This window comes from Acartia tonsa, chromosome 13 (assembly GCF_053477335.1).
Source record: "Acartia tonsa isolate MP-2025a chromosome 13, ASM5347733v1, whole genome shotgun sequence".
NCBI classification, from domain to species: domain Eukaryota; kingdom Metazoa; phylum Arthropoda; class Copepoda; order Calanoida; family Acartiidae; genus Acartia; species Acartia tonsa.
Genome location: NC_137272.1, coordinates 27,539,528 through 27,600,475, shown reverse-complemented (window position 1 = coordinate 27,600,475; position 60,948 = coordinate 27,539,528). Strand labels below are relative to the sequence as shown.

The 60,948-nt window shown below is 36.2% G+C and overlaps 3 protein-coding genes across 12 annotated transcripts; 1 reads left to right on the top strand and 2 right to left on the bottom strand.

The window, feature by feature from the left end:
- The first annotated feature begins 1,855 nt into the window (after positions 1-1,855).
- LOC145335528 (xylulose kinase-like) lies at positions 1,856-27,512 on the top strand. 9 transcript variants are annotated; one of them, XM_080181317.1, is made up of 24 exons: positions 1,856-1,974; positions 5,126-5,201; positions 5,896-5,962; positions 6,372-6,403; positions 7,924-7,938; positions 8,095-8,164; positions 8,483-8,574; positions 9,092-9,133; positions 9,512-9,560; positions 9,782-9,847; positions 10,669-10,715; positions 11,084-11,163; positions 11,411-11,501; positions 11,996-12,070; positions 20,690-20,776; positions 21,823-21,877; positions 22,522-22,581; positions 23,130-23,218; positions 23,692-23,734; positions 24,264-24,323; positions 24,730-24,793; positions 25,376-25,486; positions 25,942-26,006; positions 26,984-27,512. In XM_080181317.1, the coding sequence occupies exons 1-24, from the start codon at positions 1,879-1,881 to the stop codon at positions 27,063-27,065; spliced, it is 1,614 nt and encodes a 537-aa protein (XP_080037443.1). In that variant the 5' UTR covers positions 1,856-1,878; the 3' UTR covers positions 27,066-27,512. The 9 variants fall into 9 exon arrangements, with proteins under 9 accessions (XP_080037443.1, XP_080037448.1, XP_080037446.1 ...); XM_080181322.1 differs by lacking the exon at positions 7,924-7,938 and adding an exon at positions 7,767-7,814 and having other exon boundaries at positions 8,128-8,164; XM_080181320.1 differs by lacking the exon at positions 7,924-7,938 and adding an exon at positions 7,692-7,739 and having other exon boundaries at positions 8,128-8,164.
- Positions 27,513-28,281: 769 nt separating this feature from the next.
- Positions 28,282-36,989, bottom strand: LOC145304676 (uncharacterized). 2 transcript variants are annotated; one of them, XM_080146614.1, is made up of 13 exons: positions 36,839-36,989; positions 36,280-36,364; positions 35,862-35,931; positions 35,512-35,564; positions 34,619-34,691; positions 33,381-33,465; positions 32,618-32,792; positions 32,130-32,380; positions 31,696-31,805; positions 31,023-31,184; positions 30,537-30,602; positions 28,966-30,297; positions 28,282-28,847 (listed from the first exon to the last, which is right to left on the bottom strand). In XM_080146614.1, exons 2-12 carry the CDS (start codon positions 36,354-36,356, stop codon positions 28,975-28,977), a joined length of 2,445 nt encoding a protein of 814 aa, XP_080002740.1. In that variant the 5' UTR covers positions 36,357-36,364; positions 36,839-36,989; the 3' UTR covers positions 28,282-28,847; positions 28,966-28,974. The 2 variants fall into 2 exon arrangements, with proteins under 2 accessions (XP_080002740.1, XP_080002739.1); XM_080146613.1 differs by having other exon boundaries at positions 28,979-30,297.
- A 2,145-nt stretch (positions 36,990-39,134) lies between these two features.
- LOC145335484 (uncharacterized) lies at positions 39,135-46,788 on the bottom strand. Its single transcript, XM_080181246.1, has 4 exons — positions 46,703-46,788; positions 40,705-41,572; positions 40,265-40,375; positions 39,135-39,854 (listed from the first exon to the last, which is right to left on the bottom strand). Exons 1-4 carry the CDS (start codon positions 46,708-46,710, stop codon positions 39,588-39,590), a joined length of 1,254 nt encoding a protein of 417 aa, XP_080037372.1. The 5' UTR covers positions 46,711-46,788; the 3' UTR covers positions 39,135-39,587.
- Positions 46,789-60,948: the final 14,160 nt, after the last annotated feature.

Below are 60,948 nucleotides of genomic sequence, written 5' to 3'. Positions count from 1 at the left end.
CAACACACCTGCTTTGTCAGAAGCGACATTGATAGTTACATTAAGGGGAATGTCTTGGCTTGATTCAAGAGCAGCTCTTTGTAACGTCAAGACTCCAAGACAAAGTTTTGGATAGAATTGTTGTTGGATGTTTTGCCATATGAAGATTCGTTCTCCTAATGTGTATCCTTTCCTTCTAGCTATGTTTAAGCGACTTGGATCACAAAAAAATAATATCAACTCTAGTATGGCTTTGAAATCGATTAATGTCCACTGTGTTAGAACCTGTTCTCAGCCATACTGAAAAAACATGTATAGTATCGTATTACAGACATAATCCACGAATATTAAAATTAAAACCAGTAATACCAGTTATGTTAGCCCTTGCCTCTAAAGAGAGGGGTAGGTTCCTGGTAAAATCCGTAAAGGTTATGTGTTATAAGTAAAAAACAGTAGTAGAACGATAAACATTTATGTTAACTTAAAAAAAAAATTTTGTCTATAGTTCTTTTCAATAAGAAATACACATATTTAGTGAATATTAACGTTCTACTACTATTTTTAAGCTTTAAAACACACACCTTTACACTCTTTATATATATTTTTTTAATATCAGCTGAACATTGTCTGTAATACGATGCAATTAAAAACTATTCTTAATGACTAGAACCTTTATGTCTATTTACAGTTTTTATGAAACATAGGCGTAGACTTTAAAAATGTGTTGAGTAGTTTTCATAAAATTCCTGTTCTACACATATTTTGTTGTTATGCGTAAGATAAACATAAAAAAAAACAAGATATTTTTCTCTAAAAAAAAGTCTAAAAATAAATTGATTAAGTAATATGACTTTTTGTCTTAAGCAAAATATATTTTAATATCTTATCAGATGTCTTTGATCTTTGGAAACAGAAATTGAGTGAAAAAATTAGATTTTCTTGTCTGCTATTTAATGTAGAAAGCTTAAATTTTTGTTGACTATTCCTCGTACCTATGAATATGTAATTTTCTTGGTCTTTTGGTCTGTCAGTCATACTATAAAAGACTTATACTTATTCGTTATTTTTAAAAGAGAAGCTTTTCTATAATTAGGGTCGGGCCGTCCGTACGTCCGTCCGTAACGGATAGCTTATTTCGTTAATTTTGGCATTGTCCTATCGATTTCAAATTTTGCATGGTGATTCCTTTAGTAGTTAGCAACTCTATATGTTTCGCTTCGCTTTTATGGATGTGGTCATCCTTGTTTTATGATGACTTTTTCATACATTCTCTCCTTATTCTTTGAAAACTTGCTTCATAACTCAATTTGTCCGTTTGACCTTTCATAATTTTTGGGTGTATTTTTAAAAGTGAAGCTTCTCTATAATTAGGTTATGTCCGTAACGGTTAGCTCTTTTCGTTAATTTAAACAGGTTCGAATTGTCCTATCGATTTCAAATTTTGCATGGTGATTCCTGTACTAGTTAGGTACGATTTAGAAGGTGTAGCAACTCTATAATCGTTACCAGAATGTCCGTACGTCCATTTTAGACATGTTGTTTTTTACCTTATTTAACAACTAATTTGTATGTGATATCATTATCCGATTGAACTGATTTTTGGAATACTGATTCCTAGTACAACAAAGTAAAAAGGTTATACGCAAAGCATCTCTATAATCAAGTCCTAAAATGTAAGTATGTCCTTATTATTAAATATTATCCTGCATTTAAGGTTTTCAACAAATTTACTTACAATTTTGTTTCGAAATTATACATTTATATTCTGATTTTCAATTCTGACACTCTACAGGTGTTAATGTTAGTTTGTCTTACCGTTTTAGAGCTTCGCTTTTATGGATGTTGTCATCCTTTAATAACAATCATGAAACATTTTCAGAAAAACAAATATTATTTAAAATGGAGGAAGAAGAACAAAATGTTGAAAAACATTTCATTGGTCTTGATTTAAGTACCCAACAAATTAAGGCTGTGGTTATTGATGAAAATTTACAGGTATGCCATTTTTTTATAGTTGCGCTACTACTCAATAGTTTGAATTATGTTTGTCCGCTTATATGCAAATTTGTCGACAATTGCGTGATTTGAACCTGCGATTTTCTTTTTTTTCTAATGTATCATTATTCCTTAGATTATCGGGGGCTCTCCCTTACTGTACATATGGAGCACTAAACCCATTTCCTTTGTTTTTTAAATCAATCAAAATAAGGCTCTATATTCGGACCCTGCGGGTATACACTACCCAGTTTGACCTAAACTAACCTAACAAACAAAAAACTGTCCTTCCTTTTTTTATTTCAAATTGGAGAGGGGGAGGGGGTATCCATTGGGATAAATTGCCGTTTACTTTAATCGCTGCACCTTTAGTTATATCTTATTTGATCTTGTTATTTACAAAATATTCAGGGAGGAGGGGACATTGGGATAATAATCCCCAATGTTTTATAGTAAGTTTTCTTATTTGTTGGCTTAACAACTTTGAGGATTTGAATTTTGATTAGTTGGTTCATCAAGTTTAGTGTCCAAACGTTTCAACCGCTAATTGTAATCTGCAGAAGGGATACTTTTGTATATTATCAATTTATCGGCCATTGTCTTATCCCTTTAGATCCGTGAAACTTTGAAGAAAATTCCCCCACTTGTTGCGCCACTGTCTTAACTAAAAGATTTCTTGTCAAAATAAAAAGGTTAAAATATGGCATGACCTACGAAATCCTCTACGGTATATAGGGATAGGCAAATTGCTATGAATTTATATAAGTACTAGCGGCTACGCCCTTAGAGGCCTCTAGGGGCACTTGAGGAGGGGGGAGTCGAATTTGATAACCCAATTTCTTATTTTAGATTTTAAAAGAAAAATTTTAAAAAATATTTTGGGGGGTTGAATTTTTTCTTTTTTTGAGGGGGGTGCCCCACCCCCCCCCCCCCATCATTTTTAATTTTTGTTAAAAAACGAAAAAAAAATTTTTTTTTTTTTTGGGGGGGGTATTTTTCATTTTTGGGGGGGTTGGGGGTGTCCAACCCCCCAAGAAAATAGTTATAAACCTTCCCGGGACAAACATCCTGTTACTTTAGTATAAGGATTTAAATTTAATCAAATAAATATATTGAAAATCTAATTCTATAATATAAAGCAGTAAAATTTTTTTGTCTGAAGCCTAGATTTCAATAACTACTGAACTAAAGCTTCATATAGGTCCTAGGGGGGTTTTAGGCTATTTTGTATTAAGATATAAGCTAAAGGATTGTTTTAATTTGAAAACAGAGCACCTAGATACTTGGGGCGCAGCCGCTAGTGTAATATACAGCAGTAAATTTTATCTAGAAAGCTAGAAAACTCTAAATTTGTTAGTAGGACTTGGTAGTACTTTTTGAAGGAAGCTTTATAATTGTCTTTGTTTTATGCTATTTTTCTCACCTCCCCCTACCTTAGATACCGGGTGTGAAGCAATTTTCTTCAATTTATTAAATACAAATAAAAAATATTGTCTGCTTGAAGTGGGTTTTAAAATTTTTGGTACTAGAGTAATAATGAGACAATTGCATTTTCCCTCTATCTCTGAATAAATCCGGGAAAAAGGAAATAAGAGTAAAATATTTCATGTATAATGCCATCTCAATCGATTATTATTGCTTGGATGTTGCACCAGATTTTTATGTACTCTCAGCTGGCTAAAACAACTATAACCCCAATGCACCCTATTTTCCCCATCCTCTCCCTTCCTACTGGATAAACGAACTGACCATTAAATGATATTCACATTAGCAACCTAAATTGACGACTCCCCTGTCAATATATCCACGTTGTTTATATCCAATGCCATCTCTGTCTGTGTGTCATGGTTTTATTTCATCATTCGGTGACAGGGTACATACACAGGATCTAAAGGGATAAGACAATGGCAGAAAAATTGATGTACATCCATAATAATGATTTACATAATTATCCCTTCTGTAGATAAAAATTAGCGGTTGAAACGTTAGAACACTCAACTGAATGAATCAAACAATCAAAATTTATTTCCAAACGAATAAGAAAACGTTATTGTAAAACTTTAGGAACTATTGCAATAAACAGTCCATTGTCCCCTCTCTTTCTGGTACATACAACCTATATACTAGGGCTCGGTAGCTGCAATTAAGCCTCAAATTAGTCCCGAGCTGGATCTTTAAATCATTTTAGTGGTGAGCCAGATCGGGGTGAGCCAACTTTCCACCAATGAGAGCATAGCATTTTATGAAATGCCGCTGTGATGGGCTGAAATTCGGCGCACCCCGATCCGGCTCATCACTAAAATGATTTAAAGATCCAGCTCCGGTGTTAATAAGTTTATTTTTTTAACACCGGGACTAATTAAAATTGTATGGTTTTAACTTTTTAAGTTACAAAAATTTTGGTATGCACTCAATAACTCTTTTGTGTCCGTCAGTTTTTCAGAGTGATGTGGAAATTTAAAAGAGTTTTTATCTCTTCTGTTTGGTCCATCTATATTTCAGCTGTCTATCTTCAATAGCAGCCGAGAAAATGACATTTCCCCTATAGCTATATAGTTCTCCTTTACTTCTGGAAAGATTTCTAGCTATTTAGGTTAGGGTAACAGCACCACCCTCCCAAGAGAAATCGCCCCTAGAAAAAAAACCACACCTAATATTTTTACTTTATTCTTTTAAAACTAAAATTGAAAACGGGGGTTGGTCGATTTTTTAGCTCCTCCGCCCCCTCGATCCCTCTTAAAATGCCCCTAGAGGCCTATAAGGTCGTACCCGATAGTACAAAGATCAAGACAAGAATGAAAGCTAAGCTAAACACAAAAAATAGGCAATTTGACATTAAAATAAAATGTATCCGTTAACCGCCGGGCAGCGGAAAACCCTAAATAAATAAAAGGTTCGCCGTTATCCCATTACAAGCGGATAATGCCCTTAGGTTCTAAAATAATAACTAGAAATCGAAGGAGAACCCCGCTCCAATGAGAATTATAGAATAGCTTCGCTACTAAAAACCTGAGACCTATGTTATGCTTCCCTATTATGAATAACTCAAAACTGTTTATTGTTTTGTGAAATTTTAAAGAACTATAAAAAAAACTTTATATAATAGAATAGCTAATCAATGCCCAGCTAAGCATACTGACTTTTCTTTTAGGTTGTAGCAGAATCTGCTGTACATTTTGATTCCATGTTACCAGAATACAGAACCCACGGAGGGGTTAATATTTCAGGTAAATCCCTCCCCCGCCCCATTTCCATTAAAAAGCACAATTGATGTCTAGTATGTAAATTACACTGGTACCCAAAGTCTTTCAACACCTTATCTCATTCGTTGGTCCTACAACATTGGCTACTTCTTGGTCAGTTAGTTACAAACTAGTAGTGTCCAAACTTATTTACCAATTTATATAATCCACAAAGTGGGGAGGGAGGATTGTGTTTATCATCATAGGGAATGTGCATAAATTGTCTTATCGCTAAAGAATAAGATTGCTGGAAGGAGTAATTTTGTTTTTCATCGTTGAGATTGTATACAAATTTATCGCCCATTGTCTTATCCCATAAGATCTTTGATTCTCGACCGTTTAATAAATTGTGTCAAATAAGTGGTGGGAAAGATAGGGTTAATAGGAATTTACAGTATTATAACCTGTAGCCTCTGCGCCCTAAGAGTAGTGTGGTAGAGGGGACACTGGGCTGTTTATTATTTGTTTATCATCTTCTTATTCGTCATCTAATAACTTTGAGGACTTTTATTGAATTTCGATAGGTTTGTTTATTATGTTGTTTGTCCAAACGGTTTAACCACTAATTGTAATCTACAGAAGGGGTAATTTTGTGTATAATCATTGGGAAGTACATCAATTTATTGGCCATTGTCTTATCCCTTTAGATCCCTGCATTTTAATTTTTTTTTATTTTCAGGGAATGTGGTAACTGCCCCAACAATAATGTGGGTCAAAGGACTGGATATGCTGCTTGATAAACTAAGGAAATTTTATAATATAACTATTTTAAAAATGTACCTAAAATCATACCTTCATTTAATGTATTTTTAGTAGCGAAGCTACTCTATAATTCCTAATCAAAACTGAATATTTTATTGTGCTGAGCATCCAGTATGTAATTTACTTTTACCGTTGGTCTGTCAGTCATTATATAATATATAATTATAAAAAAATCTGTTAGAAAGGTTTCGTGATTTTTGTGCTTCGATACTTATGGATGTTGTCATTTTTGTTATAAGGAAAAAAGTGATAAGAAACATTAGATTGGAACCCAAAGTTTTATAACCACGTTATCTTATTCGTTCGGTAAGGGAGTCAATAATTAAAAAAATATATATTTTTGGGTGCGAGGCATTTTGAATCAATAGTTATATCATAATATTTACTAAACAGAGTGGAAGGAGTTGAATTTTCAAAAGTCAAAGGTAATAAATTATATAAATCCTTATGATAAAAATGTTTGTTTGCGGAAAAACGGCGGTTTTCGGCGGGAGCGGCGGTCACCGATATTCTTTAAAGTAATTTTGGCCCTACAGAAGCTTCAATCCGAAATTAGCTCTAAGGGTTCTCGAGTAAATTATAATTGCAATCCTAAATTTTATACTAACGTTTCAAGATAATTGTAGAGTATCTGTACTACCAAGAAGTCCTCTCAGCTCTAAATACAAAAGATTGGGTCAATACATTGACATTAACGAAGATTATTTTTTTTAAATTAACTTTTTTTTACAAAAGTCTGGACTTGCCGTCACTTTTATAAGAATACACTGTATATTTTGACTTCGACTATTTTTTGGATTCTACTCAATACTATATTAGTTATCAATATAGAAATAGTAAAATGTTTTTTTAAAATTATATTTAAATTACAAAAATAAAGCTACAGTGTTGGTTTTCTTAACTTACTTTACAATGCGCGAATATATCTAATTAAGCAGGGTGGCTTTTGCGGCTTTATTATTTACTATTTGCTACCAATTAAATCCGGACTTTTGCTTGTCCGCGGATTAAAAATCCCGAATTTTGCCAACCCTGAGGGGGGGGGGGGGGGCAAGAAGAGTCGACACTCCACTTTCCAGTTTAGCTTTAAAAGAAAAAGTAAAAATTGAGATTCAAAGCGATTTCTTCCTTACACCCCTAATAGTTATAAACCTTCCATGGACTTATAAGAAGCTCACTTTATATGAGAACCATACTTTTAATTATGGATATCTCAGATCTGACTGATCCTACTGTATATCTATCTATCTATCTAGGTATAAGCGGGGCAGGTCAACAGCATGGCTCTGTATATTGGCGGATAGGTGCACAAACATAACCTATTTTTCTATCTAGGCATAAGCGGGGCAGGTCAACAACATGGCTCTGTATATTGGCGGATAGGTGCACAAAAATAACCTATCTATCTATGTATACGCGGGACAGGTTAACAACATGGCTCTGTGTATTGGCGGATAGGTGCACAAAAATAACCTATCTATCTAGGTATAAGCGGGGCAGGTCAACAACATGGCTCTGTATATTGGCGGATAGGTGCACAAAAATACCTATCTATCTATCTAGGTATAAGCGGGGCAGGACAACAGCATGGCCTTGTATATTGGTGGATATGTGCACAAAAATAACCTATCTATCTAGGTATAAGCGGGGCAGGTCAACAACATGGCTCTGTGTATTGGCGGATAGGTGCACAAAAATAACCTATCTATCTAGGTATAAGCGGGGCAGGTCAACAACATGGCTCTGTGTATTGGCGGATAGGTGCACAAAAATAACCTATCTATCTAGGTATAAGCGGGGCAGGTCAACAACATGGCTCTGTATATTGGCGGATAGGTGCACAAAAATACCTATCTATCTATCTAGGTATAAGCGGGGCAGGACAACAGCATGGCCTTGTATATTGGCGGATATGTGCACAAAAATAACCTATCTATCTATCTAGGTATAAGCGGGGCAGGTCAACAACATGGCTCTGTATATTGGCGGATATGTGCACAAAGTTACCTATCTATCTATCTAGGTATAAGCGGGGCAGGACAACAGCATGGCCTTGTATATTGGTGGATAGGTACTCAAAATAACCTATCTATCTATCTAGGTATAAGTGGGGCAGGTCAACAACATGGCTCTGTATATTGGCGGATAGGTGCACAAAAAATACTCGAGGAACTTCAACCAGAACGGTAATTACAGTTATTTTGATCAATCCTAACCCCTGCAGGGACTATATCTGCGGTGCCCTAACCTTGCGGGGCTACCATGTACCCAATATAAACTAACCTAACTTGACATAATGTAAAAAAAACAATTATACAAAAAACTACTCCCCCACCCCATTATTTTTAATATTTTCAGAATTTAGGGGGATAAGGGGGAGGTGTTTTGTTCGACTTTGAAGTAATCCTATTATTTTACAATTAATTTACATGATACAAAACAAAAACACCACTATATTTAATTCCATAAAAAATTTAAATCATATACTGAAAATGATTTTTTAGATTTTTACATGACCAATTGGCCTCGGCGTTTAGTCTGCTAGATTCTCCTATCTGGATGGATAGCTCTACAACTGATCAATGTGCTCAACTTGGTAAACAAGGGGGTTAATTTTTTTCGGGATATTCCGTAAAGTTGTGTCCAAGCTTCCAGTTAAATGCGCTTATCAGGTCAAATTGTTCTTAATTATGAACAAACGCACAGTATAATTAAACGCATAATTAAGAACAGTTTGACCTAATAAGCGCATTTGCACCTAACTTTACGGAATATCGCAAAATATCCCTCTTTGGACAATTTATGTCTGTTTGTCAGTAGCGAAGCTACTCTATTACTAACTTTATATGTCTTTACATGTATTTGTTAAATGTGACTGTATTAGCTACTGTTAAGATTTTTTTTGGAAAAAATTCTTTTGCCAATTCAGTCTAAACTTTGAAGTAGATTTGATAGTGAAGAAATTGTAATATTCTCGGCTGCTGTATGAAATTGGCTTCTGAAATTTATTAAGAAGATTCCTCTGACCCATGACATAACATAGATTTTTTTTTTTTTAGTTTTTATACATATTATTTACATTGAATGTCTTTCTAAACTAGAAATATTTTCAGAGGAGTTTCTTGGTGGTCCCGAGACTCTAACTGCTTTAACAGGTATTCTACTTAAATAAACTTTTAGCAATATATAGAATCAGTTCTTATTACGACCTTATCAACTGTGGATGAAGTGGATAAGTGGCGTGACCAGGAATTTGTCATGTCGGCTGCTTTGCTTAAACCAAAGCGGCTGGTTTGTCATTATTAGCCCTAAGCTACAATTATCATGCAATTGGTTTTTAAGTGGTTTAGTTTCGGGTGCATGTAACTATGTATAGCTGGAGGCTGGAATGAATTTTTGAGGCTGCAAAGCCCTCATATTTGCAACAAAAATAATTGAGAAATATTTTTTTAAGTCAATTTTTTTTAAAAGATCGAATTATTAAAAGAAATGAGATTGCCTGTAAAAAGTTTTCATATTTGTTATTTATTTAGGATCTCGAGCCTATGAAAGATTCACAGTCAATCAAATCAAGAAAATAAGGTATTGTGTTTATTTTCTATACTAACTTTTAAAAAAGGATAAGTAAAAAAATAGTTATAAACCTTCCTGGGACATGTGAGAAGCTACCCTGTAAAGGAGAACCATAACGCTTCGGCAGTTAGCGACATCCTTCAGTACAAACAAACAGACAGAAATACGAACAGACATACAGACAAACAAATAAACATTCTGTTACTATATAATAGGATTTATAATTTTAGCATAGAGAAGAAAGAAGTATATTTGAACACTGAAAGAATTTCTTTGGTCTCTTCTTTTGCTGCTAGGAATATTTTTAATTGCATATCATGTAATACCTATATTTGCGACAACTTTTACTACACAGAACCTTCCAATTTTTAACATTTACAAAACGGCCTGCTTCATTGCATCAAGATCCATGTGAGATCTATATAGGAAATACACATCTATGAGTATTAGTAAGCTCAAGTTCTCCAAACATCAAATGTTTAAAACTTATAGTGGTTAAATTATTCTGAAATAATAATCATTGACTGCTTAGTATTGCTATATTATTCTTCTAGAACCTCTTTATTTTGTCCAGAAAATAAGACAGAATGTAATAGAGACAATTAAATTGGTGGATGAATAAATTAATTTTTAATGTATTATCCTTTCAGAGATCAATCTAGAATACTTGACAAAAGGCCCCCATAGCTTGCTTTAAAGTAGCATTATACAAAAACAAATTGTAAATTATTTTACTTAAACTAATAGACATAAAATACGAAAATAGTGTATAAATGTATTTATTGATGTTAATGAAGTTGATGGGAATGCTTTAGTGATAATTTGCTTTACCGATGGATTTTTGAGTCAGAGCTCGGCAGCCTCGTGTCAGCCGCCTGTAAACCTTATGTAAATAAACCGTTTACAATTTTAAACATCCGATGGTTGTCTAAACCTGGCCTAAATATGGCGATCCCTCTTATAAAAAATTTTTCAAAGTAATCAAGGGTTTAAATTTTCAGGTCTAGTCGCGACTGAAGCGCGGCTGCCGAGCCTTGATTTTGCAACATAAAAAAATTAGGCTTACATATGAGGTTTTTGTAAACACTAATGATTATTTAATTAAAAATATGAACAGTATATTTGCTGGTAAAATAGTGGACATTGATTGGTCAGACGGATCAGGTACAGTTGTATGCATAATCATATTTAGCGCAATTTTAAAATAGACGCTATCCTATATTTATAGTCTGCATTTACATCTATCCGACCTTAACAGATGGCTCTAATAGTTCATCTAGCCATTGTTACAATTGTCCTGTCTATTTCAAACTTGAAATGACTATTCCTGTAACACCTAGGTACAAACACGCTGTTTCTTTTTTATTTCTTTGGCAATGATATAATTATTCTTTTCATCTAATCTTTGGAACAAGGATTCCTATGACAATACAGTACAGTTTTGTTAAGACGTATTTTTTCAAAAATCGAGTTAAGTAGACATTTCATTTATGCCACAACAGCTTAAAGATTAACCTTAAGGTTTTTTTCAGGGATGAACCTATTAAACCTAACCAACAAGTCTTGGGTACCTCAAATTCTTAATTTTGTTGGTGACGATTTGGAGGCGAAGGTAACTTAAGTAATTAATGGTTTAAAAACAAGAAAATTACAATTTAAAGAAGTGAACCAATATTGCCTGAAAATATTTAGTTGAGAAAAAATGCAAAAAACAAAATTTACATTAAACTTTTATAATTTGAACTTTAGAGCACTTATATCCTTAAAGATACAGGCAATAAGATTAACTGCCTAAAATTAACAAGAACATTTATTCACAAATAATTATATTTCTATAATGTTTTTTGTTTATTTTTTAGTTGGGTCAAGTAATAAGAACCGACAGTATAGTAGGGAGAATTTCAACTTACATGCAAGAAAGATATGGATTTCCTGAAGATTGTTTAATTGGTAAGATTTAAAGGGAATGGGCAAGAAAGATGTTCTAAAGATTGTAAATAACTTTAGTAAGAATTAAAGGGAATTAGCAAGAAAGATATCTTGCCCATATAAAAAGATATACTTAGTAAGCTTAATTGGTAATGAGCGAAAAAGATGTCTTGAAGATTTACATAAAAATGGTAAGCTTTAAGGGTATGGGCAACAAAGATGTCTTCAAGATTGTACATATAATTGGTAAGTTTTAAAGGGAATGGGCAAGATAGATTTTATAAAGTCTTATAATTAGTAGTTACTAAGCTATAAAAGGAATAAACATGAAACCAAAATTTTTATTTATGAAGAAAATTTTAATTAAATTTATATTTATTGTTGTTGCTTTAAAATTAAAATAGAAAATAGTCGAATTTAAAGTATGTTAGACTTTCAATGAAATGGTAGAAAATGAATTATTAAGAAAATTAAGATACTTTTCGACATTCATTCTTTAAAGTTAAAATTTTCAGGTGCTTTTACTGGTGATAATCCCAGCAGTATGGCAGGTCTGGGAATCAGAAAAGGAGATCTGGGATATTCTTTAGGTAAGAAAAAAAAAAGCTTTTTAATACTTATGATTTTTATAAAAATAACAGCAAGATACACAAATAAACAACAAAAAGATAGTATTGTGATTTGATACAAATCCTTTTTTATGTATATCAAAGCTATCCAGATTATTTATATATAAGTTCCATTTAGATTTTGTTTCCTTACTTTCATTGCTTTTTAAATATTTAAATCAAAATTAGATAATTAAACAATAATTAATTTGTTTTCAAGAAAATTAAATCAAAGTATTAAAAAAGAAAGAGTTGATCAATTAACTTTTAATGATAAAAGGATTCATTCTTTCTTAGTATTATAATCATTTGGATCCTCTAAAGGTGGTGAAAACTGGATCAAAATGAGAAGATAAGTGATAACAGTTGAGAGTAGCTCTGTCAATGTCGTCTTGTCCACAGAATAGAATCCCCAGGAAGTGAAGGGTGTCTCAGTTTCCATTTATTATATTTTCTTGTATTCATTTGAATCCGGTGGATAGAAACCGGTTCTAATCCATACGAAAAAAACTATGTATAGCATTGTATTATAAACAGCTTTCTACGGGGCTAAAAAACTGGTTTTAATCTTATAATTGTACCTTCTATATCTGCGGAAAGCTGTTTATAATACGATGCGAGAAATAACTATTCCCATATTAATTTGAAACCAATTAAAATCTGTTGGATAAGAACCAGTTCTCAGTCAAATTAAAAAATTATGTTTAGCATCATATTATATCCAGTTTTCTATGAAAATAAGTATGTAAGTCATAAGATTAAAACCATTTTAGCCCATGCCTTTGGCATCTCCGAGCTAAAAGGTTTTAATCTTATAATTGTACACTCTTATATCCGCAGAAAGCTGTTTACAATATGATGTGAGAAATAACTATACACAAATACCTAAGTCTTGAAATGTGTTCCTTGAAAGCAACATAGCAGTCATCCAGAGCCAAACAGAAGTAGATCACCAAAGAGTAAACATAAGCAACTCTTATGCCACCCTCTATTTCCATGGATGCTATCAAGGAATTTGTCTTTATGATACAGTCAATAATTTCAAAGGAGAGATATACAAACAACAATGCTGATAAGCTTTGTTTAGTTTGTTTGAATATGTTAGTTTGACTGAATAATGTTGCCTTATCTATGCCTTCTTCTATTCTTCCTATGACCTGTCCTGAACATATTCCAACCAATGCAACAGAGAGGCTCCTATAAAGACAGGTTTGACTGCGAAATAGTATTTTGATCGCAAGAAAGAGGCAAGATTCTATATAACTGCAGATTTTATTCATTATTATAGCTAAAAAGTTATATCACCATCTCCCACCCTCTTTAAATGGCATTTTAAAAATCTGTCACTTTTTTATAAAGTGGTGATTGTGTGGTAATACGACACCCATACGGACAGGCCGATTACAGAGTTGCTTCGCTGTGACTTATGATAACAAACCCCCCGCACTAATCCTATTATATCACTATCCATCTCATGACCGCTGTTAACCCCGCACCCGGCGGTCAAACTAGCCTGCCTAAATGTGGGGAGGGGACTTGAACATGCAACTATCACGAGTCCATCATGCGCTTATATAATCGGGAGGCACTGCCTCCCCTTTTACCACCGCTGCCCCCACAGCCTGTCTACCGTCGGGCGCTAAGCCCTAGCGCCCCACACCCCCTTCAAACCTAACCATTGTTATATTTTTGTTGTATATATATAGTAAACATAACTTGTAAATATTATTCAGTTTAAATATATAATTCTGTATGATTGAATCCTGCTTGTTTGTTTGGTAGAATACTTAAAGGCTAGGGCCCGTTGAATCCGAACTCGTTACCCCGTGGGCCGAGTACGCTCGGCTTACCAGAACTTGGTGTCAGCGTGTTTCAATCGAGCCTTACAGAAACTAGCCTATTCTACCTCTGATTGGACCCTTTGGCAAGTAAGGGGACAATCAGCCGCCAACTGACCCGTGAGACGGCCTTTTTAGGTCGAATTTCCATCATTTTGAACGCAATATGTGGGCCTCTGGCCTACGGCAAGCAGATTTAGCCTGCTAAAAGCGCCAGTTAAGACGCTTTTTCCGTGTCGTGTAGGAGTAGCGCTAGGTGCGCAGCCACGGCAATCGGATAATTTAGCTCAGACGGCTACAAAACTGAGTCTAAAGTGGCAAGTGTAGCTGGGACAAGCCCCAGGACACCCAGGCCAAACCTACGAGACAGACAGCTGTGTGCTGGTCTCCCTAAGAAGGCAATGTGTGGCTGCGAAGCTTCAGCACACAAGTAAGCCCTACCACTGCGACGGATAGCAGATTTTGAGCCACAGGCACGGCAGGACGGGACATTCCCTGCCGCTGCCTCCCAGGATTCGAACCCGAGGCGCTGCAGGACGGGCCATTCCCTGCCGCCATTTTTCGGGATTCGAACCAGCGGCGCTGTAGGACGGGTCATTCCCTACCGCCGTCACCCCTCTGAACCTTGCAGGACGGACATTCCCTGCTGCCAGTGCTTCCAGAATCACACCTAGAGCTCCTAGTGATAACAACACATCATTGTGTATAAAATGTCAACCAAGTGATAAAAATAAATATAAAATTGTTGACCAAGTGATAATTAATAAGCTCTAGTGATTCGAAGCTACAGTCTAAGCCACCATGGTAAGCGATACCACCATAGCTGCGGTGCGGCCACCACCAAAGTTTCTGCCAACCCCAGCCGAACGAGAGGCCCCCTTGTCTCAAGGGCAGGACCTCCACTTCCCCTGCCATATCAGGGTGAGGTTTCCTACTCCTGACCCTGCCCAGCATGTACAGGTTGATGCCATGATTGACTCTGGCAACCGTGTACCAGGGTCTGCTGTAATTTCTGAGCACCTCATGCACGCGATGGGCGTGCAACGCATGTTGATTCCGGACAACACCCAGATCCTGACTGCTAATGAGGAAGGCCAGCCCCTCCAGGTAATTGGAAAATTAAAAGAGTTATATATGGCAGTTTCACACACTCTTATACTCCATCTATACCACGTGACTGTGGTCCGAAATCTCTCACACCCTCTGAACCTAGGAGGGTATTTTCTCAAGGAGTTCGGAACTAGGCTCTGTTTCGACATGCAACCACCTTGCTTGTGGGCGCGTGGGGAGTTTATCCCACTCCGTGGCGTCCCCATTGACCGGGAGACAGCCGAGAGAGAGCTAAGCTATGAGGGGCCTCTGCCAGGCCCCCTGCCTGAGCAGCCGCGTGTGGTTGAGAAAGGCACACACTGGGTGGACGCTGAGCTCAACGCACACAAGGGAGCTAACCTGCTAGCCATGGGGTTGCCCCCAGTGCCCAAGGTGCCAAGGGAGAGCCTGCCAACAACGTTTCCTGAGATTGCCAGCCCTCCAGAACCAATCTTCTCCGCCGACATTTTTATCAACGGCCAGCCGTGTCCACCTGGCCCCCTCTACCTGGGACCTCCAGCCAGTCCACCAGCCAAGCCCGAGTCCAGACCCGTCAAGTCGCGGTCTGATGTACCCGGAGCCACACTCAACTCTCAGGCCCCAGCCTCTCCCGGCGCCGTGCCCGTCAAGTCGCGGCCGGACGCCCCCGGAGCCACGCCTGGCTCCGACACGTCAGCCTCTCCAGAAGCCGAGCCCGTCAAGTCGCGGCCGGTGGGTCCCGGAGCCAAGGCTGACCCCTCACCAGCCACGTATAGGCTAAGCGCTGTCACTCCAACTGACGGTCAACCACCCCAGCTCCGCACAGCCAAGCGGGTGGTCCTGCCTGGCCGCGGGGTTATGGCGGTCCCTGTTGAGCTAGTAGGCCATCGCACCAAGGATGCCATTCAACTAGCTGCCCCAGAACAGAGGTTTGGGGAGGACCTTGTTATTCCAGAGGGCCTGTATGCCCACAGGCCTGGCTCTGCCACTGTGTTTAGAGTACTGGTGGTCAATGAGGGGGAGGTGCCCCTCTTGCTGGATGCTGGCCTCCCAGTGGCAGGGGAGCTGGTCAAACCTGACATTTTAGAGGTCTCTGATACGCCTCCCCCGCGCCTCCACTCGTTTCAAGAACCTGCTGAGCCTATAGACATGCAAGAGTTGTGGGAGGCCCTGGAGATGGAAGACAATGAGTTCCTACGCAAGGACCCCTTGCTCAAGAAGGAGGTCTGGACTACGTTGTCAGAGTACAGGGACGTCTTCTCCAATTCTACCCCCGGCTGCACAGATGTGGTTGAATTGCAGCTGCGCCTCAAACCAGGGACCCAGCCGATCCGCCAGAGATTTAGGGATCTGAACCCGCGGCAAGAGGCTGAACTGGAGAAACAACTGGACACCTGGCTGCAGGAAGGAGTTATAGAGCCGTCGGACTCCGCCTGGAGCAGCCCCCTGGTGCCCATCAAGAAGAAGGACGGGAGCACCCGCTGGGCCGTCGACTACAGGGCCCTCAACAAGTGTCTGGAGCTGGACAGCTACCCCCTGCCTAGGATCCAGCAATTGGTGGAACGAGCTGGCGGGCACCGTGTCTACAGTGCTTTAGACGCGGTGGCCGCATACTACACCATCCGTGTGTCTGAGGATAGCCGGCCCTGCACCGCCTTCACCACCCCCAGGGGCTTGTATCAGTGGAAAAGGATGCCCTTTGGCCTGGCTACGGCACCGTCTGTCTATTCCAGGTTTATTGCAGGGGTCTTAAACCCACTAGGCACAGCCAACCTCCAGTCATACCTTGACGACGTCCTGACCTTCCATCAGGATACCTGGGCCCACCTGGCCAGGCTCCGAGAGGTCTTGGAAGCCCACCGCAGGGGAGGGATCCGCCTCAAGCCAGCCAAGACCAAGTTGTTCCGGTCCAAGGTGGATTATCTGGGCCACACCCTCAGCCGTGAGGGGATAGCCATGCAAGAGGACTATATTGACCGCATCTTGGACTGGCCAGCCCCTAGCACCCCCAAGGATTTGCTGGCGTTGCTGGGCTTCTTTGGATACTACCGCCTGTTCATCCCAGAGTATGCAGACCTCACCTACGAGATGAATCGGCAGAAGACGGCCAAGACCCTAACCTGGACGCCTGAGATGGAAGCCCAGCTGCTGCAACTCAAGGACAAGTTCCGCCAGGCCCCCATCCGAGCGCCGCCCAGGTTTGATTTACCAGCAGTGTTCCAGCTCACCACAGATTTCAGCAGCCGCGCCATCTCTGCCATACTGAGTCAATGCCAGGAGGGCAAGGAGAGGCTGATTGCCGCCGTGGGGCGCAAGACAACCGACCCTGAGACGCGCTACCCGTCCTGGAAGGGAGAGATGGCCGCCATTATCTATGGGATCCGAAAATTCCACGGCATCTTGTCCTACCGCAGCTTCCAGATCAACACTGATTCCTCTGCCCTGCTACAGATGAAATCACTGAACACATCCACAGGGATGGTGGCCCGCTGGCAGGAGGAGCTAGCGGCCTTAGACTTTACCGTCTGCCACAGGCCTGGCACCCAGAATACCAACGCCGACGCCCTCAGCCGCCGGGAAGATGCCAACATGCCAACGGCTAGCGCCGAAGAATTAGCAGAGCAGGCTGAGTATATCCACAACCTGGGTCAGCTAGGGGAGGCCGCAGCTAGCCGGCCTCCTGCCGCCCGACTGGATTCAGCTAGAGTATTGGAAGCCCAGACACAGGACCCCCTCCTGCTCCGTGTCCGCCAATGGGTGGCTGATGGCAAGGCCCCAACCAAGGCTGAGCTGCGTGGCAAGGAACGAGACGAGCAGCAGTACGCCAGCCGCTTCTCAGCCCTGGGGCTTGACGAGCATGGCTGCCTCACCACCACTGACCAGACTCTGACAGGAGAGAGGACAAGATACCTGCTGCCTTCGGCCCTCCAGCAGGACGCGTTCTTTCTAGCCCATGGGACCCCCATGGCTGGGCACTTTGGGATGGACGCAACTATCGCCCGCGTTGCCATGCACTTCTGGTGGCCCAACCTGGCCCGTGACGTCCGCCTGATGGTACAAACCTGCCCTGAGTGTGTCCAGAAAGTTACCAAGGAGAGGCTGAAGCAGGGGATCCACGTGCCCTCCCGCCAGGGGTATCCACAGCAAGTCCTATTCATCGACCTGGTGGGGCCACTGCCAGAGACCCCAGCTGGGAACCGCTACATCCTCACCTGCCAAGATGGATTTAGCCGTTTTGTCAGCCTCTACGCCATCCCCAACAAGCGCACCCTCACGGTGGCTGAAGCCCTGTTGCACCGCCACCTGGCCACGTTCGGATGCCCCCTGAAGATCCATTCCGACAATGGAATGGAATTTACCGGCCAGGTATTCCAGGAACTGGCCTCCCGGCTCGAGATTGGCCTGACACATCCACCACCCTACAACCCGCAGTCCAACCGAGTGGAGAGGTTTCATAGGACGCTCAACACAGGCATGCGCCTGTTCCTAGACAGAGACGATAACAACTGGGAGCCACACCTGCCTGCCATCGCCTTTGCCTACAACACCAAGGCCTGCAGATCCACTGGTGTGACCCCGTTCCTGGCCTTCTTTGGGAGAGAGGCCAAACTTCCGGTGGACATGGTGCTACGGCTGCCAGAGATCGAATATGCTTCAGTTCCAGCCAACGTCCAAGCTCTGTTGCAGCGCTACTATGCAGTTTATGATGCCATCCAGCAGAAGGAGGAGGGAGCCATCAGGAGGAGCGCGGCAGCTTACGAAGGCACGGCCAAGTATGAGGTTGGAGACTTGGTCTGGTACCTGGCCCCTCGCCTGGTGCCAGGAAAGGCAGCCAAGATTACCAAGAGATGGACTGGCCCCTGGAAAGTAGTGAGGAAAGCTACAGAAGTCCATTATGTCATTAAACCTGCCTCTCCAGTAGCCAGGGTCTCAGAAGTTACCGCGCATGTAGGCCGACTGCGCAAATACACTGGAGATGTGACTGCCCACCAGATCCCAGAAGACATCCAAGTTGACGTGGACGGCGACGAGGATGCCACCGAGCTGCCAGTTGGAGCGGCGGCGCCCGCAGCTAGCAACCCAGGAGAGTTCCCAGTGCACCAGCCAGCCGCAGCCGCCCCACAGCCTAGCGGCCAAGATCGTGACCCAGTGGAGGAAAACCTGCAGGAGCAGCCCAACGAACCACCGCCGCCGCCGCCCGCTCCAGAGCCACTCAGAGATGCCATCTGGAACCCTGACGCAGACATGGAGAACCTGCCAGCCGGCAGCGAGCCTGTAGGAGAAGAGCCAGCCACTGCGATGGAAGAGGCCGCCCCAGAAGAAGAAGAAGCCATGTGCCCCCTGCTGATGACAGCCATCCCCATCCGGGTAGGAGCTAGGAGGCCAAGCAACCTGAATCAAGCAGGCGCCCCCATGGACTTCTATGCGCCCTTTGCCATCACCATTCCACCCTTAGGAACCACCAGAGTCTGCCTAGGCCTCCGTGTCCAGCTACCAGCCGCGACAGAACTGATCCTGCAGACGAGGCAAAATTTCCAGCGGCGAGGCCTGGCCGTGGCCAACCCACGCCTAGAAGCCAACCAGGAGCTGACAATGCTGATCACCAACCACAGTCAGACCGAGCAACGAGTGTCCCGGGGAGCCTGTGTAGCCCGAGCTGTCCTCCATCGAGCTGTGCCCCAAGAACTGCCTGTCCGGCGCATGAGCCGGCTGTCGTATCCCCAGGTTCAAGGCCTGGTGGCTCAGGAGCCCCGCAACCCTTGAAGGGGAGGTTGTGGTAATACGACACCCATACGGACAGGCCGATTACAGAGTTGCTTCGCTGTGACTTATGATAACAAACCCCCCGCACTAATCCTATTATATCACTATCCATCTCATGACCGCTGTTAACCCCGCACCCGGCGGTCAAACTAGCCTGCCTAAATGTGGGGAGGGGACTTGAACATGCAACTATCACGAGTCCATCATGCGCTTATATAATCGGGAGGCACTGCCTCCCCTTTTACCACCGCTGCCCCCACAGCCTGTCTACCGTCGGGCGCTAAGCCCTAGCGCCCCACACCCCCTTCAAACCTAACCATTGTTATATTTTTGTTGTATATATATAGTAAACATAACTTGTAAATATTATTCAGTTTAAATATATAATTCTGTATGATTGAATCCTGCTTGTTTGTTTGGTAGAATACTTAAAGGCTAGGGCCCGTTGAATCCGAACTCGTTACCCCGTGGGCCGAGTACGCTCGGCTTACCAGAATTGCAGCTTGCAAGGATTTGCTAGATTGGTGCGCGAAGCGCACCAAAAAAAATTTACTGTCTGGTATACATTTTAACAGACATACAGTTTTGAGGAAAAAGACTTAGATAAATTTCAAAGCAGTTTGAAATGTACTCTTAAACTGGCACTTGAAGCGCACAAATTTTTTTCACATAAAGAAACATAACCCACAACTTACCCCACTGTGATTACTTATAGGAACATCTGACACTGTGTTTGCCTTTGTGGATCAACCTAACCCTTAACTTAACCCACTGTGATTACTTATAGGAACATCTGATACTGTGTTTGCCTGTGTGGATGAACCTAACCATTAACTTAACCCACTGTGATTACTTATAGGAACATCTGACACTGTGTTTGTCTGTGTGGATGAACCTAACCATTAACTTAACCCACTGTGATTACTTATAGGAACATCTGACACTGTGTTTGCCTGTGTGGATCAACCTAACCCCCAACTTACTGGACACATCTTTACAAATCCTATACACACTTCAGGTAAATTGTAGAGTAGCTTCCCTCACTATGAAAAATCGGGATATCCTCCCAATCTGACTTTAAATGAAAGGACATTGATCCAAATTTGAAAATCCAATTTCTCTATAAAGTAGACATTACTACACATTAATTTTATTATATATCTCTTTTATTATTTTTAAAACCAAAATCATGTTACAGCTATACTTTTTAAAAAAAATTTGTTCTACATATGTTTAATACTTTATTATCAGCATTGATAATATTTATTTTACTGAGATATAACTAAAGACTAAGTATAATTTTGTATAGTGAGTTTTACCCTATATCATTATTGGATTACCATAAAATATTTCTGTGTTTTATTAATTCTTGTTATATTTTTTCATAATATCTATGTTTTTGTAATAAATGGGTTAAAAATTTCCACACAAAATTTTTAGTCAGTAATCCATTAAATAAAACGTTAAATTTCAATTTTTTTTATATAACAAACCACTAGGTATTATATTACAGCCCTGTTTAATAGTCTTTTTGATTGAAAAGCCTAAGTTTCCTATAACATATTAGTCAATGAGTATGACAAGACAGTTTTTATAGCCACTAGGGCCGGCTTAAGCTCTATTTTTATGCAAATTATGACTTAACCGTTGTCTCATTATCAGGAGAGCTCTTCGCTATAACCTCCCACTCGCTGACTATTGCACGTGAATTCTAACATTAGGTCATGTTATGATTGACACGGATATAAAGGGATAAGACAATGGCCGATAAATTGATGTAATGCCCCAATGATTATACACAAAATCATCCCTTCTGTAGAATAAAATTATAAGTAGACACGTTTGAACACTCAACTTAATGAATCAAGCAATCAAAATTCAAAAAAAGTCCCCAAAAATGTTAAGCCAACGAATTAAAAAATGTTGTTTTCAGACTTTAGGGTTTAGTGTAACAAACAGTCCATTGTCCCCTCTCTCTCTAATTAGAATGTTATTATTATTGTTTATCCAAACTACTCAGCAATTATCCTCTAGACTTTTGTCTTACTGTATCTTGTATTTCAGCATATATGGCAATGTTATGTTACAAGAATGGGTCTTTGACCAGAGAGCGAGTCAGGTAAAACGTTTATAATAACTAAGAAAATTATTTTGAGTTTATATTTTGAATTGCTGGCTTCGGGTACCCCCACAGGGGTTAAGCATAGGATGAATCACCAATACCTCTCATTATTTTCAACTTTTGGATCATGGAAAGAAAACGAAGTAATTGGTTTCTTCGTATTATCACAGTAGCTTTTGATAAGTTATTTTAGGTTAGGTTAGTTAAATTTTAATGATTGCCGCGCAGGGTTAGAAAATTGGCCCCGCAGGGTTAGAGCATCCAGCAGGGGCTTGAAGAAGGAGAAAAGCTACTGTAAAAATACAACGCAACCCGCTACTTTGTTTTCTTTCATGATCCCAACTTTTTAAATTAAATAGGAGGGTTAGGGCACCGCCGGTATAGGTTGTGCATGGTTAGGTTCCCCCGCAGGGGTTAGGCATAGAATAAATAAACACTCCACCCCCTTACTTTCAATTTATTTCAAAATAAGGGGGCAAGAACACCGCAGATTTTGGCCTACTCTTCCAAAGTAGTTAGGCATAAGTAAAAAAATCCTACCTACCCTTTTTAATTTCTTTTTGTTTTTAATAAGAGAGGATTTTAATTCTCAACAGTGACTTTGAGAGAAAACATTCTCTGAAATATGTACATACATTTAGAAATGATTTTGCAGAAGGAAGTTGGGAGAAATTCAATCAACTATTAGATTCTACACCAAGGTATCGTATAGTTCTAGTAATAACGTTTGAGTTAAAACATTTATTTAATAAACTAAAAAAACTCTGTTTTTGTTTTATTTATTCATCTAGAGTAAAAAGAACCACAATTTTTTGCATTTAGAATATGATTAATTGCAGCTGCAGTACAAAAGAAAACCAATCTAAGAGTTAGACTTTTGAATCGATTTAGTAGCCAACAATTAGCTTGTTTACTGATATTTTTTTTTATAAAAATAACTATAATTAATACAATATCTAATACTAGCGGATACGCCCAAAGAGGCCTCTAGGGGCCCTTGAGAGGGGGGGGGGAAGAGAGATATTTCACCCTCTTATTTAAATTTTTGTTGAAAAGAATTAATTTTTGGTGTCTTTTTTTCTTTTGGCTATTTTGTTGGAAAGGTGTTGCCCCCTCCCCCAAAATAAATATAAATCTTCCCATGAACTATGAGAAGCTATACTGTTAAAGAGTAAAATAACGAATCAGACTGACAAATAAACATCCTGTTACTTTTGGTTACTTAGCAGAACACTTTGTCTATTTTTAGGGGTAATTTCGGTAATATTGGAGTATACTATGACCTACCAGAAATTGTACCCGCTGGGGTTCAGGGAGACTTTAGGTTCAATAAATCAGGTAAAACAATTACAATAGTTTTAGAGGGCAATGAAAAGATAATAATATTAAATTTTAATTTATTGAAAATGATACAAACTTCAAAAAGCCATATAGACTCATGAGGTCCTTTATCTGTAGCCGCCAGGTTTTAAATAAATAATCCGCAATATAACTGTTTCTTAAACAGAAGGATGAAATTTTTTTTCCTCTCCAAAAACATTACAAGCCAATAAACTAATGTATTTTTATGGCGGTTTCCCTCAAAGTGCATAGCGAGCACAGAACTCCCTACCATCTTATTTTTTAGTGAATCTAAAATTAAGGGGGTTAGGGAGTTTTCAAGAAATAGGTCTCCCCTTTTGGGATAAGCAGAAAAAAATCCCCCTCCCCCCATTCCTTAATCTATTTTTTTTTAAATAAAGAGTAGGGGGAAGGTTTCCGTGCTCTCTATGCACTTTAAGAGAAAGCACCTTATTATAAATATTTTTTAGATGAGGCAGTGAAGAAATTTTCAAGTGCAGAGATGGAAATTAGGCACAATATTTTATTATGCAACAAATTTTATATTTTACCATAGAGAGAGAGAGGGGCTGTTTATTAAACTAAAGTTTTATAAAAAACATTTTCTTATTTGTTGCCACAACCACATTTTGGGACTTGAGTGAATTTTGATAGGTTTATTCATTGAGTTGAGTGTTTAAAAGACACTAATTTTTCTTTACAGAAGAAGGAACTCTGTGAATCATCATTGGGGATATGTACGTATATCATTTTATCGGGCATTGTCTTATCCCTTTAGATCCTTGATATTTTAGAAAAAGACTCTTCATCTAGATGATAAAGTTTACCTAAGGTTTTCTTGTTTCATGAAAATAGCTTGTAGATCCTTATTACTTTTAGCGATTAGCAAAATCCATCACACACAGACAGACAAACATCCTGTTACTTTTATAAAGGATGATATGCTTTCTCTATTATAAACTAAGCATATCTTGATTATGTTAAAAGTACATTAAAATGAAATTAGATTTTTTTAAGAAATAAAATATTGTACAAATAAAAGAGCTCTGGTAGAAGGACAAATTTTGGCAAAGAGGTTCCATGCAGAAAGAATGGGTTTTAGGTAAAATTTAAATATATTTTATTTTTAAAACGGAATTTTAACAATAACTGATTTAAAGACAAGGATGACAACCCCCAATTGTAGCGAATCACAAAAAATAGTGGATTACCCAATGGACAAAGTTATTTATATTCAATGGCATAAAAGATAAAGGTATAACTGTATAGTAAAAAATCACGTAACTTTTTGCATTAAATATGTATTGGTACAATGACCGACAGACAGACGGGCCAAGTAATTTATATACACACAGGATAGATATCAGAATAGGTAATCTACACTAAAAAATATGCCGTCCATCTTAAAAAGCACCCAAGAAAATCCTGTTTTTACAGACAGTCAGATGGACGGACATTTCTAATTTAATAGTAGCTTCTCTACTATTAAGGCATTATTTTATTTGTAGGTTGGGTGAAAATGGGCGAGTTCTGGTGACTGGAGGCGCATCTGCCAATAAAGCAATCTTACAGGTACACACCAGGGATCTAAAGGGATAAGACGATGGCCGATAAATTGATGTACATTCCCAATGATGATACACAAAATTGCCCCTTCTGTAGATTAAAATTAGTGGTGGAAACGTTTGAACACTCGACTTTATAAACAAACCAATCAAAACTTATTAAAAGTCCCCAAATTTGTTAAGCCAAAGAATAAGAAAACATTATTCTAAAACTTTGGGGACTAGTGTCTTTGGGTATTTTTTTCCTCATTGTTAAATCCAAGTTGGTACATGAAGCGTGCCGAAATTATGATACCCATCAAAAATATTGAATTTTTTAAAGGTCTTACTAGCTTTTAACTCAGCCATGCTTGGTGGAGCTTATACTTATATCATTCTTGTTGTTATAGTTGATAGGTGATGCATTTAACAGTAATGTTTACAGTTTACCAGCTGTTAATTCAGCCATGCTTGATGGAGCTTATGCTTATATCATTCCTGTTATTATAGGTGATAGGTGATGCATTTAACAGTAATGTTTACAGTTTATCAGCTGTTAATTCAGCCATGCTTGGTGGAGCCTACGTTAATATCATTCTTGTTATTATAGGTGATAGCTGATGTATTTAACAGTAATGTTTACAGTTTACCAGCTGTTAATTCAGCCGCTCTTGGCGGGGCATATAGAGCCCTCCATCTTTTTAAAGGAGGCACCGAAAAGGTAAATTTAGACTATTATATATAAACTTTAAATATGTCTTTTAAGTTCTAGTTTCTAATTACAACGTCAAATTTCTTAAAGTTCAAAAGACCTTTGACGAAAATGTCAAATTTATCCAATGTTTCTTGTATTTTTTTCTTCAAAAATATTATGATAATATGGAAATAATTGTCTTTGTTGAACAATTTTATTTCAGATCTCCAATACCTAACCAAAGCTATCAAATCTAACCTAACATTTTTCTATCTAAATGGATATAGAATAGGTGGATATTGTGAGAGATTCTCGCATACCCTGATAAAATGTCCCCCCCCCCGCACTTATGACTTCACCCCATCCTTTCCCCTGACAATGGAGGAACGTATTGACCAATATATAAGGATTATATTAACTACCTAAATTTAGGGGAAAATCCTCCGACACAATATCCATGTATTCTATATCCATAATTTTAGATAAGTTATGACGAGGTTGTATCAAAATTGGAGGCAGAAATTACTTTGGCTGCTGAACCAAACAAGTATGTTTATTATTTTTAATAGCGAAGCTACTCTATAAATTATACTGTCTGTAATGCTCTGTTAGGAATGTATGATTTTTATGATGTATAATTTGTACTTGGATATTTAAGTTTGGTCCTTTAAATTAAAATATTTTCAAAAAAATGTTACCTATCATGTATTTTTATAAATATAATGATTTTAGATACAACATAGGCGTGGATTGATACTTTATGATCTAAAAACAAACTCAAAAAAGGGTGAACCCAAACAAGAAGTAAAATAGCATGGATTGAATATGAATAAGGCAGATTTTCAGTGATCATTACATTAAGGGAGGAAGTAAAAGAGAGAAGAAGATAAGTAGACCAAAATTTTATCTGTCTATCCTAAATGTCAACAGAGATGTTATCTATTTTGTTTTTTATAGACAGTGACAGACGGTAGGATCAGGGGCGTCCAAGCTTTTTATTTTGGGGGGGGGGGGTAAAAAATTTTTAGGGGGGGTAATTCGTTTTTTGGGGGGCGTAAGCCGCAAATTTTTTTTACCCCGGGGGTAAAATTTGCTTGGGGGGGGGGGGTAATTACCCCCCCTGAAATCTGTTGGCAGGGGTAAATTTAGTTTACCCCCCCCAAAATTTACCCCCGGGGTAAAATTTTTGGGAGGGGTAATTAAAATTTTATTTAATATATAGTATTAAAAATGCGCGCGAAGCACGCAAAAATTTTTTTTTTTAGAGATTTTTTTTTTGGGGGGGGTATTGACCCCCCCTAAAATTGTTTGGGGGGGGGGGTAATCGCCCCATTAACCCCCCCTTGGACGTCTATGGGTAGGATATTTCAGATCATAGAATAACTTCACTATTAAAAGAGTATCCAAAAATTATATCAGAAATTGGTTTTAAAACTATTTGATAGGTTTTGTGATTTTATTTCAGAACATTTTGTTTTAAAAAATTGGAAGATTTTTTGTATCAAACTATTTACAACTTTTCAGGGACGCCGCAACAATTTACAACAAGGAACTTCTAGCAAGATTCGCCAATTTAGAACAAAAAGTAGTCAAATCTATGACATAATAGTTTTTTTATCGCATCGTGTTATAGACAGCTTTCCGTGGATATCAAAATAAAATTAAAACCAGTTTTGTTAGCCCTAAGGGGCCGGAGTCACGGGCTATTAAAACTAGTATCAATTTTATGATTTTTTATTTCACTATTTGTGGAAAATTGTTTTTAAGTCGATGCTGTGCATGATTTTTCAGTATGGCTGAGAAACGGTTCTAATCCACCGGATATTAATCGATTACAAAACCATACTGGAAAATAAATAATTTTTTTTGATTTTTATTTTGTTTGAAACCAAAACATAGAAAGTAACCGGTCTAAAATGTACAATTATCTATATACGTAAAAACTTGCATCGAAAGAGTGTTATTTTATGTAATTTAGTTTTAGTTTTGCATTTATCATATTTTGTTATATTTTTTACATCACATTATACCAAATAAATATTTCTAAAAACTACTGTTATTAATATTAGCGGTTACGACCTTGGAGGCCTATAGGGGCACTTAAGTGAAAGGGTCCATCCTCCACTTTAAATTTTCCTCATTTTTTGTAGGGGCGATTTCTCTTGGGCGAGTGGTGGTACTCTCACCAAAAATAGGCATAAACCTTCCCTGGAACTATGAGAAGCATCTCGAATCAAAAGTTAATGAGATCTTACGCTATACACACATACAGAGACAGACAGACATCCTGTCTCTTTAATATAAGGAGATCTTTCTTAATGAAGAATTTTTATAAACACTTCAAGCTTTCCTTCCATAATGTACCATATTTAATTAACTGCAATGCAGAATTATACAGATCTAATCCTTCTTTGAAGACTTACAACACATATCTGTACGGCAAAACAACATTTACGACAATCAATGAATAATTATTAATTATACATAGATGTTTATTGTTTAATCCAGAAAACTACTTGGCCCAAGTGTTTAATATTTCATATTCTATTGGATGATTTCAAAGACCCAATAAAAAAGGATACCCGCCCCGTGGGTTGAGTTACATAAGCATCTAGTGTCTCTATTCTTTTACTTTAATTTGGAGACCACAGCTCCCTTTATCATAAATTTAAATTTGATATTGTATGAAGGAAGACATTAAAATGACACATTGACTTTTATAAAACATTTGACAACTAAAATCCACGTAAAAATTAGAGTTTTATTCAACTAAACTATACTTTGTTCCTAAATGTTTAGATATTAAAAGAAAACAACAATAATTAATCATTTATAATAATTTATTCTATCAATTTTGTACATTTTATATTTTATAGTCTTTACTTTATTTTTATCAGGTACACATTATGAAGTCAAACAATAATAATTTAATTTTTTTATAAAAAAATGCTAAGTTACATGAAAGACAAAATTAGCTAAATTTTGACAATATTTCAAGCTCTTACAATATTTGTTAAATTTTAATATCTTTTTTTACATTAAATCAGGTACTTTGTTACAATATCATTGAGTTCTGTTTGTATTATGTATGTATTATATTTAAATGTTACAAAAATACTCCAAATTTTATGATTCCCCCCTACTTGATTCAGCCATTCCTTCCCCACCCCCACTATGACACAGTGTAATATGTTGGTTCAACGAGCATTGCCGCGCAAAATTTTTGCCGCAATGTTGGCACTCGGCTCTCTGGTATTTGCGCTTCTTGCCCTCGTGTACAGTTCTAATATGCTCTACAAGATGGCTTTGCCGGCCAAACATCTTATCACAGCTAGGGCAGGGAATGTTTTTGGGAAGTGTTGGCTTGTTTTCCGTGCAATGAACATATCTAAATAAAATTATTATTTTTTAATGTAATTTCTATAAATTTAAGCAAATCTAATGTAGGTTATTTATTTTCTAGATGAGGTATGATTTTTCAATTTCATACTTTAAATAAACTTTACCTTAAATCATTACCTAATATGATTATTAAGATGAGCAGGAGTAGAACAAACTCTGCCACACTGCCCACACTGATGGGGCTTCTTATCCTCCAACCAGCTGGCAACACTTGCAGTCGCCAATTTGTACACGTTGTCACCAGACGACCCTACACCAGTCAGCTTAAAAACAGTGTCACCAGACGAACTTACTCCTTCTAAAGCTTTTGGAGTTGTGCTAAGTTGCGGAACTGCTCCTAATTTGCTAAGCATCATTAAATTTTGTACATCTCTTATGTCTTTAAGGTCAGGTTCCTTCTTAAGATTTAGAATGCTATTACCATTAGAAGTATTTACAGCTGTTGTATTGGAAAATATGTGGGGCATTGAGGTTTTGTTGATCATATCAATTATTGATGACTGTCTTGAAATATCAGAGCCTGATGTAGTTGATGCTATCAACTGTGCCAGGCTGTTTATATTGATTGGTTGTTGAATTGATGGTTGTTGGTTCGCTGCAGGTGATCCAAGCACGATTTTAGCCTGGCTCATTAAATGTGATGGTAGTCCTTCAAGACGTATTGGTTGCAACGCTGCTGGCCCTTTTTGCATTTGAATTTCAGGGCTTTGGCGTTTTTGGGTATCATGCAAAGACTGTTGGAAATTCTGTAGGCTTTGAAGGGTTGGGGCTTCACCGGAATAAATTGTTTTATTGTCAGAAAAATTAACACTTGATGTTACAGGAGACAAATTCAACAAATGACTATTGATTTCATTTAGTCTAGATGCTGTTATTGTTGCAGTTTCAACAGGTGCCATCCTAGCATCAGATGGCTTTGAAATTTTCAATAAATCAGCCAGAGTTGTGGCTGATAATCCTGTAACACTTGGTGATGATGTACTTGAAGAACCGGGTAAACTAGACATTGATAGCCCTAAAGATGCTAATGATTGTGAAGAAAGAGAAGCCATTGCTGGTAATGATAAACTAGACACATTTTGCTGTAAATTTTGTAATGTTATTTGGTTGGCGGCAGAAATTTTTTTATGAAGAATGTGTTCAGGATTGTTTATTTGAAAAACACTGCTGGTTAAATTCAAAGCTTGCTGCGGTGTAGATTGAGCTAAAGCTGACAGAAATCCTAAATTTGTGGTGGGCGGTAAGGCAGTTGTCATTTGATGGTTGGGTGAATTCTGCTGCAATAAACTGGCAGCTAACTGCTGGCTCACATCTAGAGACAACTTTGGAGCTCGATTTACAGCTGTTGTAGGAGCAGATTGGTTGATGGCAGCTGCTAGATGCTTTTCAACTCTAGCTTTGGTTATTTCTTGCAGGTTTTGTAACAGCTGCAACTCCTAAAATAAAACTAGATTTATTGGATGAAATTTGTTCGGATAAATATTTCCTATATATGCCTTTAGGTTGTGTATTCATAGTGAAACTGATTAATAAATTTTCTTATGCATATAATAGTAGTACCCAAGATTTTCTAAGCTGAAATGGTTCTCCTAAGCTGCAAGTCTATATTGGGTTGCACCCCACACCCGTCAATTTCGCCCTATTTCCCCCCTGGATTGTTACAAGAAAAACCTACCTGTAAAGATTGCAGAACTGTGGGTGGTAATTGTTGACTTGGACTTCCAGAAAATGACGACAGATCCTAAAATGATTCATTTCTAATGTAGCTAGAAATTTTGATAGTTTTCCAAAAAGTAATATGTTTTCAACAAATAATATTTATCCTTTTTTAATCGTGTTCGTGTCTCTCTCGTTTTTCTTGTAGATCTACTACTTTTAAAAACACTTAATGTCATATTCATAAAGGGATAAGAAATGCCCGATAAATTGATGTACATCCCAATCCCCAATGACAATACAAAAAAAATTACCCTTCTGTAGATTAAAATTAGTGCTTGAAACGTTTGGACGCTCAATTAAATGAACCAACCAAAGAAAATTAAATTAAAGTCCACAAAGTTTTTAAGCCAACAAATAACAAACGTTGCTGTTAAACTTTGGGGACTAGTGTAATAAACGGCCCAGTGTCTCCTCCCTCCCTTGTTTAGTATAAACTTTGTACCTGTTGTTTAGTGGATAAATCTAGCAGAGGATTTGATATTTGTATATTTTCTGTAGCTGCCCTTGTTGATGATTCTTCTATTGGTGGGGAAGATGTGGTAGATACTTGATTAAGTGCTATTTCTGCAAGCAGGTCCAGATTGCTAGATCCTTTTCTAACCTCCTAAAAAAATCGGGTAAAGTTAGTTTAATAAAAAAAATTTTAATTAAAGAAATTATTTCTTAAAATTCTCTTTTCTTATACACTGATAAGGTATTTCACTAGCGGCTGCGCCTCTAACTTCTAGGGAAAACAGAAAGATGTCCTAAATCCATCCCAAGAAGTCCTCTAAAAATTAAATAGCATAAAACCATCCCAGGGACTTTATGAAGCTTCCATAAAGTGGACAAAGAGACGCAGAAAAATGGTAAAAACATCTAAAGATCAATTCCAGAAACTAAATAGCCTAAAACCATTCCTGGATATATATGAAGATTCCATAAAATGACAAAAAATGGCAAATAACTATCCAAAGATCAATTTCAGAAATTAAATAGACCAAAACATTCATGGATCTGTATAAAGCTTCCATAAAATGCAAGTAGTTATCGAAATCTTAAGCTACAGACAAAAAATAACCCTGTACTACTTAATATAATAGGATAGTTTGAATGAAAAACAGTAAAGTGCATACCTGACGACCATTGTAGCTCTCTGGTTGTTGTGATTGTGAAGGTCCTTGGTCTGAATCTGAGTATCCAGAGCCCATTGCCGGTGATTCTGGACATCCAGGGTCCCTGGCACCTAAAAGGTAATTAATTAATTTGATTTAGTTAAAATTATTTCCCTATTTTTCTCTTAATTTAACTTTTTAAATGTTTCCTTTATACCTTATATTACTTGAAGTCGGGTTAGGTAAGGTTATATTGGGTACTGGGTAGACCCGCAGCTGTTAGCGTTCAGCAGGAATATGGATAGTAGGAATTGATCTCTCAGGGTTAAGGTCTGGGGTTTTGCATAGGGTAAAAACTACTCCCACCATATTTTTAATTTATTTTAAAAACAATAAGGGCAGGGGTTTCTGGCAGGGAATATGTACTTTCAAGAGAATTAACAAAAAATGAATACCTGGTGAAGTTCTATGATGACTGCTACTCATATTTTTCAACATATCCCTGTTTTCTTTCAAAAACTTGTACAGAGGTGAATCTTGCTCATTTTCGGTCATGACCTGGTCACCACTAGAGCTATTATCAACTTTGGCGCCATTTTGTGGAATGTATAAAGGAGAAGACGAAATTTGAGCAGTTGTGACAGGTAACAAGATGCTGTGAATGGATGAGTTACCATTTGTGCCAAGTATCACCGGGCTGGATGACCTAAAAGGTGACAAAAATTAAAGTTCTACATTTATTCGTTGTGATTTTTAAGCATCCTTATATAAAAGTAACAGGATGTCTGTTTGTCTTATTTAGGGATCTCGCTAAACATCAGTGCTTCTCATCTTTATAAAACTAATATTGAAAATCTACAGTGGTCGACTTCCCTCAAGTTCCCCTGGTGGCCTCTAGGGGGTGTACCTGCTAGTCATTTTCAAGTAAATAAGCACTACTTACTTTCTAGAATCATGTAGATTTTTGACTTCAGTATCAGGTGAAGATCTTTTATCAACTGTTGTAGAATCATTGTTTTCTCCGCCAGAATCTTCTTCCTCTCTAATACCCGAGTCTATTTCACTTGTCTCACTGCTCTCCTCCCTGTCATCGCTGCTTGTCCTTGTTAGACGGGCATCTACATAAATAGATAGATTGTTTGGTTATAATATACGTTATTGTGGGTCGATTTTGAAATTTTTATCTGAGGCCTAAGCGGAAATCTGCACTTGAATTATATAAGTATAATACACCTCTGGGTGATTTAATATTTATCTCAAGTCTAAAAACCATAGGCGACCAGACATACAATTGTATAGCTATTTGTTAATAAGAGACAAAAATTTATTGAATCAGAACTATAGCTTCATGGTGCTCCCTAAAAAGGCTGTGAGGAGTAGAATTAGGAACTTTTATCCGTTTAAAAAAAATCGTTCTTAGCCTTAGAAATGATTAAGTAATCAATCACCATTTTTCAAAGGGTTTATTAAGAATTGTCCTATTTGTAGAGGTTTCTTGAAATTTTCTCAGGCTAGGAACGAGATATTTTGAAACTTTGGGTACATAATATATATTGAATTTTGATTCGCTAGTTTCAAACTAGCACTGTCAAAATTTTAAATAATTAATTTAATTTAAAGAAAGGGTAATTTTGTTTATTATCACATAAATAAAATCCGTGTTATCATATTTCATATGAAAAAAATCTGCATGAAATATGATTTACCTGGGTTGAATCTGTCATTAGAGCGGGCCCTTGGACATCCCTTGCCTCGGGTCAGGTGGTTGTGCAGGTTACTTTTCTTACTAAACTAAAATATAGAAATTAAATCTATCTATTAATACAGACGTATAACCATACAACTACCTGGATCCCCCTGTTGGGGACCTTTTTTGTTTGCTTGCCTTCTGTTCTTTTGTAGCGACTTGGCTGTATTAATATTCCCGACTCTATTGGTTGATTTTCATAGACCCAATGAAGAGTCGGCACAGGGTCCTCGGGGTGGGGACGTACAGTCATCTAACCCCTTCCCCCTCTATTGTCATTTGTCTTACTCTAATATATAGATAGATAGATGAAATTTTTGTAAAATATAGATTTTAGATGATTAGGTATAACTTCTTAAAAATCATCCTTAGATAATGGATATAAAATTTATGTGGATATTATGACAAGGGAATTATTGGCGTAAATTTAGGTTGATAACATGGAACTCATTTATTGGTCAGTACGTTCATCCTATAGGAGGGGAGAGGGTAAAAGGGGTGGATGGGGACTATTTTAGCCCAATGCGAGTTTCACTTGATGAGAGAACACAAAAGTCGACAAAGCCCATATTTTCCTGTTGTGACGTCATAAATTTCGGGAAAGGGAAAGGAGAACCCCATTTCTCCCATCTCCTTTTAAGAGAATTTCTTCCCTTCTCCTGTCCCGAAATTTATGACGTCACAACAGGACAATATGGGCTGTGTCCGAAAATCTGGTGTAACATTCAAGTAATAATAAATACATTTCTAAAATTTAGTCTTGTAGAATAGTGTTGGAATTGCAAGTATATAATGGTTTATCCTTATATAAAAGTAACAGTATGTCTGTCCAACTATCTGTTTGTGTAGAGAAGGATATAACCGCTGAACCGATTAAGTTCTCCTCTGCAGTGAATCAGTGGAAGGTTTATTATCAAATCGCCCCTAGTAAATTTGACTTCGATACAAACTAAGATCGAAAGTTAAGAATAGACTTAACCCCCTTAACCTTTGTTACCCCTAGAGGCATCTAGAGACAAAGCAGCTAGTGTAGCCTAAAAGAGAAGTTTAATCAAGGACGTTTTGGTGCTTTTAATGCTCTTAACTTTAATAAAATAAATTGGCATTTCTTTCACCAAAATGTAGTTATAGCTTACAAAATTTTGACAGACTTTTGTCGATATAATAACAGCAGAAAAAAACCTTGGTAAATCTTACCTGACTATTACAATGGGGACAAAGTACTTTTTCTCCTTTGTGCGTGGTTTTTACATGACTCGTCAGATCCCATCTAACATAAAAATTGATTTTTTGAAATCCAGTAGGTATGAAGAAGAAAAACATTTGACGCAAAAGGTATGAATAGAATGACATACGTTCTTGTGTTTATTTAAGAGTAACTACGCCGATAAAATGACAAAAGGATATAAATATTCGGATCTACTGCAGTTCACGGTAAAATATTGCTAGTAACGAATATTGCCAAAAATCTATGAATTTTAAAGTCTGCTAGCTGCCAAATGGCTGAACGTACAGATCATGCCCGCACACTGTTTTAAGCGGCATAAGAAGGCCTACCAATAATCTGGAATAGCCATAAATCAATAATGCATAATTATCTCGCATTGCAGAGAAATGCACGAAAAAGGCCTATTTTACGCGTTTTTTCTTCAGTGAAGATCTTGGCTATTCCAGATTATTTGTAGGCCATCTTATACCGCTTAAAATGGTGTGCGGGTATGATCTGTACGTTCAGCCGTTTGGCAGCTAGCAGCCTTTAAAATTCATAGATTTTTAGCAATATTCGTTACCAGCAATATTTTACCGTGAACTGCAGTAGATCCAAATATTCAGATCGCAAGTGATCATAAACTAAGAAAATTTATGTAAAAACAAAACTTTCACATGTGTCTTATATTTTAAAATTAATATTTTTTTGCTTGAGTAAATTACCAACAGACAGAGTAAATAATAAAATGGATCATAATTGGTATATGGAACCTTTTTCAAAATTTCAGTTGTCTACCTTAAATAGCAGCTGAGAAAATCACATTTTTCTTGATATGACAGACGGACGGACAGACAGACAAAGTAAATTATATAATTTGAACCTGTGTTTATACTGTTTGTTACAACCTGGCCAAGAGCAAGTCAAATATTCAACCTTAAAGTAAATTTTATTTTAATATGAATGCAGCAAGGAGCAATACAACTTTACATTACAGTGAAGCTTCTTATAGGTTCAGGTAAGATTTATAAATATTTTTGGGGAGGGTAATTCCAACCTCCAAGAATAATTTGATCCTAATAAAAGAAAATTTTACTTCTTCAGTTTAAACACTCCCCCCCCCCCCTCCCCCATGTTCCTCAAATGCCTCTTATGGCCTATAGGGGCAAAGCTCCTAGTCTTTAAATAAGGCAAGGTTAACCCTTTAAATATGTAAAAATCATAAACTAATACCTTATGAAACCGTCTGATATGAGTGGCTAGATTTTGCCGAGTACTGAACACACGTCCACAGTCGGGGCAACTAAAATTTAATATTCAGTCAGGGATTTATAGGGATAAGCCAATAACCAATAAATTAATGTACATTCCCAAAATTACTCCATCTATAGATTACAATTAGTGGTTGAAACGTTTGGACAGCCAACTTAATAAACCAACCAATCAAAAATTCAATAAAGGTCCCCAACGTTATTAAGTCAACAAATAAGAAAACGCTAACATAAAACTTTGGAAACTAGTGTAATAAGCAGTCCCCCTGCATTCAGTTAACAATTAACTTCATAAGTAGCTCAGCATTCAGCAACTTGAAGCAAACTTAAGAGAAGAGAAAAATAAGAATAGTAAACTGTAATACAGAATAAAATAATACCTGTGGTCTCCTGTATCTGCATAATTATCCAGTTTTGAATGAACGTCTATATCCAATCCACTGTTGATCTCCATCATTAGGCAACCTTTACAAAATTTTATTCATTATTTTAGACCAGGGACGTCAAATGGGGGATGAGTAAAGGAGTGTTTACCCCCCACCAAATAAATTTTGGGATGCATTGGGCACTATCAAAATTTGAAGAAAATTATTAAATTACCCCTATCAAAAAAAAATTAAGCTTAGACGTCATTGGTTAAGGCCACTTTATCCACTACAGCTTTTTAAGCATATCTTATACTATCGACCAAACCCCTAGAAACCTCTAGGGGCACTTAGATTACTAAAAAAATGGAGGGGGGGGGGGGGAAGGAATTTTTACAGGAATGTTTACACTTGGGAGGGTGGAGATACCCTTCACTAAAATTGTTATAAACCTACCCTGTCGACCTCTTAAAAGTTTCACTGTAAAGGAGAACCATATCAGTTCAGTGGTTTGCGAGATCGTTCGTTACTGACAAAAAACCTTCTGTACGAAATTTCAAATGATTAAATTTACCTTTCTTTAACAAAATTTTAAAAAATCACATTTCACTAAACTTATATTTTATTTTCAAATTGCCAGCTTCACTAATATCTGTAAACAAAGCAATAACACCTCTGCTCAAGTCCTGTGACCGCTTGATAACTAGCTTCAAGCTAACAAACAGGTGCGTCAACTTTCAAATTAAATTCGCATATTTTCAGAATAAAACATTAAAAAAATAACAATGCATAAATCTAATTTGATACTTATTAAATTAAAAAAAAAAAAAATTTATAGAAACATTTTATTTTTTTCTTCAAAAAATGTGGCAACCCTGATTATGCTCAGTTGACCTGTGTGCTTGACCCCTCTAAGCTGTCACAAAGGAAAGGTGGGAGTTGAGAGTTATGGTAAGGTTGAGGAGGGGGAGAATGTCAAATTAACAAGTAAAATTATGTCCAAAGGCAGCAAATCAGAGAAAAGGACAAGAATCCTCATAACATTAAAGTCGGACCAATAAATATGAGAATCTTCACATAAAAATTAGACATCTATCTTTGATAACATATGAGAAAATTATGTTTTAGCCCAACATACAGACGATCATAATGAATCTAAGAGCAGCTGCGCTGCTAAGAGAAAGGGGGATAGAAATAAAAAAAGGAATTTCTTTAGGGGGGGGGGGGCGGGGTTAGGGTTAAAGATAGATAGATAGAAGCCCAGCTTTTAAAACTACAACTCCAACATTTTTAAGCCTTTATCCAAGTAGTGAGATATTTTGTCTAGCATAAGATTCTGATCTACTGAACCGATTGAGTTCTTCATTTTAGGGAAGCACCATACTAAGGCCTAGAGATATGTTAGGCTTTTTCCTCCTTTTGCCTAAGCCTTTGAATACATTGCCATTTAGAAGCTAGGGACGCAGTCTTTAGTAAACATATACAACTCTTCAGAAAAATACCAATGATTTGGTTCAGAATATTTCTTTACATGCGAAGTTAGAAAAAAATTTAATTACGCTGTCTCATTTGCTGGCATTAAACTTGAATACTTGTATTAAAGCTTGATTGGCTAGTTCAAACTATTCATATCTTTTCATATTGTTGGGACTGTACACAAATTCATCTTCAATTGTCTTATCCCTCAATATCCCTGAATTTTGGGCAACTTTTAAATGCGCAGTTATGAAGCAGCTTGCCTGCTTATAAGCCTTGTCCTTGTTAATATCAAATGTTCAGTAGTGTTTTCACAAAACAGCTTAATTAAAAATCAAAATAATATTTATGAGAACTGTGGCTTAGAATGTTAAAATATAAAACAATAAATTGGATAAAAAAGAAAATCTAACATTTTGGTCTTTAATTAAGTTTTTGAAAATTGATAGATTTCAACATCAAAAGCCGTGTAAAAAAATATTTTTTACTGTATTAAACTTTAACCCTTATTTAATAGATAAAACTTTCCATATCGTGTCACCCCCAACCCCTGCTTTAAATTTTACCCCTTTCCTTTTGTAGTGGTCGTGGGCGGGAGGGGAGGGGTAAAAGAAGTCAAGCTATTCCACCCAAAGCTGCTTATAAAGGGTTAAATCGAGACTTGGTGGGGTGGAGAAGGGAAAAGGGGACTATAAAGGGATAGGCGGTCAGATTGCTATAACCTCAAAAAGGGGAGGGGCAAAATAAGAAGTAGTAGTGCCCACATAAAAGGGTTAAGTGAATTTTGGCGCGGTTTTAAATTTAGGCTTGGGTTGGAAATCTTTTGTTTACAATTTTGTAAAGAAGGAAATAGGAGATATAGAGCAACTTCTAAAGTAAGAAGTAATATTTATAAGCTGCTTTTTAACATTACTAGTTGCTTCTCCAGCAGCATCTAAGGGAGTGCGAAGGAGTTCCGGGAAATAGCTGAAAACCACCAAAAAATGTTTTAAGGCTTTCTTGAAAAGTACCACCAATTTGGACTAGCAGTTTCCGAGATCTTTAGCTTCAGAAAATAAACTAATAAGATTGAAAGCCGAGGGAGTTGTTATAATAAAACAAGGACATTAGTATGAGATATTAGTTGATTATCATAATAAGGCCTGAAGTCCCCTAGTCCCCAAAGTATTTTAATGATGCTTAACAACTTTGGAGGCTTCAGTGAATTTTAATTTGTACGACTGTTTTTATTAAGTATTGAAATGTTTCAACCACTAAATTTGATCACTAAAAGGGATGCACATCATTTTTTTGATTGTGCACGCACATGCTTGTATTTTTTATTGTAAATTCGAGAATTATACATCTATATATTTATGACCGTTTTCGGTCTTGTTGTAAAACAAATTAATCAATTTAATTTTTCTCATGTATTTTATTCTTTAAATAACAATTTATGTGAATAGAAATACATATATAGATAACAATATAATTTTAAATAATCAACATATTAATTAATCATAATAGAGATACAGTCTTTTAAACTCTTTGACTACTTTTTCTTTCTTTACTCATAAATTTAATTCAAAGAAGATGAACTTTTGATTGTAGTAAAACTAGAAAAAGACTTCAGTGACTAGATTTTTCAAAAACATTTTGGTTTGATTTTAAGCATGTGTAGAATTAATAAAAATATCAATCACCATGACTTACTTAATTCTTTAATAATTGTTGTTGAAAGCAATTTAACAAATCATAAAAAAAACAATTACTTTTTTCAACAAATTTGCTCAATAGATAAATTGAAAGAAAACTATTTTGATTTAAATATTAACAACTCTCAAAGGTCAAAGGTCAAAAAAACCTATTTACTTCTTTTTGCCATGAGCATAGGGGTCGTGATAGGGGGCAGGGGGGGCATAGGGGGCAGGCTCATGATAAGCAGGCTCTGGGGCGTGATAGGGGGCTGGGTGGTGGGGCTCAGCATGATAGGGAGCAGGGTGGTGGGGTTCTGCATGATAGGGGGCAGGATGGTGGGGGTCGGGGTGATGAGGGTCCTTGGGGGGATGCACGAAGGGGTTCTTGTGGGGGTCCTTGTTCAGCTCGTACAGGGAAACAGCTTTGCCACAGTCAACCTGAAGAAATATGTTTTTATATCAGCTTTCTACGGGATGGTATTTATTTTAGAGGGTTGGAATTAAATTGGGTTAACTGCAAGTATAGTAAAATAGCCAAAAAACTATACAATGACATACGCGAAGCTTTCCTAGATTAGTGCACTCAACCGGTTCAGTGGTTAGTGAGATCTTAACAGACAAATAAAGAAAATTACTTCCCTTTTCTATACTTACGTATAAAGGATATTAAATTATAAAAATGGGCAATAAACCTTTTACATTTTTAAAAATCAGCTATAAGCCTAAACTTGATCCAAATAAGGCAATCCAACTTTTCAAAAAATTTTTCCTAGCATTTTAACGGGTTTTAAAATTGATGCTTAATTGAGACTGACGCGCGGCTGCCGCCCATGTCTCAAATACTTTACCTTGTTCCAGAACTCGCAAGCAAACTGATACTGATCAAAGAGAGTACCATTGGGGCACACGAACCCAGCACCCTGGGGTCCATCACGTCCATCATTGCACACACGGTATACCTAAACAAATATTTATATTATAATTGATTTAATACAGTATTAAAAATCTATGCTATTGGCTAACAAAATGTCTTTCAAGGAAAATATTTTATATTTGAATAGAAGGAATAAAATATATATCCTTGAGTAATAAACATGTGCTGATTTTCTAAGCAAACTCCTGTTATCCAAACAAAGTTTATGCAATCAAAGAGTTTAATATTAATATCACTGTTTACAAGATACCAAAAATGTCTAAGATATGCCCGAGGCGTCAATATTCAAAATATGTCCAGGATTATCAAGTGTAAATGGGTTAATGTAACAGAGTAAATATAAAAAGCATTTACCTGACATCCAGTTTCAGGATCAGCATACATGCCAGGCTGGAAGGGAGTGTTGGCACAGCTAAACTTGGTGTAGGGAGGCTCAGCATAGCAGGGATAATCCTTGCAGGCGATGCCAGGAACTCCATGTTCATTGTGGTGCTCATGGTGGTACGGGTCCTCGTGGTATGGCTCAGGCTTGTGGTAGGGAGCTGGCTCATGGTAGGCAGGCTCTGGGGCGTGGTAGGGAGCAGGCTCATGGTAGGCTGGCTGGGGGGCATGGTAGGGAGCAGGTTCATGGTAAGCGGGCTCTGGAGCATGGTAGGGAGCAGGCTCATGATAAGCAGGCTCGGGAGCGTGGTATGGAGCAGGCTCATGATAGGCAGGCTCAGGAGCGTGATAGGGAGCAGGCTCATGGTAAGCGGACTCAGGAGCATGGTATGGAGCTGGATCATGGTAAGCAGCAGGAGATGAATGATAAGCTGGCTCAGGTGCATGATAGGGAGCTGGCTCATGATAGGCAGGTGGGCTATAAGGAGCAGGCTCATGATAGGCAGGAGCAGGAGGGCTGTAAGGAGCAGGCTCATGATAAGCGGGCTCGGGTGCATGATAAGGGGCTGGTTCGTGGTAGGCAGGCTGACCATAGGGAGCAGGCTCATGATAGGCACTGGGGTGGGCAGCATAGGTTTGCTCAGGTGTGTAGGCAGCAGCTGAATAGGGTGCTACCGGAGCTGGGGAGTAGTCACCGCCTGGGAAATGGGTAAACTGGGGGAACCTCTTGACACGGTCAAAGTTTTCCCCAAATTTGCCAAGCTGCATAAGGTCCTCTGCATTGCAGGTGGCTGGCAGCAGACTCACTGCCAGCAAGCAGCTGGTTCCAATTATCAGGCTCCTAAACAATGAATATCGTTTTTGAAGAGTTGTTGAAAAGGAATTACTTATTAATACTTGTATCTTACATCAGACTATTATGCACTCTAAATAAGTGAAACTTGTAGCCGGCTAAAATAATGATATCACCTTACCCCATCCGCTCCCCTACTACTAGATAAATGAACTGACCAATAAATGATTTACATCCATTGTTATAGTATTATTCCTATATACACTTAGTATTGGAATTAATGAAAAATGGAGAAAATTTGTCATGTAAAACTTTTGTTGTAGAGACAGTTTTTTTACAGTGTGTACTTATTTGGCGGTAAAACATGTGGTTTTCGCAATTAGAAATGTCATCTTACTTTAGTTTTGTGGGCATAACAAAGCAAAAAAGTAATAATTTATATCCTAATAATATAAAGTTATTGGATATTTATCATGTTCTGAGCAAAATAACTTAGCAACTTATCCTGACTTATATGAAAATCTGTATAAACTTTTGTTTTGTTTTAGGCTATTTTATTTCTTGCTAATTTACTTATGTTGGGTTACAACCACATATGAAAGATGTTGGTAGAAATTACAGGATATAACAGCAACATTTTGTTGTTGTTTACTCTATGGTTGTTGTTTAAAGTGTAAATACTCTATAATCTTATTTGTCTGTATGTCTCTCATCAAGACTTTGGCAGATTTAGTATCGCAGAGCTTCTCTAAAACTATGTTTATCTCACGGACCAAGTAATATACGTAAATTTAAATTTGGTTCTTTCTCACAAAGTGCCTGTCGAGCACTGAATCCTGCCACCAACCTCATATTTTAAATAAGGGAATACTGTAGATTTTTCTTCTTCTATGCTTAACCCCTGGGGGAAGGCCCTGCAGGGCCTTTACCTGCGGTGACCTAACACTGTATGGCTACAGCTAACCTAATATAACCTAACCTAACCTGACCTAAAGTAATAAACAAACAATTCATTAACAAGCAAACTAAAAAATGCCCCCTCTTATTTTAAATTTACTTTAAAATATTTTGATTTCTAAAAGTTTTAAAAATTGTGTTATGTTCTCATGAATTTTTATATCCTAGTTTGAAGATTTTACAAAGTCCATCTGGTTATTTTAAAATCTCCAATTTTAACCAAGTGTTTTATTTTCTATTGAACACAAATGAGGAAGCAATATCTAATTGGCTTCTATTTTATTTTTACAGACATATGACAATTATTTTTGGGTAAAACGTTAAAAGTTCTAGGAACTATCCTTATATATAAAAGAAGAAGGATGTCATTCTGTTTGTAGCGAAGGATATCACTAACCGCTGAACCAATATGGTTCTCCGTTACAATGCAATATAACTTCTCATGGGGGCGATCCTCCAGTTTTAATTTCAACTTTAAAAGTAAAAAAAAAATTTTTTTTGGGGTTAAAGTTAAAAGAGCATTAAACCTTCGCAGGTCATATGAGAATCTTCACTGTAAATGAGAACCATACCAATTGAGCGGTTTGCGAGATCCTTTGGTACTCAAACAGACAGAAATAGTAAATTTTAGAGAAGCTTTACTTTTGAATGAGGAAGAGATGCATTTTTATTCACATTATTTCTATCATTATTCACGAATAAAGGTGACTCACAAGAAGAAGAGGTTTCAATGGTTTTAGGGGGGCAATCTTATGAATTAAAAAATTTTGAAGGGGGTAAAATGAGGGGATTCTACGTTTGAATGGGGGTAAATATCCCTTTATCCTCCCCCCTTCCCTTGGACGCCTATGGTCTAAGGGTCTGTATTAGTAACCTAAGACTATTCAAAGAATTAAATAAAAAGATTAAATCTTTCCTAAAATATAGTACTCAATCGGTTCAGTAGTTATTGATATCTAAGGCTATTAAGCTACAGATAAAGAACCTTATTACTTTATACAATAATGTTATTCTTTAACCTAAAGTAGTATTTGTTTTGTATGTCCTTTAAGATCTTGTTCAACTTCAAAGTATTCCAAGTTCTTATTTTAGATAAGGTTTACATTGATCCTGGGTAGGTCTATGGCGGTCCTAGGACAAACGCAGGAGTCCCAAATGTCGGAGTGGACAAACGCAGGAGTGGACACTTAACCTAACCTAACCTATTTTAAACCATATTTTGGGTTTTTTAAATGCCTAACCCCTGCGGGGGGCTTATTTGTACATTCATATCTTAACCTAACCTAACATGTATAGAATTACTTACTTAAATTAATATTTTAACACTCCTGCGTTTGTCCACTCCGACGTTTGGGACTCCTGGGTTTGTCGTGGAACCTCTAAGGCTATTTTTCTTTAATGAAGTCGATGATTTTTGTCTACTTTACTTTAATTTGTTTTTATATTCCAACCTAAACCCCTTTTATACTTGAGAAGGCATTAGGTTTTATACATTATATAATTATCCTAAGGCCTTAAATGGAAATATATATTATCGGTGTTGCAAAGCTTCTCTATAACTTTTATAACCTTAAAGATTGACAGTCATCACCTTTTGTGCTAAAAACTAATATGTCTTGAAAAAGATTTGAAAAAATATTCTTCTTCTAGAAATTGCATGGAGAGAGACGATATTGGTCTGTTTATTACACCAATCCCCAAAGATTTATTATAACGTTTTCTTATTCGTTGGTTAAACGACATTTATTAATATTTGATTAATTGGTTCATTAGGTGGAGTGTCCAAACGTTTCAACCACTAATGGTGATCTACAAAGGAATAATTTTGTATATCATATTGATTCATATTAAAGTACCATTCTTCCCTTAATAAAATAAACAAGGATGACAACATCCATAAGTAGCGAAGCACAAAATTATTATATTTGGTAATACAGACAAAGTAATATAAACAGCACAATTTCAGTAGCCAAAGTCCCTAAAGTCTCACACCATCAACAGATAACTTTTAAACTACACCGTTTTTAGAAGTTAGAACTTTATATCTCGACTTTTACTGGTTCTACTGCGCTGCTTGCAAGCAATGTTATCCTTGTGTAATTATCTCCAAATATGGAAATATAATGCGCAAGGCATATTTTATACAAGCAAAACTACTCTATAGTATTTATTATGTGCAAAACTATTGGATACGCCCCTAGAGGCCGTTAGTTCCACTGAATGGGGGGGGGGGGGTGCGTGGAGAGGTGAATTCGACATGCAACTCTCAATTTTAGTTTTATAATTTTTTAAAAAATATTTGTTTGGGGGTGGGGCATTTTTTCTACGGATGATTTCTTTTAAGAGGGTAGTGGCACCCACCCCCCGAAATGGCTATAAATATAATCAGGACTTATAAGCAGCTACTTTGTAAAGAAGAACAATATCGGTTCAGTGGTTAGCCAGATCTTTGCTACTTATGGATATTGTTATCTTTGTTGAAAGCTTATTCACTGAATATGTTTGGCTATTATGCCATGTTTGTATCTATGCATTTAACAACAAGGATGACAACATCCATGAAAGCGAAGCACTGTAACGAACGGACAATAACACTTGTATAGTGTCAGAACTGAATAATCAGAATATAAATGTATAAGAGTCGAAGCAAAATTGTAAGTAAATTTGTTGAAAAACTGCTTGATACAGCATAATGTTTATGGACATACTTACATTTTTAGGACTTGATTATAGAGTTGCTTCGCTTATAACATTATACTTTGTTGTTCCAGGAATCAATATGCCAAAAATCAGATCAATCGGATAATTAGATCACATAAAAAATTTGTTGATAAAAAAGTAAAAAAATCAACTTGTTTAAAATGGATGTACTCAACTACTAAAAGAATCACCATACAAAGTTTGAAATCGATAGGATAATTCTAACATGCCTAAATTAACGAAAAAAGCTATCCGTCACGGACGGACTGACTGACGGACGTACGGACGGACTGACAGACCCCGATTATAGAATAGCTTCGCTTTTAAAAATTACAACATCCATAAAAATAAAGCTAATAAGTTAGATAGCAGGACAAACAAACATTAACACTTGTAGAATGTCAGAACTGAATAAGCAGAATAAGCATAAGTCTTAACAAAATTGTAAGTAAATTTGTTGCTGCATTCTTGAATACTGGATGTTGTTTAAAGACATACTTACATTTCAGAACTTGATTATAAAGTTGCTATAAGTATAGCATTGTACTTTGTTTTTTAAAAATCCAACATGTTTTAAATGGACGTACGGACTTTCTTGTTAATTTTACATAGTTGCTATGCTTTCTAAATCGTACCCAACTGGTTCAGAAATCATCATGCCAAGTTTTAAATCGATTGAACAATTTTACAATGCTTAAATTAACTGTATAAGAGGTAACCGTTAAGTACGGACGTATGGTCGGACGGACAGACCCTAATTACAGTAAACATCGCTTTAAATAAGGACAACTAGGTAGCAAATTGAGCGTTTACACCTAAAGACAATTTGCTTTTCTTGTAATTGGATGAAAATGAAAATTTGGATATTTAAAAAAAAACTCTACCGATTTTAGATTCTTTAAATCTAAAATGCTTTAAACCTAACAGTCCCTCTAAATAAGGACAATGTAACGTACATAAAGACTCTAATTATAGAATAGCTATGCTTTAAGGACTTTAAAGTAAACAAATCTGCCAACTTTCATAATGATCAGATAAATCTTTCAAGCCTAAAAGACATTATACCTAATTATCTCTATATATATTGACATAGACGTACATAAACGACTCTATTTATATAACATTTTTTTTTTAAAATATTAGATTAAAAAAAAAATTCTACCAAGTTTCAGATAATTCTTTAATATCTAAAACGTATTATACCTAATCATCTCTCATTTTGACATCGTAGTTCGTACATAACGACTTTAATTATAGAACAGTTTTGTTTTTAAAGAAGCTTTACAAATTGTCTAAAAAACTAATCCATATGACGTCTTAAAAATGAGGGATTATTCATCTCTTTTCAAGGGGTTTTCTTTCTTACTTCACCTCTTATCTCTAATTTTTATGACGTCACATGTCTGATTTTTTGAGACAGCTTCGTTTTTAAAGACATTAATATAAGTCACAAACAACACTTAAAACTACACAAAACACTAAAAAGCACTAGTAAGAAATAAAAAATTAAGAGACTCGAACCTTGACATGTTGAAGCTTGGATAGCTTCGTATCAACTGAAGTTCAACATTTAATTTAGTAAACACTGTTCATTTATCTGTCTATCCAACTATCTATCTATTTGTCATGCCCTAAAGGTCTTTCCCATACGCATTGCGTCAGGAGTTTGTGTAAAACAGTAAATATTATAAATTGCAAACACTTTAAATTCGACTTTTTTTCATATGTTTTTTTAACGATATCTTTATGTTAATTAAATAAATATTTTAATTTTTTGTAAGCTTTTTTGTAGAACGTATGATTTCCAGCAGTTTTGTGGAATAACTTGCGTAATATACCCCCTCCCCCCATGGACTGACCCCGTACGCATTGCGTACGTTACCCTTTCTTTCTGTTGTTGTTTCTATCCTTGCGTCAAAATCACTAGCGATGCTACGGACGGATGGATAGATCATAGAATATGATAATTTCAGACAGTGAAAAACTTTAAAGGCCAATATAACAAAACATTTCAAATAAATAAGCTAAAACCAGAATGTTTCATAACAATTACTATATGATTTTGTTCTTATTTTAACAAGGAAAAAAATATAGCATTTGAGAATAAAATCCTTACATAAAAGTAACAGGATGTCTATATGTGTGTCTGTCTGCCTGTCTGTAATGAATAATCATGCTAACTACTGAACCGATCAATATGTATGGCTGAAGCTTTTTTAGGTCCTGCCAAGGTTTATAACTATTTTGGGGGAGGTTAACAAGTCCAACACCATCCCAAATCTCATACGACTGACATCATACTCGAAAACCAAACTATTTTCTAGTGTTTAACATATCCAATAACACACTATTAAACAAGGATGACAACATCCATAAAATCGAAGCTCTGAAACGGTAGGACAAGCGGACATTAACACTTGTAAAGTGTCAGTGCTGAATAATCAGAATATAAATGTATAAGAGGAAAATTGTAAGTAAATTTGATGAAAAACTGCTTGATACAGGATAATCTTGAAGGACATACTTACATTTTAGAGACTTGATAATAGAGTTGCCTCGCTTATAATATTGTACTTTGCTGGCCCAGAAATCAGTATACCAAAAATTAGATCAATCGGATAATTAGATCACCTAAAATTTGTTGTTAAAAAAGTAAAAAAATCAACATGTTTAAAATGGACGTACGGACATTCTGGTAACAATTATAGAGTTGCTACGCTTTCTAAATCGTACCTAACTACTACAGGAATCACCCTACAAAATTTGAAATCGATAGGACAAGTCTAACCTATTTAAATTAACAAAAATACGTACAGACGGACCGACCCTAATTATAGAAAAGCTTCGCTTTTAAAAATCATAATCTTCATAGTATCTTTACTTCGCAGTATGCACTATCCGAAATGACCAACATCTGTGCGTATAATAGTACGCAAACTCTACGCAACACCTGCAACCAGGGATCTAAAGGGATAAGACATTGGCCGATAATTTGATGTACATCCCCAATGATATTACACAAAATTACCCCTTCTGTAGATTAAAATTAGTGGTTAAAACATTTGAACACTGAACTTAATGAACCAACCAATCAAATTCACTAAAGTCAACAAATAAGAAAACGTTATAATAAAACTTTGGGGACTAGTGGAATAAACAGTCCATTGTCCCCTCTCTCTCTGACCTGCAACACTCAAATAACAACACTCCAACACCAATGGATTTATTTTTACCTGGATCTTACAACAGATTTTCATGTTCTTGAATAAGTTGAAACAAGCAGCGGGCTAAAATAACTATTCCTCCCTCCCACCCTTTTTATACCATCCCCTCCCCTCTTACTGGATGAACGAACGGACCAATAAATGAGTTCCATGTAAGTAAGCTGAATATTTCCCCTGACATAATATCCACGTGTATACTACATCCATTCCAACAGCACTTAAATTACAGACCAACACATTACCAATGAACGCACCAGTGTCCCTTCTTTTCAGCAGTTTTTTTTTCAAGCAAAGGCGTGCAGAAGGGATGTGAAGGGGGTGGATGCACCCCCCTATATGACCATTTCCCTACACAAATCTTGACAAGGGTCTTCACCCCTCTAAAACAGCCAAAGGGGTGTTAAGCTAAAAGAGTCACACTCCCCCTTAATCTTATAGAAAAGAGGTCTTTGGGTAAACCCGAATTTACCAAAAATTATTATCAAGATATCTCTTCGGGCCTTTTTGCTTAATACAGTATTAGAGTCACTCAATTTAAAACTAATGGAATTGTAAAGTTCTTGCTGTTTATTTTTTTTACTAAATAGGTAGATACTCCATATTATTATTAATTAGATGTGCCTAATAATAATGTATCTGATGCCCTAAACATAGGCCCAAAGGCCACATACATTTAAACTGTATATTCTATTGCCTAGGTGTTAGGTAACAATATCTTTTTAACAGTATGGTTTTAGAGGAATTTGAGATAAATTGATATATATCCCTAAAATAATGATAGACAAAATTTACCCTTCTGTTGATTGAAATGTTTAGTTGAAAAGTTTTGGATATACCTAGACGGTTTGAAAAAATCAATCAGTTTACTCAGTGGCGTGCACAGCAATTCACCAGCAGCAGTGTGAATAAATTAGGGCATGTAAAAAGGGAAAGGTAGTATTTTCCACTTTTAATTTTAAGGGGGGGTTGACATCCCACTATAAACCCCCAACGCCACTGAGTAAGCTAATGTATGTATGTAAGCTAATAAATGTATTAACCTTTAACTTAAAATCACACCATATACAACGATGTTACTTGAACAAGAATAAAAATATTCATTACACAAGAATAATCGGGTATAGTCCCTTTGCAGACATCGCCTCTTAAGGGGCGTTTCGTCGTGTTTTCATTTTTGCTTCTGATAGGTTATTTAGGTGATTGCCTTGCAGGGTTGAAGAAAAATTTATATAGTATCTACATTAGTTTGATACCCCTGGGCCATTTTATGATTTTTATTTTATTACTCGTAGAAAATTTCCTGTAATTCGATAAGATACATGAATTATCAGCATGGGTTTAAACTGGTTCTAAATACCTTTATTTGAAATAACATAATTCTGTACTAAATTGGTCTCTGTGTTGGACTAGGACCCAACTCTCAGAGCTGGTTAAATCAAGAATGTATAAATATCAAATTTCTATAAATATCAACAAGTACAAAGAACGGATTATTTGTTTGGTGTAATTACTAATAATGGATGTAGAATATACGTGGATATTATGACAAGGGAAAAATGACGAAAATTTTGTTTGCTATTTACCCTGTCATTTGTTGGTGGGGAGAGTAGGATGTGTATTAGTGTAAGATGGTTATTTTTGCCTGCTACAAGGTCCATTTTATTTTGAAAACATGAAATTCTGGTGTAATACCAAAGTAATAATAAATCAACTAGAGTAATATGTTTTCTCGTATTTATTCGAATCCGATGGACATGAACCGGTTCTCATCCATAAGAAAACTATGTCTAGCATCGTATTATATCCAGTTTTCTACGAATATAGAAATATACAATCATAAGATTAAAACTATTTTTTAAATCTTATAATTGTACATTCTATATCCGCGGAAAGCCGTTTATTATACGATACGAGAAATAACTATTCTGACAACCATGGAAGGGATATGCCAAAAGAAGATAATTTCAATCTTTGTTCAAATTTTCTTCCAATACCTACGTTATATGCTAAGAACTAGGGACAAGGGAATGATATTCTGACAAACAATTCTAAAGGAAAATTTCTCCACAACCCCCTTCCCCTTTTCCTCCCCTTCTTACCCACCCCTCTTCAAATATACGAAAAAAACAAAATATACTTCCAAATTACTTTAAAAAGTTTCGTGATTTTTTTTGTAGAATTGATTGTTACAATAGCTACCCCTGGCTAAGAACAAAATAATTTGATGAAAATTAATTTAACGTCAATTGTGAGTCTAAACAGGGATTTAAGGGATAAGACAATAAATGATAGTTAATATATGTTCCCAATGACTTTAAACAAAATTTTCCTTTTTTCAGATTATTTTATTTTATTATTGGTTGAAAAGTGTTGACACTACACGTTTGGAACCAACCAATTACAACGTACCCAAAGTTTTGGAGCAAAGGAATAAGATATAAAACTATAAAACTTTGGGTACCAGTCTAATTTACTGTTCATCCTCCCTCCCTGGAGTCAGACTGAGTGACCTTTAGAAATCTTGAATCTTTATTTTCTATTAAACAATGTATATTTATGTATAAGTTCACATTTACTGAAATAACTGTAAATTATTTTTACTGCCTTTTTTATTGGTGTCTAAACCAGTGGCGTGCACAGGAATTATCCAGGGGTATAAAAAGTATTATGGGGGTAAAAAAAGGAGAATGTTAGTTTTACCCAATTTCTTATTTTAGTGGGGTGTTGACACACCCTTACACACCCCTCTACCACACGAATATGTGTCCAATTATTCCAAAATCAGAATAAGAAAAGGTTAATAATCGAACAAAGATGACAAATCACTGTTGGGAGGCCAGATAAAAAAAGATAATGATACAATTGCCTAACACTAAAATAAACTTTTTTCATCTGGCCTCCCAACAGGGAAAATAGAAATCCTTATTTTAAAAATCTTAAGGTATTAAATGGACCCACTGTTTAAATTTTAGAGTTACTACGCTTTCTAAATTGTACATTTTAAAAAACATGATTGAAATTAATAGGACATATTTAACATGTCTAAGTTAATTATATGAATGTTCAGACGGACAGACCCTAATTATAGAAAAGCTTTTAAAAACGATGATCTTAAATTACCTTCTGTATGATTTTATAGTTGCTACGTTTCATAGATTATGACAAAATATTTGGGAATGTATAAAAAGTGAGTCTGCCTTTGGAACTTATTGTACTTGTTCAATTATATGCATAATATTTTTCCCACAACTTAAGAAAAAATTATGTTTTTTTAATTTAGATCAACTAGAAGTTAATTAACTAAATATTTTTTAATAGCGAAACTATTTAACAATTCTTAATATCCGTACAAAATTTTTTATCAGACATAAAATTAACAGAAACTGTGTCCGTTTGTCCGTGTGTACCGAAGGATCCTATTAACAACTTAGCCTATATGGTTCTCCTTTACAGTGTAATTTATTAAGGTTTATAACTATTTTGCGAGAGGGTACCTCCAACCTCTCAAAGAAAATCGTCTCTAGAAAAAAAGAACCCCCCCCCCCCCCCTATATTTCTCCTCTTTATCGTTTGTCTATTCTTGTTAGAAAGAAAGTTTGAAAAAAATAGGATAATTCTAAACAATAAAATATTCGTTAAGTACAGACGGACGGACCCACCCAAAATTAAGTTTTGGTTTTATGATTTTTTTACAGTTACAAACTTATATAGATGTTTTCATCATTGTTTTTTTTTTGCATGAAATATTATTAAATAATTTACATTTTTTTAAAACTTTTTTTTTATTCTTTTTAAAAATTGTTAGATAACCAGGATAACAACATCAGATGGTAGAACAAACGAACATTAACACTTGTATAGTGTCTAAACTTGTATATAGATTTGTTGCAAAATTACTTAAATACAGGATACTATTTAAGGACATACTTACTTTTTATTACTACACTTACACATCCTATTTATAGAGAAGTAGCGTTGCTATAATATTATTAGATGTTACTTAAAATAGATTTTGAAAAAGAAATTATAATTTTCATGACCTTTCATGTAGGTTTATATGTCCGTTGGCCACTTTTTGGGCTTGAGCTTTTACAGTTATACATATGATGTTAATTTCAGGGATCTAAAGGTATAAGACAATGGCCAATAAATTGATATACATCCTTAATAATTATACACAATATTATCTCTTCTGTAGATTACAGATAGGGGTTGAAACTTCGTGACTCTCAACTTAGTGAACCAACCAATCAAAATTCAATAAAAGTTCTCAAAGTTGTTAAACCAGCGATTAAGAAAACGTTGTCATAAAAATTTGGGGACTAGTGTAATAAACAGCCCGATGTCTTCTACCTCCCTGTGTTATGTACAGTTTAGGACATGTAAAAAAGTTATGTCATGGGTGTCACATAACTTCCGTAAAATGTATTAAAATATCAAATCGTATGAACCGCAAATTATTACTACAGAACAAAATGCCCAATCCATATATGACAAAACTTTGGGTACTTTAAATTATGCCTGACAGGTTGGTCCAAACTTTTCAATCATTAATTTTAATCTACAAAAGGGGCAATCAACTTTAATTGTAGGTTATTGTCTTATCCCTTAAGATCATTGGACTATTGAAAGTTTTAATTTATGCGTTATTGATAGCACACCATTATTATGGTGTTCTTATTGGGAATCATTGAATGTGAATTTAAATCTTTATATTGCTACAAAATTTACAAATGAAATTTGTTTTTAAGCGAAGCTTTTCTATAAAAAGGTCTGTACGTTTCATTAACTTAAACAGGTTAGAACCGTCCAATCGATTTCAAATTTTGCATGATGATTCCTATAACAGTTAGGTACGAATTAGAAAGCGCAGCAACTTTATAATCGACAAGAAAGTCTGTACGTCTATTTAGGATATGCTGATTTTTTACTTTTTTGTATGTTAAAATTATCCTATTCTTCTGATTTTTGGAATACTGATTCCTATTACAACAAGGTGCATTATTATAAGCAAGGCATCTTTATACTGGTACTAGCTGCTTCTGTATCAGGTGCGTGACTTATTATCATGCATAGTTGTTAGGATTTATATATAAAGGCCGTGCAATCAAATGGTTGATTTGTTGGAAAACGAGTAATACGCATATGATGATACTTAAAGCATTTATAAATTAGCAGAATAAAGCAAATCAGTAAATAATTGTACCGCTACTTAAAACTTGGTTAAACTATATGAACATCTAATACGTAAGATGTATTCAAATTTTGCTATCTATTCTAACCATCTTATAATAAACAAGGATGACAACATCCACAATAAAGCAGCGAGGTTGACCAGGGATCTAAAGGTATAAGGCAATGGCTGAATTCATGTACATCCCCAATAATTATTCACCAAATTACCCCTTCTTTAGATTACAATAAATAGTTGAAATGTTTGAACACTGAAATTATTGAAGCAACCAATCAAAATTCACTAAAGTCCAAAGGTTGTAAGCTAACGAATAAGAAATTGTTATTATAAAACTTTGTGGACTAGCATAATAAACAGCTCATTGTCCCCTCTCTCTCTGGAAGATAATTTATAAAAAAAATACCCAAGCCACAAGAATTAATAGGCGAATAAAATTGAAAAAGTACCTATAAGACGTAATGGACGGACAATGTACAATTTATTTTTACATATTATATCAATTTTTTACTAGCAGCTGGGATAATAACAACACTTATATAGCAGAACGGACAAACTGATAAAGTTAGCTATAGAGCTAGTCAATTGTATATCATTTAACATTTAAGAAAATTTCCGAAAACATTACAGATTCGAGGAATCGTCACAAAAAAGCAGCGTTCTATCTCTCTAATAGCAGCCGATTAAATACAGACGGACGGACGAACAGATGAAATTAGTTATAAAGAAGGATTCTTTATTCCAAATCATAATGTTATTCTATCTACATATACATTAAGAATATCTATTATAAGAAATGGTCATGTGGGCATATGTGCAGGCAGGTAGGGGACATTGGTCGGTAAATTACCCAAAATTTTGTAATAAAGTTATTCGTTGGCTTAAAAACTTTAGGTACTTTTATTGAATTTTGAATGGTTAGTTCCCAACTAATTGTGTCCAAACTTTTAATCTACAGAAAGGAAAATTTGGTAATGATCATTAGGGATGGTTGGGTATTGATTTTTCGCCAATTGTCTTATCCCTAAAGATCCCTGGCATAAATATAATATGTATATGTGCGTATTTTGCAGCAAAAAAAAATTGGAGACCTTGGCTATTTAGTTCTATATATTAAAGTAGATGTGTATGCCCAATGCAGGTTTGAGGCGATTTGGTGGTAGGTTATGTCAGATTAGAGCGTTTTCATTCGTTGGCTTTGTAGTAAACTTTAAAGACTTTTATTAGATCTATGTTGGTTAGGTCAGAATTAGAATAAATTAGAGGGAGAAGGTGTTAAATAACTGTATCTCCCCATCACAATGTCCTTCTGAGGACTATCAATTGGGTCATTGAAAATTGACCAATGGTGTTAAATAATAACACTGCCAAGTAGGAGAAAACAATTTAATAGCAGACGAAAATGATCATTGAAAAAGGGAGGTATTATCTGTATATACATCTATACAAGATCTGCCAGGTCAAACTAGCAGTGTCGAAACATTTGAACTAATCATTATTATCTACCTATAGAAGTGATTGTTTTGTTTATCATGATTGGAAAATTATCTATAATACAATAATGTTTGTCTGTCTGTCTGTTTGTTTTTAGCGAAGGATCTCGCTAACCGCTGAACCGATAGGGTTCTCCTTTACAGAGTAGCTTCTCATAGGTCCCGGGAAGGTTTATAACTATTTTCTTCGAGGGTGGGACACCCAAACCCCCCCCAAAAAATGAAAAATGACCCCAACCCAAAAAATTTTTTTTCTTTTTAAAACTAAAATTAAAATAGTAAGGTCGACTCCCCCTCCCAAAAAAAAAATTCCCCCCCCCAAATTTTTTTTTAAAAATCTAAAATACGAAAAATTGGTTCGATTAAACCTTTTGGGGCAAAGCCCCTAGAGGCTAGGGGCGAAGCCGCAAGTAATATATATAATATTATAAACTTGAAAACTAAAAACTTTAGCTTATTTTGAGTAAACTTTGCTATCCTGAAACCAAGTTCACACTTTGTGGGTAGCTAAATACAAAATAAGTAACTTGAAGTAACAGTTAATAATGCAAATACGTTGAAGCAAACAAAATAATGAATTGAAAATCTTCAGAATAGTACAAGTGGCTTCCTCAATATATAGCATCTAACGTTTTGTAATCTAAAGGAGAGAAATGAGCAAAAAACAGCCGAAAGCAATCCAAAGACTTTTACTTGTAAATAAAATAGCATAAAACCATAGAAGGACCAATGTGAAGCTATATGAAACGGATAATTAATTTTATATAAAAGTAACAGGATGTCTTTTATTCTCGGTGTGTCTGTCTGTAGCTTAAGATCTTGCTAATCGATAAACTGACATGGTTATCTTATTTTCTGTATGGATGATTTCTGGACCAATGAAAAGCTTCACTGTAAAGGAAAACCATATCGGTTCAGAGGCTACCGAGATCCTGCGCTACACATACACACAAAGACAGCTATCCTTTTACTTTATATATGGTATGCTACGACCCTAGATATATCTAGGCGCCTTTAAGGTGGTTGAGGGGAAGTCCAACCATACCCCCCCCCCATTTTCAATTTAAGTTACAAAAAGAAGAAATAAAAATTTTTGGAATTTTTTGGGATGGTGGAATACCCTCCCCCCAAATTAGTTATAAACCTTATTAAAACCTATGAGACGCTACCTTGTAAAGGAGAACTTGATCGGTTCAGCGGTTAGCGAGATCCTTTGGTTCAAACATACAGACAAACAGACAGACATCCTGTTACTTTATAATAATCGTATAATAATCAACATGTTAAACAAAAAGCTTTTATGAGTAAAAAGTTCCAGCATCCAGACTTTTTCTCATAAGAAAATAACGCCCATGTTGCTTTCAAATACAAAAGTCATTCTTATCAACAATAACGATAAAGTAAGACGGTTACGAAGCTGTATATAAACAAGGATGACGACATCTATAAAAGCCAAGCTCTGAAATAAGAAGGAAGGACAAACGAACAATGACTTATGTAGAGAGTCAGAACTTAGTAAGCAGATTATTAATTTGTAAGACTAAACAAAATTGAACAAACATCTGTTGCAAAATTGCTTAAATAGAGGATAATGTACAAGGACAAACTCTCATTTTTAGGATTTAATTATAGAGCTGCTTCGATTATAAGATTGGACCTTGTTGTCATTCCAAAAATTATATAAATAAATATCAAACAAAAAGTTGTTGTCAAAAAGATTAAAAATCAGCTTATTTTACAGACTTTCTGGTAACGGTCATAGAGTTGCTACAATTTCCAAACCGTACCTAATTGTTATATAAATCATCATGCAAAGTTGGATATCAATAGGACATTTCAAACAATTACAAGGAAAGAGCTATCCGTTACGGACGGACGTATATACGTACCAACCCTAACTATAGAGAAGGCATCTCAAGGACAATTTTATCCCATAGCAGCACAGCAAAAAGTGACAAAATTTAAAAATAAACTAGAAAAATAAATATATATATATATTTAGGGGGGAGGGGTGTCTTAATTATTGGGAGATTAAAGAGAATGTGTCGATCTCACCTCCAAAAGTCCTTAAAAACAGCATTGATAGATGGGCCATTAGTTTAACGAACACTAGCACTTACAAATCAGATGACTTTTGTAGTAGCTTCGCTATTTAAACCGTTCATATGTAATATGTAAAGTTCTAAGCAATAAGCATATAGTCAAATGTCAAACATATACAATTACAATGGATATAAAATACGTGGATATGATAACAGGAAAAAATATGTCGTCAATAAAGGTTGCTAATGTGAATCTCATTTATTGGATGGTTCGTTCATCCAGTGGGAGGGGAAGGGAGGAGATAAAGGGGATGGTTAAGAGGTGTGTGTCGAACATGAATATCTAGTGGAACATCCAAGTAATAATATATCGATTACAATTACTTTGGTATTATTATTCTACAAAGTGTATCCATCAACACTTTTCTATACTTATCCTATTCGTTTATCTGCTATAAAAAGTTAAAAATCAAATCACATTAATCCAATCCTTATAAATAAGTGACAGGATGTTGAACTGTGCTTTTATGTATTGTGTCATACTTAAGTTGAATTAATGGATATAGAATGTGTGGATACTGTGACAGGGGAATTTCTTTCGTCAGTTTAGGTTGTTAATATAGTCCTTAGATATTGGTCAATATGCTCCTCCATGGTCAGGGCTAATGTTTAAGGGGAGGGGTGGCTGGGATCGTAATATTAGCCAGCTGAAAGAAACATTTATTTCAGGGTATGCGAGAATCTCTCACAATATCCACGTATTCTATATCCATTGTTATATGAGTCTTTGTAACTCTTTTTGTTTAAAATTAACCAGCAACATGAAATTTAAGAAACCTAACCACATAACACCACACACACACTTACACACACACACACATACACACACACACACTTACACACACATACACCCACACCAACACACACACACACTTACACACACATACACCCACACTAACACACACACACACACACACTTACACACACCCACACACACCCACACACCCAAACACACACACACAACACCGTTATAATTTTTAGTGCCCTTTCTAGATTTTTTAATAGTTTTTCCTAATTGAGTTGAAAAATATACTAAAAAATAATATGCTGTTTGTATGATTTAAGCTAAAATGTTTTTGTGGTCCGTTTCTCTACTAATGCTTCAACAGTACATACATATGAAATTATGAAAAAAATACACGTCATGCCATATCTACATTCTACAAAGAGCTTTGCTACTATTAGGCGTTATTTTCCTTGTTCTAAACGCCTCTAGGGGCATCTGAGGTAGTTGGGGGAAGGATGGTGGTTTATTTGGAGGTGTTTACTCTATTACTTTTAAATAAGGATTTTCAAGCCATAAGAATGACTGCAAATTTATTGCAATTAATAAAGCTTCAAATTTCAGATACATATCTCATATAACAGGTGAGAAAAGGCAATTCATCTTAAATTTATTTCAGCCGTCTATATCTAATAGTAACCAAGTAAATGGTATTTATTTTTTAACACACACAAAGTGAATTATAAGAGTAACTTCGCTACTTTTAAAAAGAAACAGACCTAGAATTTATTACAAAGGTTTTACTGTTTTTACCAAGCAACATGTATGCATGAGAAATTCTATTATAGTATTAATTTAACAAGGAACACAACATCCCTAAAAGAGAATCTCTAAAATTAGAAGGAATGACAAACGAACACTAACTCTTGAAGAGTGTCAGACTCAGAACTTAATAGGCAGAATATTAGTCTAAACAAAATTGTACATAAATTTGTTGCAAAATTGTGTAAGTCCAGGATACAGAAAAATGGCGTTGCTACAAAAGACCAACTCTACAAAAGACCAACGCCTACAAAAGACCAACTAGTCGGTTTGGTCTTTTGTAGGCGTTGGTCTTTTGTAGAGTTGGTCTTTTGTAGAGTTGGTATTTTGTAGGCGTTGGTCTTTTGTAGAGTTGGTCTTTTGTAGCAACGCCAGAAAAAGGACATACTTTCATTTTAAGAATTTGATTATATAGATGCCTCGCCTATAATTTCGCACCAGGTTGTAATAGGAATTATTATCCATTAATCAGATTTATAGGATAATTTTATAGGATAGTTGTTGTAAAAGTTTCAAAACCACATCTTATTCGTTGGCTCAAAAACTTTTCTTAGTTGTTTCCATACAGGTTGTGTCAAAACTTTTCAACAAATAAATTTCAAACTATATATATACAAGGGGTAACCTAGTTCACCATCATTAGAAATGTTTATCAATTTATTGTGCATTGTCTTATCTCTTAGGATCACTGGTGTGTCCAAACTTTTCAACCAATAATTTTAATCTATATAAAGGGTAAGTTTGTTCATAATCATGTATATCAATTTATTGTACATTGTCGAAGATGATTAAAGTCCCTCAACAGATTATGACGTCATACGATAGAATAGCCAATTAGAGGCCAGTATACACTGTAATTGACCATTGGTAAAATTTATGCTAGCCTCTCATTGGTTATTTTATCGTATGACGTCATAATCTTTGGATGGACTTTAATCATCTTCTGAATTGTCGTGTTCCTTAAGATCACTGGTAAACTACAAATAAGCATCGAATATATAATTCACTTGGTCCTTTAGACTGTCAGTCAGCAGAGAGAGAAAGTATATTTTAAAACGTACAGACAGACGGTAAGATTAAACTATAGAGTAGCTTAATGATAAACAATACATATTGGATATGGTTTAGAAATTATAGAAACAAGAAAATAATTTCTCACATTTCTCAAAACAAACATAATATAAATTAACAGCAAATTTGCAAAACAAATCCAGTCAGCTTGCAAAGCTAGGACTGCACAATATTAGTTACTAGCAGCTTCGCCCATCCAGGCTTCTAGGGACACTTGAGGGAAGGTGGGGGGGAGTCAACCGCCTACTTTATATTTTAGTTTTATAAAAGAAAAAGTAAAAAAATTATCTTTAGAGGTTAGTTGATGTAAAAAGTAAAAAAAGGCAAGAGGGAGCGATATGTTTTGTGATTTTGGAATACCCTCCCCGAAAATAGTTATAAACCTTTCCCTAGATAAATAGAAAGTTTTAATGTAAAAGAGAACCCTTTAGATTCAGTAGTTATAGCGAGATCCTTTGATGCACACAGAAAGACGTTTCCCGAAAAATATGACATCACTGGAATCATGTCCCCATTTTTTGCACCAATACTCACAGCATCCAGAAAGACATCCAATATAATGTAATGCAGATGTAATTTAGATATTAGTTTGAAGAGTCTCTTCTTAAAAGCTTTTAATTCATCACTTTTGATGTAAAGAATAGCGATTGCGCCAATAGCATCTAGAATTTCTGCATGCGAAGGGGTGCAAAGCCAGAAAAATAGCATAATACCATCCCAAGACACCCAAAAAATAAATATTTAATTGATCCGAGATCTTTTACATCAGACAAAAAACCCCTTACTTCTATATATTATTGGATTTTAAAAAATAGTTTAACGCCAAGTAATAGCAAATAATAATAGCATATTCTAATAAAATTATTTCCAGAGTAGCTACGCTCTGATAAACTATACTTACAAAGGCTTGCACTTATTAATAAGGCAACAAGTTTACACACACACACGCACACATATGTACATAATAATAAAGAGAACGAGTTCACACACACACACACACTAACACACATACACACTCACATGGAATAGAATACAAAATCTGATCTTCTGTCTCTACTTTCTTCATTCTGTACTTCTGTCTGTCCTTCTTTCTAACTGTCCAACCCTATTTCTGTCTGTCCTTTCTTCCTTCTGTCTGGA

Bases quoted from the DNA above. Each gene is read 5' to 3' on its own strand.
- LOC145335528 (XM_080181314.1), top strand. From the start codon at position 1,879: ATGGAGGAAGAAGAACAAAATGTTGAAAAACATTTCATTGGTCTTGAT. The intron at 11,502-11,995 runs GTAAGATTTAAA...TAAAATTTTCAG, and splicing joins TCCTGAAGATTGTTTAATTG to GTGCTTTTACTGGTGATAAT. The intron at 12,071-20,689 runs GTAAGAAAAAAA...GATTACTTATAG, and splicing joins AGATCTGGGATATTCTTTAG to GAACATCTGACACTGTGTTT.
- LOC145304676 (XM_080146613.1), bottom strand. From the start codon at position 36,356: ATGATGGAGATCAACAGTGGATTGGATATAGACGTTCATTCAAAACTG. The intron at 33,466-34,618 runs GTAAGATTTACC...TCTATATTTTAG, and splicing joins GTCCCCATTGTAATAGTCAG to TTTAGTAAGAAAAGTAACCT. The intron at 30,603-31,022 runs GTACAAAGTTTA...GAATCATTTTAG, and splicing joins ATTTATCCACTAAACAACAG to GATCTGTCGTCATTTTCTGG.
- LOC145335484 (XM_080181246.1), bottom strand. The intron at 40,376-40,704 runs GTAAATGCTTTT...ATATTTGTTTAG, and splicing joins ATCCTGAAACTGGATGTCAG to GTATACCGTGTGTGCAATGA. The intron at 39,855-40,264 runs GTAAAGTATTTG...ATATTTCTTCAG, and splicing joins CTTGCGAGTTCTGGAACAAG to GTTGACTGTGGCAAAGCTGT.